Below are 65909 nucleotides of genomic sequence, written 5' to 3'. Positions count from 1 at the left end.
ATTTATTTGACAGAGAGAGACACAGCGAGAGAGGGAACACAAGCAGGTGGAGTGGGAGAGGGAGAAGCAGGCTTCCCGCCGAGCGGGGAGCCCGATGCGGGGCTCGAACCCAGGACCCTGGGATCATGACCTGAGCCGAAGGCAGACGCTTAACGACTGAGCCACCCAGGCGCCCCAATAAAAATCTTTAAAAAAAAAAAAAAGAAATAAAAGGCAAATCCAAGCTGTTTTTCAGATCAGCAGCTAATGCCAATGTTTAGGCTTCAGAGAGTATCAAAGAAAGGTACTTCTATTACTTCCCAGTTTTGTACTCTTAGAATGATAGTTTCCTAAAAAGGAATCCTTGCCAACTTTAAAGTGACCATACTGTCATTTTCAGAGGAATAGGGGTATTCTGGTCACCTGCTGCTTTAAACCACAGCCATTTACCAATTAGATGTGCTCCCAAGTAAAATGTGACCAGCATTTACCTCAGGACCACATTCATGTGTGGCAAAGTTACCTACTTTATTCACTCTGACGTTGAGAGATTATTTTGCCTTATTTTGTCTATAGTTCTGTGTGTATGTAAAACAACATTTTAACAGGCTTGGTGATGATGTCTAGGAAGCTAGATTTTGTGATGTACTTACTTTTTTATATAAAATCTTAAGCTATTTTATAAGTATATTTCATTCACTTTATCTTGAAATTTGTACTGTAAGATTTTTTTAATGTTCAGAATGTCATCAATCAAACCTGAATTCTAGGGCGCCTGGGTGGCTCAGTTGGTTAAGCGACTGCCTTCGGCTCAGGTCGTGATCCTGGAGTCCCGGGATCGAGTCCCGCATCGGGCTCCCTGCTCAGCGGGGAGTCTGCTTCTCCCTCCGACCCTCCCCCCTCTCATGTACTCGCTCTCTCTCATTCTCTCTCTCTCAAATAAATAAATAAAATCTTTAAAAAAAAAAAAAAAACCTGAATTCTAAAATTCTGTGATTTTTGTGAAACCATTTCTTAGAAACTTCGTTAATGACAGGAAGTAAAGAGGGGCACCAGGGTGGGGTGGCCCAGTCAGTTGCCTTCGGCTGGGGTCTTGAGCTTGAGGTCCTGGGATCGAGTCCCCTGTTGGTCCCTAATTTCCCGCTGGCCGCCTACTGGGCGAGGCCTTTGCACCCCTCGCCGCCCCCAGACCCTACCGAGACCCGGCTACCCGCGCCAGTCGCCCTTTGCCCACCCCGTGCACTCCCGGGCCGGAGGTCCGGCTCCGGGGCACGCCCCAGGCCCCGGACGGCAGGCGGAGGGGGTGCTGGACGTGGAGCATCACGGGCCCGGGGGGAGGGGCGGTGGCCCAGTTCTCGCGACATTTCGGCCGGGAGGGAAGCAGCAGCGACTCCGCGGCGGGTGCGAGATGCGCTCAGAGAAGGAGGGAGTGGGAGGCTCCGGGGTGGCCGTTGCTGCGCGGGACCTGAGCGGGAGAGAAAAGCTGTCGGCTGGGGAAGTCCAGTTCCGCCGGGAGTCGCCGCGGCGAGAACCAGAGGTGCCACCAGCCTCGTCCTTCGGCTCTGGGGGCGGTACAGGCAAACCTCGCGAGGAGAAGACGACGGTTCTGAGCAAGGTGGGGGGAAGGGCGCGGCAGACTAACCTCGCGAGAGGAGGAGGGTCTTCAACAGGGTGGGTCGAGGCGAGAACGGAGTGGTGCGTGCAAAGCTCTCGAGAAGAGGGATGGTCTTGGGCGAGGTGAGGCGGGGCCGAGGGTTGGCGTCATGCTGGAGGCGGGCGGAGGGGCGCTAAGGGTGGCGAGTTCCGGGGGCGGGTGGGTAGGCGAGCCTCGCGAGAAGAGGGATGGTCCTGTGCAAAGGCGGGGCGGGCTCGGGCTTTGGGGTGGAGCGGACGGGGCGAGGCCACGGGCCGCGTGTTCTGGGAGCGCGGGGCCGGGGTCGGGGCCGGCCGCTTCAGCGCCGCTGACAGCGGCCAGGCGGGGGCCGTTTCCCGCCCCGCCTGGAGCCTGTGGTGTTTCCGGTCGGGGCTGAGCGCGGAGACGCTGCGGTCCGCGGCGGGGTGCCGGTCCGGGCGGCGGGCGCCCACGCGGGCGTGTGAGGTTTGGGTTTTCCACTCGGGCACGGACAGTACGTGTCGTGCCCACAGTCGTGGGGGTTCCCGAGAAAGGAGCTGTGTTAGGCGCAGCCCCTTCTGACGGCCGTGCTGTCACCCGTGCATCGCGGGCGTTTCCGCTGGACTCCTGGCGTAGCGCTCCCTCAGCCTAAACGCAGGCGGCGTTCGAGGGGTGGAAGCGCTGGGGCGGACGCCAGGCCCACCGTCCGTCCTCTCCTCAGGTGGTGATCCGGCGGCTTCCTCCCAGCCTCACCAAGGAGCAGCTGGAGGAGCAGCTGCACCCGCTGCCCGCGCACGACTACTTTGAGTTCTTTACCGCCGACTTGAGGTGAGGAGCTGGGCGGCCTTGTCACAGCTCGATGGGAGGTGGTTGTAGACCGCGGAAGCTGTCTCCGTCTTTTTCCCGCACGGACCCAGAAATCGGCGCGCACCTCACTTGGACATGATCGTTAAATTCCTCTAAACGAGATTTGAAAGGTGCCTGTACCAGCGCCCCCCTCGTCCAAAAAGACAAACTCCGGAGAAAGAAACCGTATCCAGCCCTCAGAAACCCTGGGCTTGCGTCCACCGCTACCACCCCCACCCACACCTACCAGCTCCTTCTCTCCTCCCCTTTCACGCCCGGGTAGAAGGGTGCCTCCGAGGACGCTTTAACACGTCCGCATCTTCTCTTTGTGACGAAGAGAAAGCAGACCTCAGGTTAGACCTTCCGCAGGGGACAGGGCAGCTACATTCTGTGATTTTCACTGTGTTTCTACTACACTCTTGGTCATCGTTGTTAGCCTTTTTATCTTCAGTGTCGTGAGTTGGCGTTTGTGGGAGCCCTATAAACTCTCCTTCTGAATAAATACTGTTCAAGTAAAAACTCAGTCTATTCAAAGAAAAATATTTCTAACGAAATACAGATTTGGTTTAAAAAAAATGATAGGTGAATTTCAAATGACTAAAGTTTAAGGAAACTGGTATAATTAAAGGACAGGCCCTGGACTCAGAGTGATTCAGGTTGGAATCCCAGTCCCACTTTTGAACTAGCTGTGCCTTTTGCACATACTGAATTTCTCTGAGCCTGTGTTCTCATCTGTGAAATGGGGTTGAAAGTTCCTGCCTCTTAAGGAAGTTGGTAGTTTTGTGGTAGAGGAGAAAGGCTTAGTTCTTCTGCAGCCCCCATACCATGTGCTGCAATTAATATCCCTTTGGAGTACGTAAAGGTGTTCTCTAAGTCAGTGAAGATTCTTCTGTGCAGTATGATGTTTTCATTTATGAATCATGGCTAGACTTTATTGGGTCATGATGTGTGATAAGGAATGACCTTTGAATAACCTTGCCTTTGGTTTTCAACTTTGGAAGGCCAGTATTATAACCCTGTTTCTGTGTAGTGGAGAGACTGATCTTAAGTGTCTTTCCCAAATTATTAAAAAGATCTTGGGTAATGTTTTGTTTATTTGGGGGTTTTGGTTTTTTTTTTGCTAAAGAATACCCAGATTGTTGTAATTAGCTGAGAGGTGTTCTTTGGCACACAGGTTTCAGCTTGTTGTATCTAGAAAAGAAAAAAAGCAAAATTAAAGAAATCTTGCATTTTTTACTAACCATTTTCACTGTTATCTCTTATTTCAGTCTTTATCCTCATCTTTATTCAAGAGCATACATTAATTTTAGAAATCCTGATGACATCCTTCTTTTTAGAGATCGTTTTGATGGCTATATCTTCATTGACAGTAAAGGTTGGATCATTGGCTTTTTAAACTATTATAATCTCAAAGTACGTTAATTAAGTTTTGCTGGAATGTTTGTGAATTATAATTAAGTTCTCAGATACCAATCTAAAATAATTTCATAAATTTCAATTGTGTTACTGTGGTTGTGTGCTCATGTTGAAAATTAAAATTATATATAAACCAAAGAATTCCATCAATTCTTTGTATCAGTGACAACCTCTTTATATATTATTGGAGTGAAGTTTTTAATAAAAGTGAGTTTTCTGATAATTGAACTTCCCTTTTTTATGTACCAAAACCAAATCACTTTACTTTTGTGCAATAGGAATTTTCTAAAATATATTATTCACTTATATCTATGTCTTTTTAAACAGTGTACTTTTTGTATTTTGGCTCAGGTCACGATCTCAGCATCAGCTCCTTCTTCACTCATTGGGGAGTCTGCTTAAGATTCTCTCTCTCTCCCTCTGCCCTTTGTACCTCACTAAAATAAGTAAATAAATTAAGATTTTATTTATTTGACAGAGAGAGAAAGAGCACAAGCAGGGGAAGTGGCAGGCGGAGGGAGAGGGAGAAGCAGGCTCCCCGCTGAGCAGAGAGCCCGATGGGGAACTCAATCCCAGGACCCTGGGATCATGACCTGAGCTGAAGGCAGAGGCTTAGCCTACTGAGCCATCCAGCACCCCTAAATTAAGTAAATACATCTTGAAAAAAAAATAATAAGAATGTTAAACAGAGTACTCTTCATAACTATACCATTTTTCGACAGTGTCATGGGGGAGGGGATTGTAATAATGAACATAAGTTTCTGACTCTGTTGAACAGCATTGCCTGCTGAGACAGGGATATTTACCTCTACTCTAAATGGTTCCGGTTCTCTGTACTTTTTGGATCTTGCTTTTGTCCTCCCTCCTGTCAGACTGTCAGCTGTTGTGTCCACTGCGATCAAGCTGGTACAACTGTAAGAGCATATTCTCTGAATACCCCTCACCAACCAATCTCCTCCCACTCCACTCCACTGCTGCTAAGTGTTTTCTTCTTCACTGAGAGCTAACAAAATACCCTTAAAGAGTGACTAGGCTGAGGCGAAGAGATTCTTTCCTGTGAGGAAAAGCAAATGTAATCTTGAACTATTTTTAAGATTTTATTTTTATTTTTTATTTTTTTTTTTTTTAGATTTTATTTATTTATTTGAGAGAGAGCGAATGAGAGACAGAGAGCATGAGAGGGAGGAGGGTCAGAGGGAGAAGCAGACTCCTCGCCGAGCAGGGAGCCCGATGCGGGACTCGATCCCGGGACTCCAGGATCGTGACCTGAGCCGAAGGCAGTCGCCTAACCAACTGAGCCACCCAGGCGCCCCAAGATTTTATTTTTTTAAGAGAGAGCACAGTGAGTGAGGGGAGGAGCAAAAAGGGAGGGAGAGGGACAAGCAGTGCAGAGGCCAACGCCTCCATCCCACGACCCTGAGATCATGACCTGAGCCCAAACCAGGAGTCAGATGCTTCAGATGCTCAACTGACTGAGCCAGCCAGGCGTCCCTCATCTTAGTCTTTTCTAAGCATACAGTTCAGTAGTATTAAGTACATTCACACTGTTGTGCACCCCATCTCCAGAACTCTTTTCATCTTAAAAAACTAAAACTCTGGACTCTTTAAATAACTCCCCACTTCTCCCTGACCCCTAGCTCCTGGCATTCACCTTTCTATTTTTTGTTTCTATGAATTTACTAGTCTAGATACCTCATGTAAGTGGAATCGTACAGTATTTCACATTGCATGGTGTCCTCAATGTTCACCCGTGCGGTAGCAGGTCTCAGAATTTCCTTTTTAAGACTGAGTAATACGCTACTGTGTGTATATACCACATTTTGTTTATCCATTTACAAAGAGCTGGGTTGCTTCGAGCTCTTTGCTATTGTGAATAGTGCTGGTGTGAACATGGGTGTACAAGTATCTCTTTGAGACTCTGCTTTCAATTTTTTTGGGTATAATCACAGCAGAATTGTTAGATCATATAGTAATTATATTTTTAGTGTTTTGAGGAACTGCCATACTGTTTTCTGTAGAAGGTACTTCATTTTGTATCCCCACCACCTGGGCATGAGGCCTCCCAATTTCTCCACATCCTCCCAACACTTGTCGTTTTCTGTTTCTTTGATAGCAGACATCCTAATGGGTATGAGGTAGTATTTCACTGTGATTTTGACTTATATTTCCCTAATGCTTAGTGATGTTAAGCATCTTTGTGTGCTTGTTGGCCATTTGTGTGTCTTTGGAGGAATGCCCATGTTTAAATTGAGTTGTTTTTTGTTAAGTTGTAGCTTTTTATATATATATATGTATATTATGGCTCTTAAGCCCTCATCAGATGTATGATTTTTTCCCATTTCCATAGGTAGCCTTTATATTCTGTTGATTCTGTTGATTGTATTCTGTGACACTCAGGTATTTTTAATGTGATGCGGTCCAGTTTTTCTGTTTTTATTTTAGTTGCCTGAACTTTTGGTGTCACATCTAAGAAATCATTGCCAAATCCAATGTCAAGTTTTTCCTCCATGTTTTTTGCCAGAGTTTTATAGTTTTAGGTCTCATGTTTAGGTGTTTGATCCATTTTGAGTCAACTTTTGTCTGTGGTATCTGATAAGAGTCCAGTTTCAGGGACGCCTGGGTGGCTCAGTTGGTTAAGCATCTGCCTTCAGCTCAGGTCATGATCTCAGGGTCCTGGGATCGAGCCCCGCGTCGGGCTCCTTGCTCGGCAGGAAGCCTGCTTCTCCCTCTGCCTGCCGCTCCCCCTGCTTGTGCTTTCTCTCTCTCTCTCTCTCTGACAAATAAATAAAATCTTAAAAAAAAAAAAAAAAGAGAGTCCAGCTTCATCCTTTTGCATGTGGATATCCAGTATTTCCAGCAGTATTTTTTTTTTTTTTGAGGTTCTATTTATTAGAGAGAGAGCGAGAGAGTATGAGCAATGTGAAGGGCAGAGGGAGAAGCAGACTCCCCACTGAGCAGGGAGCCTGATGCAGGGCTCGATCCCTGGACTCTGGGATCATGACCTGAGCTGAAGGCCGACACTTAACCAACTAGGCCACCCAGGCGCCCCTAGCAGTATTTGTTCAAGAAGACTGTCCTTTCCCCATTGAAAAGTCTTTGCACCCTCATGGAAAACCATCTGATCATGTATGTGATGGCTTATTTCTGGCTCTCTGTTCTAGTCCACCGGTCTGTGTTTCTTTTTTTATGCCAGTACCATACCGTTTTGATTACCATCGCTTCATAAGAAGTTTTGAAATCAGGAAGTGTGTCAACTCCTACTTAGTAAGTATCTATGTACCAGGCATGTGGGTGCAGCAGTGAATCAGACATTGTTCCTGCCTGTCCAAAGCCCTGCTCTTCTTCTGGTTCTTGACTTTATTCCAGATAGTTAAAGTTAGCACAGAAATATTGTCCAGATAAATAAGAGTTGCAATATCATGGTCACCTGACCATTCCTGAAAAGGCTAAAGGATTCAGTACCAACATGGAAGCGTTCCATCAGTTGATTAAGTAAATAATGAACGTTTCTCAGTATGTTCCTGCCCCCCACTCCCAACCCCCCCCACCCCGCACATAATGACTGAGTCAGTTTCTCGTGGCTTTTGTTCTAAACTTTTTTGTTTGAAGCCAACCCTGTCTGAGTATTGTGCATGCCTTCTGAGGCCCCTCTTTTAGCCAAGTGTCTCTTCTAAGCATACTAATTCCCTTGAACTCATATAACAGATTGATCATTGAAACAACCTTTTAAAATTAAAAAAAAAAAAAATGTGACTGAGGCACCTATTTAAAGGTATTCCATGATAAACTCTTCAGTGAGGGAGAGAAGGGTTTATTGACATTTTAAGGTGTGCATCTTGATGAATTTTGAATGCATTCAGTTATGTAGCCACTACTGCAACATGAGAAATCATTTTCTTTAAGTGCTCTTCCTTTGTTCCGATCTGGAGTTTGACATGCTAAGTTTGCAGGTGCTTGAAAATAATAGTTTAAACGGTAATGTAATGGTCAATTTTTAAGAAACCTAGATCATGGGGCACCTCAGTTGGTTGAGCAACTCACTCTTGGTTTTGGCTCAGGTCGTGATCTCAGGGTCATGGGATTGATCCCCGCTGGGGCTCTGCTGGGTGTGGAGCTTGCTTAAGACTCTCTCTCCCTCTCCCTCTGCCTCTCCCCCTACAAAGAGAAAGAAAAAAAGAAAGCTAAATCATTATTTTCCAAAATGAATATAGTGGAATTTTAGAATGGTTTTTGCAATTTGTTTTCTGTTAAAGGCCTAGAATATCCTGCAGTGGTAGAGTTTGCCCCATTCCAGAAGATAGCCAAAAAGAAACTAAAGAAAAAAGATGCCAAAACTGGAAGCATTGAAGACGGTGAGTACCTTTACAGAGGCTAGATTATGAAACTGCCAAATTAAATACACCGATCAAATATAATTCCTCTCCCATATGTGGGGAGGAGCATGTTTTTCTTTTTTTCTTTTTTAATTTACAGATCCAGAATATAAGAAGTTTTTGGAAACTTACTGTGTGGAGGAAGAGAAACCTAATGCCAATCCCGAAACTCTTTTGGGAGACATAGAGGCAAAGACAAGAGAACTTATTGGTCTGTTTGCTTATTTCTTCTCTTTACTTGATTGAGATATGTATTTGTTTCTCTTTTACGATTATTTAAAAATTCACACTTGTGACAGGCTTAGCAGGGATGTAGAGTGTTTTCCAGTTGTAACAAAAATATGGCAACCTGGGAAAATATTTCTGAGGGAGAGCACCAGAGCTTTTGGTTACAGTTATTTGTTCACAGTAGCTGATTTAATGTGTAGCTCAAAGGATTTTTTAATCACTAAAGTAAATATTTATAAAGATGTGCTTAGCAAGCATGTGCTCGTTTTTGATCTGCACACATTGAGTGGGTACCGACTCAGCCTAGGTGTGTGGAGTGAACATGAATGGGACACGTGAGGCCTCTGCTGTCATGTATCTGTCCTGCTCGTGGGGAAGAGTATAGTAAACACCTGCAGCAATAATCAGGCTTTAAGCCAGGGCATGTCTATGTGATCAGTGGCACAGTATGATGAAACAGTCCTGGGAGGGCAAGGCCCTCTGAGAGCAGGCGTGCTAAGACATGAAAGAAGAAGGGACTAGAGACAAGAGCTGGAAGCTGAGCTGTGGGCCTGTAGGAACAGGATGTATGCCTGTGTGGTTGGTACATGGTGGGCCCGGGGCAGAGTGGCTGGAGAGGCAGGTGGGTAAGAGGTTTGGAGTTTGTTCGAGAGAAAGCTGGAGACCGCTGAGGGAGTGATGTGGCCTGATTAGTTTTCCTCATCACTCCATGCACATTGCTCTGTACACGATGGATTGCTAGCTGCAGAGTCTGCATATGCTCTGGCAGATTGGGTGTGGGAAGAAAGGAAACAAAAAGAATCCAGGCCTCCAGGAGTTTGACTCAAACAGATCAATAAGTGGAGGCACCATTACTGACGTGGGGCAGACTGGGGAAGAAACATTACTGGAAGCGAATTGAGATCCACTGTAGAACATGTTAAATTTAAGAAGAGCTAAAAAAGGAAGCAAATTAGAAATTATTTGTAGGACTTGCCCCCTGCCCCCTTCCCTCTTTGCTGTAAATGCTCTTGTACTGGATAGCCACAGAAAAGGACCAGGGTCTTCCACTTGTGGGCAGTTTTGAGATAGTCCTTGGTGGCCAGACACACACCATCCAGCTGGCTCCAGCCACCCTCCCACACCAGAGGGACATCCTCTCCCATCCCAGCCCCTTGCCCGGTATCTGGTGCACAGTAGGTGCATTGTAGTGTTTTATGGAATGAGTAAGTGTGATTCACAATCTAGTAGCCCAGGATGAAGCTGTGGAGCTTTGTTCCTGTGATCCAGTTTCTGCCCATCTAAGTTTGGATCTTAATCCGGCAATTCGAAGCAAGTTGCCTTTTTCTTTTCTTAGAATTTGGCCTTTCGTGGGTTCTGTGATCTAGTCTGAGCAGTGAGGGTTAAATGGAAATATTAATTCCCTCTGTAGTTGCAGGTTAGTGCAGTGGCATAGCAGGGTCTGTAGAGCAGACAGACCTGGGCTCAGCTTCCACCCCTGAGACTTAGCATCCCTGTTTCCTCCCAGGTGGTTGTGACAGTGCCCAGGATGCAGCAGCTGTCTGTAAGTGGTAACAGGCTGTTGGTGAAATTCGTGTTACATTACATGGCCATGCACCTTCTGTTTAACAAATGATACACTTTTATGGTTTGTAAAGCACTTTCTTTCTTTTTCTTTTTTTTTTTTTTAAAGATTTTATTTATTTGAGAGAGCGAGCACAAGCAGAGGGAGAGAGAGGGAGAAGCAGGCTCCCTGCTGAGCGAGGAGCCCGATGTGGGACTCGATCCCAGGAACCTGGCATCATGACCCGGGCCGAAGGCAGCCACTTAACCGACTGAGCCACCCAGGCGTCCCTGTAAAGCACTTTCTAATACAGGGTCTCATTTACCTTTCACATTGATCCTTTGGGGTAACGAGGCAGGTATTTTGTTGGAGAAGAGAGAAGGTGGGTGGGGTCTTGTCAGCTCCTCCACCCACCCAGGGAGGTCTTGATCCTGCTCTTTGCTCACTAGTGCAAAACTCCCACGGTGCAGAGCAAGAGTCCTCCCTAATTTGAGGCAACGGCCTGTTACAGAGGGCATCAGCTGTGCTCATCCTGAGCCAGAGTTCATGATTAACATAGGAGCCACCCAGGGAGGGAATGGGCTCTTCTTGGCCCCTGCACCTGTGAGGAAATGAGCACATTTGCCCAGCCCTAAATCTGGGGCTGAGCTTTCCTGGCAGAAGCCATTTGACACATTATGTCGGGGTGTTCAGGAGTCCTTAATTCCAAATTAAGAATCCCTGCCAGGGGCTCTCTTCTAAAATTCCTGATTCTCAGAATTCGGGAAATGTCATGGCAAGTCTTCAAGTGCGTCCAGGGATTCTTCCTTCCCCCCATTTAATCTTAGGTTTTGAAAGAGCTGTGGAGTAGATCCACACCATCATCCACTTTCCCCCCTGCATCGTCAGCCACTGACATGGGGAATACATATTTCTTAGAAGCAGTCCCCCTGAGAGGCTGCCTTGAGGCCTGCCATATTTGGGCACCAAATTCCAGGTCAGATCAGACACTTCTGGGGCATGAAAGCTGAGGATTGAGTTTAAGTTTACAGAGAGGTTCATTCCTGGGTGGTTAGTGCTGCTTAGATGAAGTGCCCTGTGGGGTCATTGTCTAAACTTTTACATCTGGTTATTCTGGTTTGTGGAGTGTATATGATAAGAAATTACAAGAATCTACATTGTTTAACATCATTGTCTAGAGAGCAGAAAAGGAAGAAATTTCCAGAATATGTGTTGAATCAAAGTGAATCTATAACAGTGTTGCGTAATGTTTTAAAATATCTGCAAAAATGGGAAGATACTCATAACGTTCGGGAAGTCTAATGCGTCGTACTCACTTTTCTTTTTTGCTTTTATAGCTGCTTTGTAATATGAAGACTCCCTTGAGAATCAGGAATTCATTGCCTACTATTTGTAGAGTTGTCAGTGCCTCCAAATTACTTGACTTTATAGTGATGGAATAGGAACTCCCCCAAATACAATGTATGCTCATCTAAGTTTTGTGTATTTATTTATTTGTAAGATTTTATTTTTAAGTAATCTCTACACCCAGCGTGGGGCTCGAATTTACAACCCCAAGATCAAGAGTTGCATGCTCTTCCGACTGTGCCAGCCAAATTATTTAAGATTAAATTGGAAACAACTATTTGAAATGAAGGAAAGAAATCTTATTTTAGAGTTAAATACTACATTACAATTTTTGTGTTTTAGCTAGAAGAACCACACCTCTTTTGGAATATATTAGAAATAGAAAATTAGAGAAGCAGGTAGGTTTGCCCTTTTACCTGATGAGTATCCTTCCTGTCCCTCCCACGTCCACACAGATAATTTATACACATGCTTTTCCATGTCTCTAGAGGATTCGAGAAGAGAAGCGAGAAGAGCGAAGGAGGAGGGAGCTGGAGAAGAAGCGTTTACGGGAAGAAGAAAAAAGAAAGAAGAGAGAAGAGGAGAGGTGTAAGAGGAAAGAGGCAGACAGACAGAAGAGAGCTGCTGAGAGAGAAGTAAGGATTAAGGTAATTTTGAGGAGACAGTTCATGTCTTTTTTCCAAAGCTAGTTCTGCTATAAGTCGTGCCTTTTACGTATTTAGCTCTTCCAACTTGTAAGGACATTTTTAGTTAGCCTAGTCTTTTGTTATTATGGTTCCATTTCTCTGCAGTGCAGCAGGGGTTCTCAAACTGTGATCCCTGATCCCTGGGGGTTCCTTGGGCATACTGTGGGGGAGGGGGCCCAGCCTCCTGGGTGTGATGGCAGCACTTCACCCAGAGGAACCCCACACTGCTTGTCACAGATTGGGCTTCTGCTTACATTTTCCTTTAGAGAAAAGACTCCCTGACCAAAATGTACACATTTAGAAACCAGTGGCTTGGTGTATACTGGCCTTTCTAGATGAAGGCTCACTCCTGGAACTGGGTTTTACCTTTTTTTTTTTTTTTTTTACAGTAGCAGCAGTGGTTTCTAAATCTCTTGCCCAGTTTCTCCTTTGACTGATGTATTCATTTAGAAGGGTGGGTTAATGCACAGAAGGAGTTCTTCCCCGTGTAAAATAGGGTGCTCCAGTGTGAGTCAGTCCTTCCGTGTTAGTATCTGTTCGGATGACCTTATCAAACCTAGATTTCAACCTCATATGTATCTTCCCTCATTCCACGAAGGCTTTGAAGTACTTTGAGAGATTAATTGAAATTGTATCATAAAAAGAAAAAAGATCAGGATTTGGAGGAAGATAGAGTAGAAAGGGAGAGGATGGGGAAGAGGTCAGAGCCGCCATAATTGAGCCATAGATTAGTTCCTTTGTATATATATATATGTTTTTAATTTAAATTGAATTAATTAACATATAGTAAATTATTAGTTTCAGAGGTAGAGTTCAGTGACTCGTCAGTCTACGTAATACCCAATGCTCATTGCATCACGTGTCCTCCTTAATGCCCATCACCCAGCCACCCCATCCCCCCACCCCCCCTCGCCTCCAGCAATTGTCAGTTTGTTTCCTGTGGTTAAGAGTCTCTTATGGTTTGTCTCCCTCTCTGATTTCATCTTTATTTTAGTTTTCCCTCCCTTCCCCTATGATCCTCTGTTTTGTTTCTTAAATTCCACATATCAGTGAGATCATATGATAATTGCTTTTCTCTGATTGACTTACTTCGCTTAGCATAATACCCTCTAGTTCCATCCACGTTGTTGCAGATGGCAAGATTTCGTTCTTTTTGATGGCTGCGTAATATTCTATTGTGTATACATACCACATCTTTATCCATCATAGATTAGTTTCTGATATGCTTGATCAGAAACATAGTTTCATTATCCATGAGGAGAAAACATTGCGTTTCTTCAAGGGAGGCAAAGCTTTTTCTAGGCCTTTACTTCTAAATCAGTTTCTCCTTATAGGTGGTCACATGGGGCTCACTAGCTGGAGGGAACAATTTCTTAACAAAATTCCTATAAAAACACACTACTGTGTGTATCCATCAGGCCTGGCTGGGTTTGCTGCAGTAACAGCCTCACACCTCACCAGTTCACATAACTAGAGTCTGTTGTTGGTATTCCATGGCCATTGTACGCTGCTCACCATTGCCATCCAGTGACCCATTGATGGAGGCTTCACCTTGGCATTTGCTTCCTCATTCCTTATGATGGGGAGGGGAATGTGTGATACAGAAGATTGCATGCTGGTTCCTTTTTTTTTTTTTTTTTTAAAGATTTTATTTATTTATTTGACAGAGACACAGCGCGAGAGGGAACACAAGCAGGGGGAGTGGGAGAGGGAGAAGCAGGCTTCCCTGCCGATCAGGGAGCCCGATGCGGGGCTCGATCCCAGGACCCTGGGATCATGACCTGCCTGAGCCGAAGGCTCTTAATGACTGAGCCACCCAGGCGCCCCCTCATGGCTATTTTTACCAATAAAAACTATGATATAAGAGCAACCCAGCTGTTTTTATTTTCCTCTGAGGACTCTAAAACTAGGTAATGAGCTTGAGTTGAAGTAGGAAGTTAGGAAAATTCGTGAATATACAAATTGTAGGCAATAGATTACATTCTTAACAAAGTTGTGTGATCTTTTTCACAAAGCTTATTAAAAATGTGTTGGCTGGCACTTGCTTCTGCTGCCTCCTGGGCCTGGCTCCTCCCCCCTCCCTCCTCCTTCCCTCTCACCTTCTTTCCCCCTTCCCCCTCCCTCCCTCTTCCCTGCCCCCTCCCTGTCTCCTCCCTCCCTATCTCTTCCTCCCTTTGCCAATCTGATCTCACCCTAGGCCTCTGCTTGCTTCCTTCCACAGGGAGCTTTCTCCCATGACTTATGTCTTCTCATAAGTGTTTCCTCATCATGTTTTATCTCCACAGAGAGACCCTCCCTGAACCCCTTGAGAAGCCATCACTCCTTACCCCACATCTCTTGTCTGTCCGTTTTTTCTGTTTTAGTAGGTGTTTAGCATTTCATGACACCTAAGATTATCTGGTTCACTTTTTCTATTTTGTCACTGCTTACTCCCCTTCCCCGGGCCCCCCATGGCCACCACTGCCCCAGCTAGAATGTCCTGTGAATGCCTTCATTGTGGGCACTTGTCTCTCATTCACAACTATATTCCTAGCACCTGACACAGAGTCTTTTTCCCCCGGTTCCTGGCACGTAGCTCCTAAAATCCTTGCAGGCTCTGGAGTGATAAGAGTGTCTATATGCCAGTGAGGTGACAGGTGGCTGAGGCCATGGGTAGCTTCAGGCATCTGAAGTGGGGACAGTTTTGTGCAATCTGACATTAATTCCAGCTAGCTAGTGTCAAAACCGAACGGATTTGTAGGACACCCAGTCTGTGTTGGAGGTTTGGAGAAGTGGTGTTGGAAAGGACACCACACATTTGGTTTCAGAAGTATTGCAAGTAAAAACAGTTCAGAGGTGCACAAAATTATTTGTTGGGTGGATGGGTGGAAACACAAACTATTATACTTCCCTGTGGTTTACTTTTATTACCAGCATATATTACCTTTTTAATTAAAAAATATGTTGGGACACCTGGGTGGCTGAGTCGGTTGAGTGTCTGCCTTTGGCTCAGGTCACGTTCCCAGGGTCCTAGAACGAGCCCCAAGTACCTGCTCCCTGCTCAGCGGGGAGCCTGCTTCTCCCTCTGTCTCTGCCTGCCACTCCCCCCTCCTTGTATGTGTGCTCTCTGTCAAATAAATAAATAAGACCTTAAAACATAAATGTCAATAGATATCTGAAAGGAATTGTTTAAATTCACAGACCCCACAGGCAGAATAAGAGTATGTAAGGTAACATAGTGCACACCTGTGATGAGAAGCAACTTTTCATACTCAGTCTTTTATCTGTTTCATTCTTAAATTAACTCATATAGTTGAAATTTATCTGTGTATAATTTTGCTATAGTACAATTTAAAATTGGTTCACTTTTATAAGTTAGAAAAAATTCTCAGAAGTATACCTTCTACTTTTGTTTTATAAACTGACTTACCTGTGGCACTTGAATTTCAAAGAGTAAACTGTGCAGAGATTGGTGGGGGGGGAAGGCCCAAATTTGAAGACAGCAACTTGCTCAGGCTGATTCAAGAAAGAGTAAGATGTGCTTTCAAAAAGTTTATTCTAAAGGTCATCAATATAAAGCAACATTTTATTTTATTTATTTTGTTTTTTTTAAAGATTTTATTTATTTATTTGACAGAGAGAGACACAGCGAGAGAGGGAACACAAGCAGGGGGAGTGGGAGAGGGAGAAGCAGGCTTCCCGTGGAGCAGGGAGCCTGATGGAGGGCTCGATCCCAGGACCCCGGGACCATGACCTGAACTGAAGGCAGATGCCTAACGACTGAGCCACCCAGGCGCCCCATAAAGCAACATTTTAAACAATATATTTTTACATATTACAAAAGCAGTACTTCTTCATTTTAGAGAAAACTAGAACTTGGTGACAAAAGGAAAGAAGATCATTTCAGTTCCACCACCTGAAAATCATCACTATTAACAGTGTCGCCAGTCTTTTAGATGTTTTTCTCTGTGTGTAAAGATATAGAGACCAGGTCATTTATTCGTCAATAAGAACATTTCATCAGGGGCGCCTAGGTGGCTCAGTCGTTAAGTGTCTGCCTTCAGCTCAGGTCATGATCCCAGGGTCCTGGGATCGAGGCCCGCATCCGGCTCTCTGCTCAGTGGGGAGCCTGCTTCTCCCTCTCCCACTACCCCTGCTTGTGTTCCTTCTCTTACTTTGTCTCTCTTTGGAAAAAAAAAAAAAAATCTCATCACATCAACTGTTCTAAATCGTTGTTCATAACTATCGTCTTTCATGGACTGAATGTTCCCCTTGGTATTTAACCAAAAACCTGGTTGCTGCACCTTTCCTTACATTTTTTGCTATCCAAACATTTGTGCTCAATGTTGTTTTATATTTTTAATTTATTATTAAACAACTTCATTTATAAAATCCTCCAAAAGTGATATTTTACTGATACTATAATTTTTTAGCTTCTTAAGAAACCAGAAAAGGGGGAGGAACCAACTGAGAAGCCAAAAGAAAGAGGAGAGGAAGTGGATCTTGGAGATGGAAAACGGGAGCCCTGTGCTAGCTGTGCTGTCCTGAAGCCCACGCCCTTGGAGGGCTTGCTGGAGGAGCCCAGGGAAAAGTAAGCCCATGCTTTTGTTGCTTTGACCACATGAAGGATCACAGAAGTGGCGCGAGCCAAGCTACTCATGCTGTTTGACAAAGTCCAAGTATGGGGGACGATCCTGAAAACAGGAGACTCCACAGCTGGCTCCTGCTATTCTCTTTCATTTTGTTTATGGCAATCTTTATAATTGTGGGAATATTTCTGGGCTGGCTCCTGCTATTCTTTTTCATTTTATTTATGGCAGTCTTTAAAATTGTGGGAATATTTCTGGGGTTTCATGATAAAGTGACTACTCACCTTAGTTACGCCTATCTAAGCAATCATAATGAAACTAATTCTTCATGGAATTAATTCCATGAAGAATTAGTTTCTATAGAACAAAATAACAAAACGGTCACGCTCTGTCTAGCACCTTTCTCTTTGCGTACTGTTTTTTAGTTTTAGCGAAAGCCAATAAGCAGAAATCAATAAAGGTCATGTTAATCATTACAAAGGAAAAATGAAAGAAGGCTATGGCTGTAATCCAGAAAATGATCTAAGATTTGGAAAAACAGAAATATCCTAACATATAAATAAAGTTCCTCCGAGGCTGTCAGGAGGAGATGCTTGCAACCTGATCCTGTGTCTGTGTCTCCTCATTCGCCGACGCCGTCCTTTCCTATGAGAGACCCACCCCGTCTGGAGCTAGACTCCGGCACAGAAGGATCTGTCAGTACTAGTTAGTGCTTATATTTCATACTGCTGGTGGAAATCAGGGATTTTACCACGATATGCTTGCCCACATCTTTATTTTCTCCTTGGTCATGCTAGGAACTTAGCTCCTTTCATCTGAATCCTGAAGTCTGTCTTCCAACCAGGGACATGTGCTTCTGCTGGTTCCTTAGCTATGCTTGTCCTGGCCTCTTCCTTTGGATTCCTTTTATCGCCCTTTAGGTCTTCAGGATCTCCTTCGCAGTCTCGTGTCCAAGTGCTAGGCTTCCTTTGTTGGCGTTATCCCTGTGGCCCTTCCGTGGAATTTGACCAGCGGCTGCAGATTCTGGTGTTCCACTAGCCGTGCCTGTTTCAGGCTAGGGGTCCTTGAGCATGTACTTCTCTGCCTGCTTGTGACATGCTGCTTATGAAAGGAGCTCAAGCAGGGCTTCTGTGGGAATGGGACAGACACGGTCTCTGCACAGGGGCCAGAGAGACCCGCCAGAACCTTGTCAGGTGGGAGCCCCTCCCTCCTGCCCCTGAGCTTCGTCAAGGTTTGGTCATCTCCACACAATCGGTGGGGAGTATCTAGGCTTCTTGTTCCCCTGGCCCAGGGCTCCTGCCCATGCACTGCATCAGGACACCCCTGGAGCTTCCTGGAGCCCAGGGCTGCTCTGCTTCTGAGGTGTCTGGAAGTGAATTTACGTTTGCAGGCAAGATGGCAGGGTCATGGGATTAGGCTGCCGTTTGCCCAGAAACAGCAATCTGAATGACTTCTTACTGTCTTTCTTCCACACAGAGTTGTGATTAAAAAAAAAAAAAAAGTTTCCCTCTTTTTTGGGGTTCTGGTTTATTGGTTTGTTTATAAAATTAATTTATGCATGATTATGAAATCTATGATCTGTTAGCACTGTGGTTTCTGTTAGAGGTATTTGTATTATTGCTTATGATACGACAGTGCCTTTTGTCATGTTTCTGGCATGAATTCACACTTTGCTTATAGATCTTTTTCTCCCCACCAATCCTGCTGCTTCTGTTTTGTGGGGAAACCACAGACAGCATGTGAGGACTTTTACATGTGGGTTGTGAAGGAAAAGACTTTAAGAACCAAAGGAGCTAAGCAGCCACGTATTTATTTATTACGCATTTATCAGTTTAATACATGTAGGAAAATTATACAAATAAAGATTATACAATAAAAATTTCAATTAATTTTAGCTACACTTGAAGCAGAAACTAAGCCATCAGTATCAGCTCTGTGTCATGATGGACATGGACCTGGGCCACTAGGAAAGTCACATGAGCACTTTGGTCTCTTGTACTTTATCTGTAAAGGGGGGAGTTATATTTGCTTTGGGGGGTTACTGAGAATTAGAAAACTAAGTATATATGCTTATTATGTATGTCATTCAGGTTTAACAGTAGATACTGTCGTTACTGTTGTTGATTCATCTTTCAACCATTTTTTCTTGAATGCCTGTGCTGTGCCCATTACGTGCATGCCTGCAGTGCGCTGATGAGCAGACTTAGGTATTCCCTGCGTCTTCTGGAACTTGCAGTCTGGATGGGAAGATAGGTACTCGACAAGCAGTATACCTAAGGTTACTGAGAATTTGTACTGAATCACAGGTCGCAGAATGACAGTGATAAAGAGAAAAGGGAGATGGAGAGAAGATTTCGAGAAAAAGAGCCTGAAACACAAAGATGCCACATGGATGACAGCAGAAAGCACAGAGCTCACTGTGAGTTTGACAAGTTTTCAAGGAGAAAAGAAGAAGAGCTGAAATGGGGGAAAGGAGTCCCCTCAGACAGAGGGAAGAAGGGGAGCCAGGACAGTGGCATCCCTGTGGAGGCAGCAGAGTGGCCTGGGAGAGAGAACAGGAGTGAAAGCGGCCCAGCACCCAAAGCGGAGCGCCCAGGAAACAAGGTTCTTCTATTCATTCATTCATTCATCAACCCTAAAAGTATAAACTACACCTCTGCAGGCTTATACCTGCTTTGCCAAACAGAAGTTACTTTGTTTAGCCAAAACCGAGAAATCTACATTGGGTGTCTTGATGTTTCGGATCACACACTCTGACAGTGGGAAGTCCACCCCCACTGGTCCTGCACTCTTAGGGAGGCACCGCCGAGAGCTTGCATTTCATGATACTCTGTGGAGCTTTCTCTTACGTTACCAATAACATACTGATTATTAGGAGATAGTCAAATGGCTCATAAATAACCTGTCAGATCTGCACAGTCGACACAGGGTGGTTGGAATTGCCCATTTAGACCAAAAAAAAAAAAATGGCTTTTTTTTTTCCCCCCAAGAGTTTGATGTTAATTTTTATTCAGATCACTGTGTTGCGGAGAAGCAATATTAATGGGGTCCTGTCCCTTCCAGGGCCAGGCCCCGGCCCCATGGTGCCAGCCAGCCCCCCACCGCCCGGCCACCCGATGACCGAGGGGACCAAGGCTCCCCGGGCTGCAGTCCACACCGTCCTGCCACCCCATCCCTGACCTCAGCAGACACACGGTCCTCTGTGTGCTTGATTTTGTCATTTCAGGGGTGCTTTAGAAGTGGAAGCACACAGTGTGTGACCCGAGATTGGCTTTCTCACTCAGCAGAATTCCCTTCAGATCCACCCAAGGTGTTGCCGGTATCAGTGATGTGAATTTTTAAAATGTTTCCAGTAAAGGCAAGGCAGAGCTACCGGCAAGAGGGGAGCCTTCTTATCTGTAGCCTTGACTAACCACATCTGTGTTATTCAGAGGTTTCTGTAGTTACCTTAACCTCAGGTGCAGCAGGCACAGCCCTGGGTCTTCTTGGTGGGGGTTGTTTCATGAACACTTGTGTTTCAGCTGCCTTTTGATGTAGCGACAGTGAGTGATGTGTATTTACACAGCTTTAGGTGTTGGGACTCCTCTCAATTAACTGTGACGCTCTGGGGGTAGTAAGGTGCCTTGTGCGTAACGGCACCTTTTGTATGAGGCCTGGCTGGTTACAGTGTCCTTATACCGTCTATACACACCAGTGTTGCCCTGGTGGAAAGCAGGACCGTGCGTGTTGGCCTCAGACAGGAAGTGGCATGGGAGCCCTGCACCTCTGTGTGCACAGGGATTCAGACCCACAGTGCCTGCCCAGCCCTTTCCCACTCTCTTCACTGGCCAGGCTTCCGCTAAGGTAGAGGGCATGCCAGTAAATGCCCTGGTGGTGACTGTGGGGCCTGGGAGTAGGTAAAGGTGAGTTGGTGAGTCCTGCAGAAACATACCATGCGGGATGTGCCAGGGCCCCCAGGTGGCCAAGGAAGGGGTGCAGGTGCAGGAGGCTCCCCTGAGCTGGGGGTTGGCTGGTCCCCCTCTCCTTTAGGGCAGAGCTGGCTGGCTTCCCACTGTTGCTCCTGGCCCTTAGCCTTCAGAATCCCTTGGTCCTTCACTGGCCTCACCATCCTACTGTCCTTAAGCAGTTCAGTAGTATTTTACACACTTTATTCAAGCATTGTTGCGTTTGTCCACCTCTGAGAGTTTAATCAGATGAAGGGGACAGGTCAGGAATAACCCACGTGGGAAGTGCTCATTACACGTCTTATTAACTATTTGGTTCATGACCCTAAAACGCCACCTCTGAGGGGCTATGCCTTGCTTTGTCTTAGGCTGCGTGTGTACCGTACCTGGTGAGTTGGAGGGGCTGAGATGTGTGTGTAAGTCTTCATCTCTCCACCTGGGAGGGGAATGCCATGGTTCTACTGGCTCTGGGGGTGTTCTGGGTTTGAGCGTAACATTTTCCCAGATACTAGTTTTACCTTCTTTCAAGTTATTTTAAATGTTAACTGTCTTCCTTTTCATGGCTTTTTTTTTTTTTTGGCCTCAAAATGCCTGGTTTCTGTGATAGTGCTGAAAAAGGCAGATTTTTAGCTGTAAGACTAATTTGCTTTAGATAATGAGGATCATCAGACTCTGGAAGTAGAGACTTTTGCTCCCTCCTGTATTGCCAGCCTTTGGAAGGGTAACCCACCCCTCTGTCCCGGCAGGATCGGCCGGTCTTGCAGCTGTATCAGCCAGGAGCTCGCATCCGAGCTCGAGAAACTGCCGGGGGGATCTCTGTGGAGGGCCGTGATGGAAGCAGGGGTGAGGCTGAAGATTCAGGACGGTCCGGTTCCCAGCAGAGTGAAGAGGCAGGGTGAGTCAGCGTGCACGTTTGACGGGAAGCTCCCATTCAGCATTTTGTGGGTTAGAGAGGGTGTTCCAGAAATGTATCAATTAGCCTAGAGTATAACCTGCAAGGTGCATTTACTCCTTTTAAAGAAATCAGAAACTAGAAATATACGTGTGTCATAGAAACATCTAGAAACCATTCTTAAGAAGCAGCCTGTTAAAAAATTGAAAAGTTGTCATAGATTTTACTGTTTTTAGTATAAACTAGTATATACTGTTTAGCCAAAACAGAACAAGTAATCTCTTTGAAAAGTAGAAACATGATTGAAACAGGGAAGAAAATTAGTATTATACCAGTGTGGACTCTGAAGCACTTTGAAACATGTTGTAGGAATAACCTGTACTTTGAGTCCTACACGTGTGAGTAGGTGATCTTTCGGGATTTGGATCACGCAGGTGTATGAGCTGTAGTTTAAAAGAGGGAAGGGAGCAGCTCTCATGCCATTATAAGCTGGTGATCCAGACACCTGTGCTCTCGTGAGCATTCTGACATCTCTGTGCTGCCAGCTGCTAGGACGGGAGCTTACCACTGTGGCAAGTTCTACAGCTTTAAGTATTGCCCCTTCAGCAGTTGGCCACTGACTTTTTTCCCAGTCTTTTGATGGATGCGCTGCTCATGGTGTATAACCACTGTTACGTAAGGGCTGCAGAGATAACATAAGGGCATCATTTGGGGACAGGGATAACAGGTACAGCATCGGGGGTTTTCCTTTTTGCATTCTGAGGCGGTTTTATTTTTCAAGGACTTAATGGAGCATTCTGTAATTATGCATTCACAGTATTTTTTAATGTTAGTGAAATTGTTAAACATTAATGTATTTTTGGCACTATGCTTTGGACCACATATTAAATAATTTTAGTTGCTGTGGATTTGAAGTCCAGGTTATGGTACTTTTCCTATATGAAATTTTACATAATAAAATATTGCTTTTCAAAATGTAGCTTTAATTACCTGAGTATTTTATTGATTATTCCTTACTGAATATGAAATGTTTATCAAAAAAACTGTGAATTTGGGGCACCTGGGTGGCTCATTCAGTTAAGTGTCTGTCTGCTCAGATCATGATCTTGGGGTCCTGGGATTAAGCCCCACATCGGGCTCCCTGGTCAGCGGGGGAGGCTGTTTCTCTGTCCTCCCACCCTGCTTGTGCTCTCTCTCCCTATCTCTGTCTCTCTCGGGAGGGGGCAAGATGGCAGAAGAGTAGGGGACTCTGATTCAACCAGTCCGCTGAATTTAGCTGGATATCTACCAGACCATTCTGAACAGCCACGAAATCAGCCTGAGATGTAGGAATATATATATTTGGATCTCCACAAGCACGGTTTCGAGGGTGCATCTTGCTTGGACTGTGGTTGATATTTAGGACTCTGTACTTGTATTCCCTCAACCACCCCTCAACAGAATGACTAGGAGGAGGAACTCCCAACCAAGAAAAGAACCTATCTCTCTCTCTCTCTCTCTCTCTCTCTCTCAAATAAATAAATAAAATTTTTAAAAAAGAAAAAACAAACCTGAGAATTACTCATTTATCATTAAAGATGTTTGTTGGACATATAGTCCGTCCCATGGCATTGCTGTGCTCTTGCTCTTGACTCTGGAACTCCCAAGAATTTGGCAGGGGAGGGGTGAGAAGGACTTGCTGTGATTTAGCGAGGTCCATGTGACCCAGCACAGCCAGACCTGATGGAAAAGGGGTAGGTAGTAACTATTTTAGACTTTGCAGACTCTCTGGTCTCTGTTACAACTTGTAAACTGTGCCATTAGGCAATACATAATGAATGGGCAGGGCTGTGTTCCAATAAAATTTTATTTATAAAAACATGCAGCAGGCCATATTTGGCCCGTGGACCGTAGTTTGCTGACTCCTACTTAGATCAGACTGGATCTCACTGTGTTCTCACTGCTCATTTGGGCTTTGACTGAAGATGACTGAAGACTCGAACATGATACCTGAAACCGTACAATTCCTAGAAGGAAACATAGAGGATTCGATCCTTGTCACCAGTCTTGGCGATAATTTTTTGTATATGACATGAAAAGGAAAGGCAATAAAAGTAAAAATAAACAAATGGAACTACATTGGACTAAAAAGTTTCACACGAAGGGAACCCATTTGAAAAATGAAAAGGCAGCGTATGGAAAGAAAAAAATATCTTCACACAACATACCTAATAAGGGGTTAATATCCAAAATATGTGAGGAACTCATACAACCCAACAGCAAAAAAAACCAAACTACCCAATAAAAAAAGGGGGCAAAAGACCCGAATAGACATTTTTCCACAGTGGACATCACAGATGGCTAACAGGTACATGAAAAGGTGCTCAACACCACTGCTATCAGAGAAATACAAATCAAAACCCCAAGGAGATACCACCTCACACCTGTAAGAGTGGTTGAAATCAGAAAGACGAGAGCAAGTCTTGGCAAGGATGTGAAGGAGGAGAACCTTTGTGCATCGTGGGTGGGCATGCCAAGCGGTAGAGCCACTATGGAAGGCCAGTGTGGCAGTTCCTCAAGAAATTGAAAGTAGAGCTACCGTATGACCCAGCAGTGCCACTGTGGGCATAGGTCCAAAGGGAGCGGAATCGTCTGTTCACATGTTCGTCCCAGCATTATTCACAGTGGCCACGTTATGGAAACAACCTTGGTGTCCACGGTGGAGGGTGTTTATGCAGCCTCATGAAAGGAAACCCTGCCATTTTCAACAACGTGGATGAACTTGGAGGACATTGTGCTAAGTGAAGTAAGCCAGACAAAAAAAGACGAATACTGTATATGTACAGTGTGGAAAAAAAAAAATCAGACTCCTAGAAACAGAGTAAAATGGTGGCCGCCAGGACTAGGGTGTGAGGGAAATAGGGAGAGGTTAGTGAAAGTCACAGGTTATTCAGTTATAAGATTAAGGTCAAGGATCTTATGTATAAGGTAGTGACTGTAGGTGATAACATTGTATTGTATAATTGGAATTTGCTAAGAGAGAATTTTCTCAGCCCCCAAAAAAGTAAATGTGTGAGGTGATGCTGTAACACAGTGTGAATCCTTTCATAATGTATACATTTTATAAGTCAGTATGTTGTACACTTTCAGTGTTAAAATTTGTCAGTTATACCTCAGTAAAGCTAGAAAATAACTAAGTAGAAAGTAGTTACACCCTTTGAAAGGTTCCTGAGATCTGCCCCCAGGGCTTTCCAGAAGTCACTTCGAGATTACTGATTTAAAATAATAATACCTTGTATAATGGGTTACCTTGGTATAAAACACTTCCAAATACACTTCCCAGTTTCGACTTAGACTCATTTTTAAGATTGGTTGGGCAGGACGTACATGATCTCCCTTTTATAAAACTAGGAAGCAGGTTTAGAGATGTCTAGCACCTGTTGCTGGCAAAGTCAAGCTGCTTTCATATTTGTAAAGTTTTTATTACTAATTAGCCAGAAAAAAAAGGTTTCTGAGATTATCACATGTCTAAGAAGTGGTGGAAATGTTAGGAAAGAATATTCTTCACATGGACGTACCCCTTGGGAGTTGCAGTCCACATCACAGGGAGGGACTGCAGTGCCCAGTGTGACCGAGGGGTGGCGTGGGGCTGGCCACCCGTTGGATTGCCTTCTATATTTGCTTTGCAAAACTTTCTTTTTTTGTTAAAGATTTTATTTATTTATTTGACAGGGAGAGACAGCGAGAGAGGGAACACAAGCAGGGGGAGTGGGAGAGGGAGAAGCAGGCCTCCCGCCGAGCAGGGAGCCCGATGTGAGGCTCGATCCCAGGACCCTGGGATCATGACCTGAGCCGGAGGTAGACGCTTAACTAACCCTAACTGAGCCACCCAGGCGCCCCCCGACCTTTTTTTTTTTTTTTTCTATTGTTTCTCATTTTAGATCCCAGTCTGGTTTTATTCAGCTATCTAATAATTTTAATAATTATATTTAAACGTGAACATAGCAAAGCAGAACATTAACTGTCAGTATTCTAATGGATCTCAGTCTTGCTAGTAAATTATAAACACCAGCTGACTGAAGTAATTCCTCAAATCTGACATGAAATAGGCACTTTGAAGAATCTCATTTACTTCTTTGGAAACAAGTTTTCACTTGCTTGATTATAGTGCTTACCGAGTGATCGTCTCTCCCACTTCATGAGTCAAATGACAGTGAGACCCTTGGGAGAAGGTGAGGCAGCTCATGGGGCAACAGGTTCTCTGACCAGATCTCCACAAGGACAGCAGGGTGTGTGGCTGTGGCCTGGCGGCCCCTTTGACCACAGTCCTTCTGCATATGTAGAGGACCTGGATAGTGAAGAGCGTGAGCTTCTTCACATCACACCATGAGAAATGATCTTTTATGTTTGCCTCTGTCATGGAATTCTCATTTGTATCTGTCTTCTAAACTCTGATGAAAAGAGAGATAATTATCTCCACTTTAAGTAGATTTGTTTTCTATTCTCTTCTTCCTATCTTTAAAATTAAGGACATGTCAGAGATTAAAGTGGAGAATTAAGTAGGTATTTGATCTATTTGATCTGTGTTAATAGCAAAAGAGAAATGAGAGAAAATAAGTTTATTTTCAGAACAGTATTCAGAGTCAAGAGGATTTTTTTAAGCAAATTAGCCCACTTAAATCCACCAGTTAATTGCTTCAACCCAGTCCCAGCTATAGCAAGGTCTAATGATAGTAATTGTCATATGAAAATTCAGTTTTAAATCTTTATTTTTAAAATTTTGTCACTTCACTGAAGTTTAGAAAAATGCTGTCTTCTCTGTGTGAGCTTCTGTTGGGGCTGCATTTTGGTGGAAAGCTAATAGCTTCTTGTAAGTGCTCCTCCTCATCCTCACCAGATTTGAGGAATTGTGTATCAAAAGCATGTTTATTGTGTAATGTTTTAAATTTCTCCCAAAATTCTTCATTGTTACACATCTAAAGGAAAAAATAATTAATAACTTTGTATCACAAAGCAATAAAAGATGTCTGTCCCATAGAGAAATGGCATTTTTCAACAATAATAGCATTTTTAGTAGAACAATTGAAATTATTGTCATGGTAGAAATTACTGTCATGTCAAGGTGCCAAACTGAGAGCTTTGTGCCTACATGTAATTACCTGGTTACACTCGCATAAAGTAGCCATTTCCTACATCACTGGGACCATACTTTTCTGAACCAAAAAGTAGAGCAACTGATTTGACACTCTGGGGTGTGAGGGGCAATGTAGGAGATGTTTGGGTACCAGACTGTGAGGGGCAATGTAGGAGATGTTTGGGTACCAAACTGCTGGCATTTCTTGGATGTCTTCACAGATGGTAGAAACCATGATATTCAGACTCAAGCCTTCTATGAACTGAACTTTGTCCCCACAGAGTTCACATGTTGAAGCCCTAACCCTACCCCCCCACCCCCGCCCGTGTGGCTGTATCTGGAATGAAGAAGTAATCAATGTTAAATGGGGTCATAAGGATGGGGCTCCGTTCTGATAGGATTAGTGTTCTTGTAAGAGGAGATACCAGAAGGTGCCCGTCTGCAAGCCAGGGAGTCCTGGCACCTTGATCTTGGACTTCCAACTTCTAGAACTGTGAGAAATAAGTATCTGTGTCTGAAGCTGCCCATCTGTGGTATTTTGTTAATGGTGGTGGAGCTGACTGAGACAGGCCTGTCCCAGGAAACCCAAGGATTGAGAAGGAACCTAGTGGTGGCTCCCCTCTCCTAGATCATCCCAACAAGATTTGGTCATTCCTGTGTTATAAAGAAATTCCTCAGGCAAAATTGCCACATCAAAACATAAAATGGAGGGGCGCCTGGGTGGCTCAGTCGGTTAAGGGTCTGCCTTCGGCTCAGGTCATGATCCCAGGGTCCTGGGATCGAGCCCCGCATCGGGCTCCCTGCTCAGTGGGAAGCCTGCTTCTCCCTCTCCCATTCCCCCTGCTTGTGTTCCCTCTCTCGCTGTGTCTCTCTCTATCAAATAAATAAAATCTTTAAAAAAAAAATTAAAAAAAACATAAAATGGAAATATCCTCACAGCCAGCAGCATTTGAACTCCTAACACTACATCCTACAGATGGTAAGCACACCGGCTGTCCCTACCTACGCCCTGCCGTAAGAGGAGAAATGGGAGATGGCTGGCTGGCAGAATAATGACGCCGAAATGTCCACAATGTGTTACGAAGTTAGAAGTGCATGATGTGCTATAGTAGTTTAAACACACTGGATGTTTGTATGTGCTAGAAAATGTCTGAAAAGATGTGTACCAATGTGGAAGTATAGGGTCGGTTAATCTACCACAAAGGAAGCAAGAATACTCAGTGGGGAAAAGATGATCTCCCCAAAGAATGGTGCTGGGTTCTGGACAGCTGCAGGCAGAAAAATGAAACCGGACCACTTTCTTACACCACACACAGAAATAAACTCCAAATGGATTAAAGACCTAACTGTGAGACCTGAAACCATAAAACTCCTAAAACATAGGCAGTAATCTCGTAGAAATCAGCTTTAGCAACGTATTTGTGGATGCGTCTCCTCAGGCAAGGGAAACAGAAGCAAAAATAAACTCTTGGGATTACACCAAAATGAAAAACTTCTGCACAGCAAAGGAAACCACCAACAAAACAAAAAGGCAACCTACAGAACAGGAGAAGATACTTGGCAAATGACATATCTGATGAGGGGTTAATACCCAAAATACATAAAGAATTATATAAACAGTTCTGAAAAAAACTAAACAATTTCATTAATAATTGGTCAGAAGACCTGAGGAGACATTTTCCCAAAGATACAGATGGTCAAAAGATACTTGAAAAGGGGACACCTGGGTGGCTCAGTTGGTTAAGCGTCTGCCTTTGGCTTGGGTCGTGATCCCAGGGTCCTGGGATCGAGCCCCATGTTGTGGTCCCTGCTTAGCGGGGAGCCTGCTTCTCCCTCTGCCTCTGCTGCTCCCCCTGCTGGTGCTCTCTCTCTGACAAATAAAATCTTTAAAAGAAAATACATGAAGGGGCGCCTGGGTGGCTCAGTCGTTAAGCGTCTGCCTTTGGCTCGGGTCGTGATCCCGGGGTCCTGGGATCGAGCTGCGCATCGGGCTCCCTGCTCCGCGGGGAGTCTGCTTCTCCCTCTCCCACTCCCCCTGCTTGTGTTCCCTCTCTCGCTGTGTCTCTATCTGCCAAATAAATAAAATCTTAAAAAAAAAAAAAAAGATGTGATACACAGGCACACACACACACACGCGCGCGCGCACGCACATGATGGAATATTACTCAGGCACCAAAATGGAATGAGATCTTGCCATTTGCAACAGCATGGATGGATCTAGAGGGTATTATGCTAAGTGAAATAAGTCAGAGAAAAAGCAAATGATTTCACTTATATGTACAATCTAAGAAAACAAAACAAACAGAAACAGACTCCTAAGTACAGAGAACAAACCAGTGGTCGCCAGAGGGGAGAGGGGGCTGGGGGGCTGGGCAGAATGGGTGAAGGAGCTTAAGAAGTACAAATACAAAAATACTCAAACTTTTAGGAAAAATACAGGAAATATACCACAATTTAATAGTAATTGCAGGTAGGATTAAGATGATTTTTAGTTGTTTTCTAATTTTTAAATAATGATTATGTACAAAAATAGATTTTCATTGCTTCTCATTCCAAATGAATTCAAAACTTATTACCAAATATATACAAATACCTGAAATAATATATGTAAAATGAGGAATTTGAAAACTAATTCTTTCCCTCGAGGTCTTTGTTAAATTGCCACGTTTCTCATTGAAGGACACTGGTGAAACCAGCATTTAGGGATTTCCATGCAATTTCTTTTTCTGTTTTTAGTTCAAGTAGAAACTATATTAGTACTGTTTTTTAACATTTTTTTCAATATGTGTGTTAACACCATTAACCTTGACATGCAGCATGATCTATTCCTTTTGCTAGAATAGGTTTGCCTATGACACTTGCTGACCTTCTGTTTTACAAATAACCACTTTATCATTTTCTCTGTTGTGCTACTTTTTCTTCTTGAGCAGTAACTTAACCAGTTTCTTAGGCTGTAAGTAAAACATATTTTATCATTGCCCAGATCCAGTGTTTGTCATCATATGAAGTTAAAGTTTTCTAAATCATGCCCTTTTTCTTTGAAATTCTGTGTAATATTTATCAGTAAAAAAATACACCTATGTATTTTTTAAGGCCTTACCTTTTGGGATTTTTTTGCAGGTTTTCAGCAGCTGTCCAGTATCATCCAAATCAAGAAAAGAGAAGATCTGTAGGACTATGTTGTCAGGCATGCCAACTAACAAATCAAATTTTCCCTGACAGAAATTCAAAGAATAATCCAATACTTCTTTCCCAAACACTTTCCACATCTGACCTAAATATCAGCGAGAGAGACAGACAGACCAGGTTATGACAGGCCAACTCGATCCCACCCACTCTCAAAAGAAGTCACTTGATTTTAAAAGTTCCTGGGCTGCTTCACAAAGGGAATAAAGCCATATTCCCACTGAAAAGATGGTCACATTAAGGAATTCTAACTTTGCTTCATTGAATTGATAGACTGTCACCGTTACGACATTCTTCATGTTTAGTCTGACAGCAGCTCTTTGAAGAGGCAGTTTTATCACTCTGGGACGTGTATTCATTCATTCATCACATCTGCACTGAACGCCTGTGTGGGAAGGTGGCACTTTTGTAGGCGTCCAGCCTACAGCAGTGAGCAAAGTAGACTGCCCCTGACTTCCCAGGGCTCACACCCTTCCTTAAACACACAAGGAGCAGAAACCCCAAAAAGGTAGGGTCTTTCTCAAGTCTTCCAGGTCATAAATGGCAGAACCGGATCCCCTAGATCCATCAGGAACTCTTCACCTGAGATCCACGTTGAGTGGCCATCCACGGGCTCCCTAGCTTAGTCTCACCATGTTAGCTATAAGCAGGTCATACAATTTTTTCTTCTGTGGACTGGTCTATAGTCTCTGTTAAGCTTTTGTCAGATCCTCAAAGGAACAACTTTTTAAAAAATTTAAGTCTCCTCCATTAGGCTATCCGTAATCCAGGACTAACCTGTTTTCACAGTCATCTTGCCATAAACATAACATGGAGAGATTCAGTATTCCAGGCAAAAACTGTCACCTAAAGTAACAGACACTTGATATATATTCTGTCTCCACTGCCAAGGAGCCCTGTGATCCCTGAATATCACCTGCTTTCTTGTGAACAGAATCCCTGGCAGCCTGCCCCCGTTTGATCAGTGCCGCCCCAGACACAGCCAGTCTCCTTCGGGCCTGTGTGGGGTTGGCTGTGCCTGGTCAGAGAGGCGACAGGGTGCAGAGAGGCGACAGGGCAGACCCACTCTGTCCTGTATGTGGCCAAGGAGGCCCAAGGGGAGTCAAACCCCAGGCTCCTGACTGCAGTGGTAGAACCGCGGGACCGGCTCACCGTTGAAGCCCACCACCCCCTGTGGACTCCTATTCGGTGAAGGGGTGTTCCTTGTTGTTGAAGCTGTTTGAGTGACTGTGTCTATTACTTGCTGTCAAATCTGATCCTGATGGACAGGTTTGGTTCTGTGTGAATGTGTGAGAAAGCTTTCACCCCGAGGAAACCCACAGCTTGCCCAACAATAAGTGTGAAACCCCACCCCCAGCAGCTCCTGGCGGGCTTGTTAGAAATGCACATTCCCAAGCGCTGCCTAAGAACTTGTGGTAATTTAGGGCCCAGCTCTCATCTTCCAGGTGGTTCTGAGGCCTCGAGGGACCCTCTTCACCCCACTGTGTTTCCTGTAAGAACCAGAGGCCACGCCAGTGCACAGCCCTGGCCTCCTTTTACAAATGGCTGCAAAGAAACAACCCAAAGGCTTGAGGCTGTAATGTAGAACCAACTGATAGGTTGTAATGTGGTAAAGCTATGGTTCCTCTTGAAACTTTGCTAATTAAACAAATATTTAGGGGTGCCTGGGTCGTTCAGTCGGTTAAGTGTCTGACTCCTGATTTCAGTTCAGGTCATGATCTCAGGGTCCTGGGGATTGAGCCCCGAGTCGGGCTCTGTTCTCAGCGCAGTCTGCTTAGCCTTCTCCCTCTGCCTCTCCTTCCACTCATGCTTGTGTACGTGCGCTCGCTCGCTCTCAAATAAATAAAAATCTTTAAAAGAGCCACAAATATTTAGAAAAATATGAAGTCCTCCAAGTCTTCTTGGAACCTAAGCATTTCCATTTAATACACATTTCAGTAACCCTCTGGTGCTGCTTCTAAGAGGTGAATTACAGGTTCTACCCTCTAGGAATAAGGGACAGGGCTGCATCTTCTCCCTTCCACACCACAAACGCCCTCACCTGCCCAGGGCAGCCCTACACCCTACACCCCTACTTCATTTCCTTCAATGAAGGTACACTTTTCTGGGTGTGTATGTCATGCCGGGGACAGATGCTGCATGCTCTGGTTACGAAGCACAAGAGTTTTGCTGATTCTGAGCTCTCTGTTTGCCAGGGAAATCCACATAAGTGGACGAAGAGACAATTATGATAGTTCACTGGCCTCAGGACCAAAATAAGGTGTGGACAGGAAATATGGGTGGCTGTTTTTTTTAATCATCTTCTCCCCAAGTACACTGATGTATTTGGAAGGAATGAATTTTGGGACCCTTGCCCCTGGCCACAGGAAGCCAGAGCTCAAGCCCATGACCCTGGTTCAGGAATGGTGCAGAGGTGAAGCACAATCTGGGGCCACCCAAGGCAGCAGCACGAGGTGGTGTGGTGGTGAGGGCAGCGGTGCTTCCCCAGGGCCCCAGGGTGGCTTCCTGCGTCCCTCCCGGTCCGTTGGTTCTGAGCCTCATCTCGGTCATTCTCTGGGCTATTTGAGGTCCTTCCAGTAATTTCCCTTTTCTGCTTAACTCAGCTAGGATTGGTTTCTGTTGCTTAAAACCAAGAACTCCAAAGGAAAATGGATAAACAGGGAGGAAGTTACAGGCGACACGAACACAGGAAATCTGGGGGAAGAAGTTACACTGGCGTGAGTAGAAATACCATTAATATCCAGGAATAAGAATCTGGCAGCCCAGCCCTGTGGTGGAAAATGGCTAATCACCTGTGGTCACCTGGAAGCAACTATCCATTGTGGGTCAGGTTTGCGGAAATCACATTGCCACCACCATGGAACGGTGTAAAAGGCAAAAGGAGTGCAAGATTGTGGTATAGGATGGCGATTTCTAACAGCACTGAATTGGAATGTAAACAGCAAACAAGACATCTAAACTCTTAAAACATAAGACCTGGGAGTTGCTATGCAAGTGGTAAAATAAACTGTCATATAGTCACAGGGTTGAAATGGCCACAAAATGTGAAAGTTGGCTCAATAATGTGGAAAGCATGGAGGTATTTAGGAGTTTTTGAGACTCGGAGCACACTGGCCTACCAACACCCACACCCCACTGATGCTCCCATGCCCTTCTTTCCTTCCTTCCTTCCCCCAGGAAGCAGATTTTCTTATGCTCCCCCCACCCCCCCACTGTTTTCAGACCTGAATTAGCCAATAACAAAGCTGATGTAGGGAGGACTGCTTCCACACGAGAAGAACCCAGTCCTTTACTAATTCATGTCAGCAAAAATGAGGGGAACAAATGGAGGAATGGATTCTGAGTGTAGGAGTCTGCGGAATAAAATAATACTGAGTTGGGCTGAATTTACGGATAGTGTGTTGGTTTAAACAAAGGAGAGATTCTACTTGTTGGCGCAACTGGTTCCTAGGAGCCTAAACTCAGGAGTGGCCAAATGAGGTTGAGATACCAAAAATTCCTACCTCACTTGGAGTGGGCTCTGGAATGGGCTGGAAAATGGCCCCAAGAGGTGGCCACATCCTAGTCTCTGGAACCTGTGAAGGTTACCCTATATGGGGAGGAAAAGGGGTTTTGTAGACATGATTAAAATTCAGGATCTGAGATGGGGAGACTCTCCTGGGCTGTGCAGGTGAGGGAGGCAGGGAAGGGTTTTACACCTAGGTAGTCAGAAGAGGTGAGGTGCAGATACTGTGACAAGCCAAGGAAGCCTGCAGCCCCCACAAGCTGGAGGAGGCCAGGAACAGATTGTCCCTTGGAGTCTCCAGCAGGAGCAGGCCCTGCAGACACTGATTGTGGGCTCCGACCTCCAGAACTGTAACAATAGATTTCTGTGTTTTTAAGCCCCTAAGCTTGTGGTCATTTGTCATAGCGGCCATAGGAACCGAGTATAGGCACCCTGGCTTAAATGGGAAAGGAAGACCCAGGAGTTTAGTGGCAAAGCTGGGAAGTTGACCAGAGCAGGCAGAAGGGCCAGTGAGGCCATCAGAATGGCCCTCCCCCAGATAACTCTGGGGGTGACTGATCACCACGTGCCCGGGGCTGAAAAGGATAAACTGCCCACTAGATCTTTGCTTGGTTTGCATAGTTAAACCTTATGTCAGATCTTGTGGATACAGGCCCAACTTGAGCAACCCTCAGAGAGACATGGCCCTTCAACCAATTTCTAGACTAGAAGTTTCACAGACCAGAGATCCTCTGCTATCCAGAAGGGTAGCTACACTCGAAGAACCTTGTGAGAACTTAACGCGTTTGTTCTGTGACTTTTCTTTCTATAGGCATTTACCGCAGATTGGCAAACATCTACAAGCTTGACATTGTTGGCAAGGCTGTGCCTTTGTTGGGGTACAGGACCCGCAGAACCCCAGCTCACTGATGCCTTGTGAGCAACTATGGCATGAGGGACCAGCATGGGTGTCACTAGTGGGGGTCGTTTAGGGATGGCACTGCTGTGGACCTGAGGACTGCTTTGAGACCATCCAGCCTTTCCTTGGTGCTCCTTTCTGTGTCCAACACACACATGCTGCCTCCAGCACCACCTCTCTGTGCCCTTGTTTCCTACCGACGTGGCTGTCCCCTTAGCTACCAAGACGCCCCTCCCTTGCATCCTCACTTGTTGGAGAGTATAGCATCTCGAGCCCCAGGCAGACCTTCTGACCCCACAAGGCTCCCAGGCTCCACCTGCACCTGAGGGTGTGAGCCAGCTGCTATGGGCCAGTCTTCCCCGCGCCCTGAGTGCCGGGCCTCCCTGAGAAACTCACTCTTCATTTTATTTTTTATTTTTAAAGATTTTATTTATTTATTTGAGACAGAGAGAATGAGAGAGAGAGCACATGAGAGGGGGGAGGGTCAGAGGGAGAAGCAGGCTCCCCGCCGAGCAGGGAGCCCGATGCGGGACTCGATCCAGGGATTCCAGGATCATGACCTGAGCCAAAGGCAGTCGCTTAACCAACTGAGCCACCCAGGCGCCCTCACTCTTCATTTTAGAATCCACTCAGTGTCACTGGTTTTTCGATTACCACTCCCCTCTGCCTTTGAACACCACAGAAGCAGGCTGCTTTATTCATTTCCTATTCCAGAGCCTAAAGCTGTTTCTGACACATAGCAGACACGTTTAAATGAGTGAACAAATCAATGCACCCTTCATGGGTTCCACTCTGGGACACTCCCGGGATAGAATAAGAAGAGAGTTTGACCATGTGGGCCCCAGACAGGAGGTCCCATGGCTGCACCACTGTTCTGCGGGGGCTGCTGCAAACCCCTGGGCTCCCTCACATGCACTAGCCGGGCCTCTAGTGCCAAGAGGGAGGAAGGAGCAGCCGCGGGTACCTGAGACAACCTGACGCTGCTGCATGCAACCCCCTGAGTGTCGTCCCCCCCACCCCCCTGCCCCACTGCTGCTTGTTCAGCAGTGAATCTGGGTGCTTGTTCCTCACCTCTCTTGGGAGGGCTGTTTCTTGTTCCAGGCGCAGAGAAACCATCCATGACTTCAGATAACCTGCCCAAAGAAGCAGACACACACATTCTGGCCTCGGTGTTCCCCACCATGGGGGCCAGGCAGCGGGAATGTGCTACAGCAGCCTGAAATGACTAAAACATAAAAACAAAAGGTACCATAACCCTCTGTGAATTAAAAACAGCAGCATGTTCACAAGTGTTGAAGCTGGTCAGGATCCGGTTCACAACTCTCTCGACTTATGTAAATGTTTAAAATTTTCAGTAGTAAAGTGTTAAAAAGAAAATTCATCTCGGATGGGGATTTTTTTCCAGTTGGTTCATATGTTGACAGATGAATTGAATGAATACTTTGCCCTGATAGAATAAGATGATCCTGGACAGTCCTATTCCAGTTGTTTGTTTTTATTCGTCTCATTGCTGAGACTACGTTGAATTAGTTAGGGACCAGAGGCGTCTTGTCATAGGAATGCCACCTAATTTTTTAAATTTCTTTCGCGTTATATGCCAAATGTTCAAGTTACCTGTAATCAGAAATTACTTGTAAGGATTTCACCATCTGGTAACTTTCAATCTTACTGAAAAAACAAAGACCCGACTTTTAAAAGGGTTTGTTATTCAGTTGGACTCATTCATCTTGTTTCCGGGAAGCAGACCTAAAAGGCCCTCAACTCATTGCCAAGAAGAGGTAAGCCATAAAATCTTAATCTTTTACTATTACTTTTCCTGCCAGTGGTCAAAATTCTCATTAGCATGATTCAGTCAGAGCATAAAGTAACAATGGCATCCAATATTTATGAAGTATGTTCAGTGTGCCAGGAATTTGACTAGTGCTCTGAGCACTTTATGCTGTCTTATTCCATAATAACCTTATGAGGTAGGTCCTACAAGTCTGCCCCGTTTTGCATGTGAGGATAATAGCTTGCTCAAGTTCACCTTCAGGCATGCACACACATGCACACACTAAGCAAGGGAGGCAGGTGCTAATGTAGGTTTGTCTGACTTCACAGCCCAGGCTCTCAACCCCTGTGCTCATGATCCCCAGCAGGCAAGTAAGTGCGTGCTCATCAAGGATGAAAGCTGTAAAGTCCAAGAAGGTAGGTCCTTAGCTTTGCCAGTGCCTTACTGTAGTTTTGGCAATGGCCAAGTGGTGGAAGTCCTTGCATGGAGAGGGAGCCTGGCTTCTAGCCTCATACAGAATGTAGGGTAGGAGAGAGGTCATGGGCTCCTTCTGCAGTTCCATAACTGCAAACAGTACCCAAGGCCCAGCTGGTTTCTGTGCTCGCTGCTCCTGCTTTTTTTCACCAGGAAGAGCAGGTGACCTTACTTGGGCACCCTGTTTCAAGCAGGAGCCAACAAGGCTGTTTGGAAGAGGGTTGGCTTGGCATAGTCACAGTACATGCATAAGGGAGCTCAGCTGGCCTGCATCAGGTTCCTGGTACCTTTCACTTGCATGTGTGTAGAAAGGCCATTCACTCATGTATTCGGCTAGTATGTATTGAGTGCCTGTAATGTGGCGACCCTTTCAATTCCCCCCTGCCTCACCCTGCTGGCTGTGAACCTTCGATGGTCATTCAGCAGAGCAGCTGTGCCTGGCAGAAGAGAAGAGCCCCCTTCCCACCAGCAAGACCTTCTGGGGGCCTGGGCTCCCCCTCCTTTTCCCTCCTGTAAGGGGGCTCATGAATGGTCCTCAGGCCACAGTTCATCATCCCATTCTTTCTTGCTAAGGTGGAAAGTCTCCATCTCATCCACTAGACGAGACGTTGTGCTATTTGTTTTCTATGTCCTATAGCTTATAGAGCATGTGGAATGTCTGTATTTTTTCCTCATTCCTGTATTTGTCTCTTTTGCGTGTAGTTGATTTTTTTAAGTGAAATGTTTGAATTCCTTCTTAATTTCCTTTTGCATGTAATCTATGGCAGTTTTCTTTGTGGTTACCATGGGAATCAACATCGTAAAGTTACAACATTCTAATTTGAATCTGTAGCAGTGCAACTTCTGTAACAGAAAAGCTGCTCCTTTACAATTCTGTCCCCTCCCCCTTTAGGTTGTTGATGCCACATAATTACATCTTTATACCTTGTGTGTCCCGAAACATTTTTTTTTTTTTTAATGCATTAGTCTCCTAAGTAATGTAGAAAACAAGATTTGGAGTTACAAAGCCAAGTTACAGTAATACTGGTTTTACAGTAATATTTTTTTCTTTATATGTCGTAGTCTGTTAAATCACTTAGCAAAGAAAAAAGTAATTACAAACCATTGTTACAATGATACTAGCTTTTATAATTGCCCATATATTTACCTTTATGAAGATATTCATTTCTCCATACGGCATTGAGGTAGTGTCTAGTGTCCGTTCATTTCCCCTGCAGGACTCTGTTGAGCACTTACTGTGGGGCACATCTAGTGGTCACGAACTCACTCAGCTTCTGTTTATTCTGGGAATGTCTTGATTTCTCTCTCACTTTTGAAGGACAGTTACGCCAGATACGGGATTCTTGGTTAATGGTTTTTTTTTTTTTTTTCTTTTAGCACTCTTAATGCATTGACCCAGTATCTTCTGGCCTACAAATTTTGATAAGAAATCTGCACATATTCTCATGGAGGATCCCTTTTATGTGATGATTTTCTTCTCTGTTGCTGCTTTCAAGATTCATTCTTTGTCTTTTAAATGTTTGATTATAATGTGTCTCAGGGTGGGTCTCTTGAGTTCATACTGCTTGGAGTTTGCTGAACTTCTTGGATGTTTATACTCATGTCTTTCCTCAAGTTTGGAAAGTTTTTAGCCTTTTATTTCTTCAGATATTCGCTCTGCCCCTTTCTCTCTTTCTTCGGGCTCCTTCCGGGATGCTACAATGTATATGTTGGTCTACTTGATTGTGTCTCAGAGGTCCCTTTAGGTTCTGCTCGCTTTTCTTCAATCTTTTTTCTTTCTGTTCCTCAACCTGGATAATTTCCACTGTCCTATCTTCAAGTTCAGGAAGTCTTCTGTCTGCTCAAATCTGCCTTTGAATCCCCCTAGTGAATTTTTCATTTCAGTTGTGGTATTTTCAGCTCTAGAATTTCTTTTTAGGTTTTCAGTCTTCTTGTTGGTATTTCCATTTTGTCCATACATCCTTTTCTTGACTTTCTCCACCTTTAGGACCATTGTTTTAGAATGTTTGTCTAATAGATCTGCCATTAAATCTTCCTCACAGACAGATTCTGTTGAAATTTTTTCCTTTGAATGGGTCATACTTTCCTGTTTGTATATCTTGTGATATTTTGTGAAACACTGGACATTTGAATCTAAAATGTGTAACTGTGGAAATCGGATTCTCCCTCTTCCCCAGGGTTTGCTATTTTTTGTTGTTTTTATTACTGTAGGTTCTGTGCAGAGATCATCCTGAGGTATAAACAATGTCTTCTTAGGTCTCTTCTAGAGCCTTTCCTTGGGCATTCATGGCCACTTTCTCATTTTCCTTGTACATGCAGCTGTTTTTTAATGTCCTAGTCTTTAATGTCTGGCTCCCAAAAGGGGAAAAGCAAAAGTGAGGTTGGGGTGGGGGTGGGTAGGGGGTGGGGGTGGTGGTGAGTCCTGGCCCTTTAAATCTCTTGAAAGTCACTTCAGCTGGAGGGCGAAGGGATTACAGCAGCGGAGGAGATGCAGCCAGAGCGACTACCTGCCTCTTTGCCTGCACCTCTGTGATCAAAACTAGCAATCAGCAATCAAAGCACAGATCCCCAGTACTGGGAAGACAGGGTCCTTTTTACCCATCCTAGCTCCTGTAAGTTGTGTGCAAGATGTTCCCATGGTGGGGGTGGGGGATGGGTAGCTGCCACTGTGTGAGGAGCTAGAATTTACTGTCCAAGCCTTCCCCGGCAAGCTGCAAGCCTTCAACAGACTTGAGTTCCAAGTAGTTACATCAGACAGGTTCTGCCAGTGCAATTGTGGCCTCCCTGGGGGACAGATTTCAGGTGCTTCCTGCTCCTCCAACTTCCCAGAATCCTCACTGCTTGACTGCCTTGGATTTACCAGTGGCTTTCAACCGATCTCTTCCACTGTAATAGCTCTCACCCCACAGGTCAGGGAACCCATGCAGGGATACTGACAGTTCCGGAGAATAGCTACTTTAATTAGATACTTCCTGAGCTGGGGCAATAACCACAGGATGGTTTGGGGGCCCACAGAACCAGCTGTGAGACAGACCTAACACCCCAGGCACCTGACCTGCGTGAACCCTGCTTGGACTGGAGGGGCCACAGTGATGCTTGTGGTCTCCTGGGTTCAGTGTCAATCCAGTCCATGTCCAGGTAGTCCTGAGGGTCTGTGTCCTCTCCAGCACACAGGTGCGCTGCTCCAAGGCCATCAGTCCCCTGGGTGAAGGTTGGGAGAAAGGCTAACTATAAATTTTTTGGCAGAGTACTTGGGTTCTCACTCAAGGGGACCACGCCTCCTCTGCATCCAAGGAGTTCTGGGTTTGTAAACTGGCTCGTCTGGGAACTGACTGAGGGGCCAGGGTTCTCTGTTTTTGATTCAAATAAAAGTTTTGTTCACTTGACCTTAGAACTAACTCTTCCATTTATACAAATCAAGAGTTTGTGAGGCTTCCATGCATTTCATCTCGTCCTCTTGTTGGCCCATAGCAAGCATTTGCAAGAGATCAGCTAGTGATAGAAGCAAAAAGTTAACATTATGCTCAAACCAACTAAGCCACTAATTGGTCAGGATCAAAAGTGTTAAATCATCTTTTTTTTTATTACAACAGTTTGTTCAGTTTTAGTCTGGGGAATTGTAATGAAAATGTAGCACTCCTGCACTGAGTCAACACTAAATGAGGCCCAATTCAGTCTTAGAGGGTTTGTCTCTTCTTTCTCCAATTCATAAAATAAAAAGCAGTTTGGCAAGAGTAGCCCTGGAAAGTGGAGAGAACTGTGCCAGGCTCAGGGAGAGTAGCAGTTTTTTGTTTTTTAAGATTTATCAGAGAGGGAGAGAGGGCACGAGCAGGGGGGAACGGCAGGCAGAAGGAGAGGGAGAAGCAGGCTCACCACTGAGCAGGGAGCCGGACTTGGGGCTCGATACCAGGACCCTGAGATCATGACCTGAGCCGAAGGCAGATGCTTCACCCGCTGAGCCACCCAGGCACCACAGGGAGCATTTTCTTAGGGAAGAAAAAACAATGAGCAGAGTGGGGTTGGAAGGTTGCTTGAGGAAGGTATGGTTTGCCAATGGAAGGCCTTAAATGTGCAACATAAAATCAGTCTTGTGGAGACCTGATTTCAGTGTGTAAAGGGTGAGTGGGGGTTGACACTGAGTCCTGACACTACAGGCAGTTTACTGTACTAAGAAACGTACACAGTGATGAGGGCCTAGACCAATGAGGAGGTAACAAGTAACACTGCTGAAGAAAGCTAGCTTGCAATAGGCCAAGCAGAGAAATCAAAACCCCAAATTTCAAGCCCAGGTCTGGTAGGCAGAGTGGCTCCAAAAGATGCCAGGCCCTATGACTATGGCAGTTTGTATGGCAAAGGAGATTTAGGGCTACTAATCAGCTGACTTTAAAATTGGGAGATCAGCTTAGATTATCTGGGTCGCCTAATGTAAACACAAGGGTCTTTACATGGAAGAGGGAAGCAGGAGCCAATAGAAAATGTAAAGGGGAGGGAATGGATGCTCTTCTACTTTGGCCCAGTGAACTACAGAAATGTAAGAAAACAAATTTGTGTTGTTGTAAGCAACTGAATTTCATGTTATTTGTTATGGCAGCAATAGGAGACTAACACTGCATACTCAAAATTGACAGAAACAGCTAGACGGAGAAAAGGGGATAATTTCAGGGTGTTTAAGGTCTAGGGATGTAACGCAGCTTAAAAGGTGCCCTTCATTTTGGGTTGTTTGCAGATCTTACTTGGTAAGCATCCTTCTGTTTTCATCTAAGACAAAGCTGTAGAATCCACACCAATATTAAAAACAAAAGGAGGGTGGTGCCTGGTTGGCCCAACTGGCGAAGCATGAGACTCTAGATCTTGGAAATGTGGATTCGAGCCCCATGTTGGGAGTAGACATTACTTAAAAATTTTTTAAAAGTCTTAAAAAACAAAACAAAAGCAGTATCTGCTACAGACACATCCCAGTTCAGGTACTGAGGAGTCCAATTAATGAAAATTCAGTAGGTCACCTAAAATATATTAGTGTCAGGTCCATGAGTGTTGACTGAGAGATGGTACAGTAATTTTTCATATTATATAAAAAATAGCTGTAATTACATAGATAAATGAGAAAATGAAAACGTAGACGGGGTCACATTGACTAGAGGGATGCTACTGTATAGGAAGCAAAATTGCCAAGGTTAAAAAAAAGGGGGGTATTAGGTTATCCTGACCCTGAGGTAAAATGAGAAAAAAGTGGAAAGCCGTGAGTGAGGTGAACCAAGAACACAGTGGCTTAACCAAAGGCCAAAACTATTTGTGCATCTCCTACTTTAGCATAATATCCTCTGTATTATGAAAAAACCCACCTAAGATGGCAAGTCATGGGAACTAGTTGGCTCCGCCTTGAGCAAAGGTCTAGGAAGGATTCTGTGAGAAGTTTGCACCAGAAGTGTAAAGTCCTAAGGAAAATAATGTTACACAAAACAGTTGGTTTGACACTGCAGGCTTCAAAAGGGTTTCTGGGTGCTGCACACCTTTGTCTTTTCCAGTCATAATTTTAATTGAGTCAGTATAGATGAGAACAAGACCACTGTCTTAACTAAGGTATCCTTAGACACCTAGAAGGACACTCCAGTACTGGAAGCTTGTTCTCAAGGGGCCCAGTGTAAACGGACAGCAGCATCAACTACTCACCAAAGAGGTGAGACCTGGAGCCTGTAAGATCCTCCCAGAATGCTATAAACACTAACAGCTTCCCAGGATTCTATAAACACGAAGCCTTCTCAATTGGCATATTAATTTAGATGCTATGATAAAAAAGTGCTCGCTGTTCAAAAATGTCTGGGAACAGCTTAATTAAAGATAGTCTCTCAACCCTTGGCTGCACGGGAGAATCCTTATGTCACTAAATGCTTCACACTGTTTTTACACAAGTCAGCCAGGATGTGGATCTTCCACAAGGAGCACCGTTGAGTGTAGCGTTTCCCTCACTTACCTGACCACAGAACTGAGAAAACACAGCTTAGAAAATGCTGGGAAAATGGGAAAATCAGCATGCTGAGAACAGGGGGAACAGGAAAAAAATCATGGTACCTGGGTATCGTACAATGAAAATTACACAAAAGAAAACACACACAAGGATGCTACTGACATGAAAGCCTTTGTTTTTAATTTGGTTGATACACATTTGACAAAATATTTCAGAACAAAATAACCCACGAACAGGCACAAGGTATTTACAGTAACAACTGTCGAAAACATAACAATTGACGTCTCTCAAACAGAAATGTCTACTTACAAAATTTTCTACCGTGAATCTGGAAGACTCTCAGTTCCTACTCATTACCAGGTCTGAACCCCCTAGGTGGCGTGTGAGGCCCAGGGAGCAGGAAGTACAGTTCTGACACATTTGGCAGTCAAGGATCATCTATTGGTGTGAGCTCACAGAGAAGAGACAGAACTGGGGGTAGGGTGGGGTGGGGTGGGGAAGGCGGTGCAGAATGGAAGACTCAAAAGGAAACAGCTAAAGATAAGACCTAAGTCACACTCATCTTTCCCAGTTTCCTAGAGAAGGCTGCAAACCTTTTAAAACTTACTCAACATCTATTTAGCAGAAAATCAGCAACCCTGAGACTCCAATTTTCCATGACGTAAAAGCTAATAAACATCTAGAGCTGCTCAAGATTTATAATAAACTAACTGTATATGACCAAATAGGAACTTCAAAATACCTTTTATGATCTGAAAATACATTTAAGGAAAGAGAAAAAAATTTCTCAAATTTTTCATGCCTAATTCTTAAACATTCCAACTATTAATTTCCATTGTCTGAAGTTAGTTTCACAAAAAAAGATACACTTTGACTAGATGTTTTAAATTGAGTACAACTTGCTCTTGATAAGTGGACCACCTACATCTTCATATTATTCAAATAATTTTAAAAGAAATCAGAGAAATTTTACCCATCTGGAATATAGTTATGAATTTATTGACTTACAAGATAGCCACATAAACAGAGACCATGAAAAAAAGAACCAAATGCGAATTATTCTTTGTAACACTACTGAGACAACTGAACACAGTACACCATACACATCAACATCTACTGACCCACCTACACTATTTAACTCTGCTTTACACAGTTTCAACAAACAACTTTGTAGATCATATATCCACACCATGTGTAAAAATCAAATGTGCTGCTCCTCCAGGGGCTGTTCAAGAGCTTCCATTAGCTTTTTATTTGCTTCCTCATGATGCCGGCTTTGACAGTGAGTTAAATGTTTCTTAAAGCCTCTTGGGAAATTTGATTCAAAATTACAACGTGGACACTTAAGTAAACTCTGCCCATGGGCTGCTACATGATTTTTAAGGAGAGATTCCAAAAGAAAAGCCTTTCCACAAATTGTACATTTGTAAGGGCTATGAACATTATGCTTATTAACCAAATGATGCAAAACCGCACCTTTTTTCATAGCTCGACAGCAACAAATTTTGCAATAATACTTTCCTTTTCCACGCTTCATATACTTTGCAATCTCTTCCTCAGAGATAAAGGCCTCTTTCTCTTCAGTAAATTGTAACACATTTTTGGACTGCTCTGGACTAGTCACGTCCATTTTGTTCTCTTTACTAAAATCAATAGATTCTACATCAACCTGCTCTTGATCACTGCTTGATTCTTGGCCCTTGCTGTCTATCACATCTAAATCTGCTTTTATATACTCACTGCTACTAAGCTCAGCATCGGAGTTCTCTTGGTTGTCTTTCTTGAGCTTCTTTGAGGAAGGAAATAAAGTGTCTTCTAAGAGTTTCTTAGGTGTAGCTAGTAGTTCTTCCTGAACCAAAATATCACACTTTTGATCGTCTATGGCATCTGTCTGTAGTTCATCACCAAGCTCAACTGCTTTCTGAGATTCTGAGAAGATAGCAGATTTGGGAAGTTCAGGGAAAAGGGCATGTTTCCGGGGCTCTGGAAAAAGAGCACGTTTTCGTGGTTCAGGAGAAGCTGGAGGGGCTGTTTTGGTGGGCTCAGAAAACAGGGCAGGTTTCCTAGGTTCGGTATCAAGAGAGAGAACAGGCTTCCAGATATCGGAGGCTGCCTTAGGGGACTCAGATGGTCCAGAAGGTTTCCGAGGTTCAATAAAAAAGGAAGACTTCCAGAGATCAGGGGAACCACCACGGGAACTTTTCTGGGACTCGGGAAAATCAAGTGAAGCAGGGGAAGTTTTTCGCTGATCAGGAGAAAGCTTCCAAAGCTCTGGAGACCCTGAAGGTTTTCTGAGCTCTGGAGATCCCGCTGGACTGCGGATCTCTGGGGACAATGGTGGGCCTGGTTTGCGAAGCTCAGGAGACAAGGGAGGTCCTGCTTTACGAAGCTCAGGGGACACTGAGGGAACGGTCTTCCAATGTTCAGGTGACAAGGTGGGAGTTGTCTTTCGGAGTTCTGGCGGGCCAGACTTCCACGACTCAGGAGATGCAGGGGGAGACTTCCAGGAACCAGGTGAGACCGACGATGACTTCCAGGATGCGGGGGACACAGAGGAAGCTGGTTTCCATGGCCCAGGTGAGATAGAAGGAATTGGCTTCCAAGGACCGGGAGACACAGATGGAGCAGGTTTAGCTGGCTTCCAAGGTCCCGATGACGCCGAAGGACTGGATTTCCAAGACCTTGGGGACCCAGGTGGCCCTGGCTTCCAAGAACCTGGTGACACAGCTGGGGCTGGTCTTCTGGGCTCTGGGGAGACAGCAGGGAATGGCTTCCAAGGTTCAGGAGACTCCGATGGGGATGGCTTCCTTGGCTCAGGGGAGATAGTCCGGGCTGGTTTCCGAGACTCTGGAGATGCAGTTGGGGATGGACCCCAAGGTTCAGGGGAAGCAGCCAAAACTGGTGACTCTGGAGATGAGCCTGAAGGTGGCCCCAATGTTTCTGGGAAATGGGAGTGTTTCTGGGGTTTAGGATTAATAAGAGTGGCCTTTACTGGCTCAGGAGATATAGGGGCAAGTTTCTGTGGTTCTGGAGAAGGAATAGGGACTGGTTTCTGAGACTCAGAAACAATAGGGACTGGTTTTGGAAGTTCAGGAGAAGAAATAGAGGCAGATTTTGGAGGCTCAGGAGAAGGAAGAGAAGGTGTCTGTGGCTCAGGAGAAACAACAGGGCCAGGCTTCTGAGGCTCCAGGGAAGTGAGAGGTGTAGGTTTTGGTGATTCTGGAGACAAAATTGGGCCAAGTTTCTGTGTTTCTAGAGAAAGGGCAGGTATGGGTTTTGGGAGTTCTGCTGCATTAGAGGATATTTTCTGGTGTTCAGGAAGAGGAGGGCTTTTCCCAGGATCTGTTTCTTTGCTTAGCTGATTTTTTGGTTTCTCATTCCACTTCTCTGGGCCTGCATGTTTGGATGTGATGTGATAGTACACATTAGAGTACATCTTGCTGGTGAAGAAGCACTTATGGCAGTGGAATAGCTTTGCACTTTTCTGGTAAAATATCATTTTACCTAACCCACCAGCATCCATTTCATCACAAAATTCTGGATGGATGGTGCCCATGTGGATTTGCACGTTTTCATAATCCGTGCCTCGGAAACTGCAGTGGTCACACTCCAAACGTGAGGACGGTTTACGGAGTTCCTGGAATACTTCCATTTCTCTCTCTGTCACAACACACACGATTATATTCTGTAAAAACTTTCAACAGTGCTGCAATAAAGTAGAAATTAATTATTTTCAGGGGACATAATTCTGAATAAAATGCTCTTCTCCATCCATTCCATAACTGCGTAATTTTAAGTCTGGAATGACATGTGCATTTATCAGATAATACCTCGATAAAGATTCTGAAGAGAAAAAAGAGAGACGGAACTAATTTTTAACTGAGCCCCAGGAACTCCTACTTTTAGAGGTATCACCTCATGTAATCCTCCTAACACTATGACTCAGTATTATTTTCATTTGTAGATGGAGAAAAAGGTTCAGAGAGGTGCCTCACCCAGGTTATAACAGTGACCCAAACACGACCTAGCATGTGCCTTACATCTTGACTCTGAAACCCGAAATCAACAAGCTATCAGCATATAAAGCTCAGCCAACACCAAAGTAAAGCTAGGCAGTTTAAGGCTGAGCAAGAAACTAGCTCCACTTCAGAGAGCATTTGTTAAACTAAAATTATGAAAAGATGGCTTTTTAAAAATATCAACACATTTTGTAATGTTTTATCCATCCTAATATCAAGTACTTTATTCATTCATTTAATAAAATAATTTTTCTGTGAAAATAATTATTTTCTGTGCCCTGTTTTTCTAGGTACTTGGGTTTAAAGAGATGTCTTGTACTATGGTGCTTACATTAGGTGCAAAGCCAAGTGTGAACGCAGAGAAGGCTGTCAAGGAAAGACACTTGAGCATAGATCCTGAATGATGTAAAGGAGTTTGCCTAGCAAAGGGCAATTCAGATAGAGGACACTTGAGGCAGGAACTTGCTTGCCAGTAATTACGACTTTTTAAAAGTTTAAGCAAGTGTTCTAGGGTGGTGAAAAGTAACAGGAGCTCATAGTTAAAAATGCACTCATTCATGCAGAACAACATATTTACACAGTATCACTTGTTCTATGTACACACCATCTCCCACAAACACATCCTACACAAGTGGGATATTAAACACACTGATCTGCAACTTGCTTTCATTTAAGGAAGAGAAGGTGGCTCAGAAGAAGACCAGGCTCCTGAGGCTTCAGGGCGAGAAGAGGAGGTTTCGGTGATTCTAGAAACCAAAGTAGGCCAAGTTTACGTGTTTCTACTTAGAGAGTTCTTTGTTTCTACTTATTTAGAGAATAAGCACTAAATTTCCTTGTGCATATCTTGAATCTGAGGGTATTTCTGAAGGGAAAATTCCTAGAAGTGAATTATCTGGGTCAAAGGCGATTTACATTTAAAATTGACAAACTTCATGAAACTCTCAAAAAATTCCAGTACTATGACATACCAATCAAAAGTGTATATACCAGGGACAATTCCCCAACTCCCTCATCCATAATGAGCATTATTAAACTTCTATCTTTGCTACTTCTCGGGTAAAAACTGGAGTCTCAGCAGTGTTTTAAGGTGCTTTTCTTTAATGAGAAAGAGTGAACATTTTCCCTTGTTGATTAGCCATGTGTATGTCTTCTGTAGGATGTGCCTTGTCCATTTAATTATTTGTAAATAGTCTGCATAAAAGAAGTCAACCCTTTACTGAAAATATTTTCCTAGTTTATCATGTCTCTTGACTTTATGGTATGTATGTGTACATATATATGTGCTATTTTTCCACACTGAACTGGTTTAAGGTGTTTTCCTTATGATTGTTATAAATTATGCTTTCCCCCTCCATTACTTTTTTTTTTTTTTTTTTTTAAGATTTTATTTATTTATTTGAGACAGAGAGAGTGAGAGGGAGGAGGGTTAGAGGGAGAAGCAGACTCCCTGCCGAGCAGGGAGCCCGATGCGGGACTCGATCCCGGGACTCCAGGATCATGACCTGAGCCGAAGGCAGTCGCTTAACCAACTGAGCCACCCAGGTGCCCCTCACTCCATTACTTTTTAAAGCAGTCAGTATTTTTTTCTTATGATTTTGAGGATTTCATTCTTTTTACAATTTGTATTTTTTGGTGGGGGGCAGAGGGAACAAGAACCTTAAGCAGGCTCCATGCCCAGGGTGGCAGAGCTCCACTCGGGGTGAGCCACCCAGGCGCCCCTTTACATTTGTATTTTTTACTCTATCTGGTAAAAAGAGATAGGGATTCAGCCTGTTTTTTCACCCCAAATGGACAGCTGTCTCTCCAACCCTTTTCCTCACTGATATGTAATGTTCCACCTACCATTTACTAAATTTTGTGTTTATGAATCCATTCTGGACTCTCTTTATTTTTTAATTTTTTTTTTTGGCAATCTCTATCCCCAACATGGGGCTCGAACTCATGACCCCGAGATCAAGAGTTGCACACTCTTCCAACTGAGCCAGCCAGGTGCCTCTGGACTCTATTCTATTCTCTACCGGTTCCATCTGGTATGCTCTTCTCAGCATGGGAACCCAACAACTGCTAAAAGAGATTCTGTAACATACACAGTGAGTTTATCCAAGTGAATCACAAAGTCTTTTCTCATTAAATTATGTCCCATCCTTTACCAAAAGTATCCGCTACCACCAAAAGCATGCAATGTGTTCTGTGCTAATAGTAACTACAGGGTCAAAACGTATTCCTTCCACGTTACTGCTCCTCAAAATACAGTACAGATTAGAGACACTTATTTATATTCAGAGTCTCCCCCTTTAGTAATTTCAAAAACAGGGGCGCCTGGGTGGCTCAGTCGTTGAGCTTCTGCCTTCAGCTCAGGTCATGATCACTGCTTCTCCCTCTCCCACTCCCCCTGCTTGCTCTCTCTGTCAAATGAATAAGTAAAATCTTTAAAAAAATAATAATTTTTAAAACATTAACTTAAAAAACTTGACATTTCTAATTCTGATAACTTGTTTTGAAGATGTTATTACTGATATTGTTTTCTATCGCCCATATCATTAGTATATCATTTGCATTTTGGGGGAGTGGTCTAAATTTAAAAAGGTGACAGGACAGTTGAGGAAACAAACAAGTGCTTTTCAGAAAGTATTAGCCCCTTCTGAATTACCCTGCAACTATCCTGGCCTTTAGAAAATTGTTTTTAGGGCTATATGGGCTAAAAAAAGAATATAATCACTTAGTACTGAAGAAAAATCTCTGAAAAGAATCTTCAACTCACAAACATAATGAAGAAAACATGTAGAAAGAATGTGCAGGTTAACGATCCACCTCAGACCCAACGTCTCGTAAAACTAGAAGAATGTTAAAAGAAAAGGCAGTAGTATCTCAATATGCCCGTCTGGCCGTAAGTGGCCATGATGAACAGTCAAGGGATGTTCCTATTAAATAAGGGGGACATTACATATTAAACCACATCATTATATTATAATGAGCCCTATATCAAATATATCACAACACAAAGGTTAAGACCTCAGGCTTGCTGGATTTGAGTGAGTCCTGGTTCCACTATATGGCTTTGTTGAGTTGCCGAACCTTTCTATGCTTCAGTTTCCTGGACTCTACAATGGATGTTAATATTGTGTAGCATACTTGGAACAGTATCTCATGGTGAGCCCTCAGTGTCAGCTATGATTATTATATTAGAAACTATAAGGGTAGCCCGTAACCCTAACCCTACTCATGACAGGAAGAGAGGCTCTATACTTTAACGATTTGAGTTTCTTAGGCTTAAACGAACCGTTAATTATGGAGACTTTTCCCATCTTCTCAAGAAACTGGTGTACAGGGGCGCCTGAGTGGCTCAGTCAATTAAGCATCTGCCAGGGTCCTGGGATCGAGCCCCACGTCGGGCTTTCTGCTCAGTGGGAGGCTGCTTCCCCCTCGCCCTGCCGCTCCCCCTGTTTATACTCTCTCTCTCTGTCAAATACATAAATACAATCTTAAAAAAAAAAAGAAACTGGTGTACAGTAGGAGAAAGTATCTTACTTAGTGACCTCTCTCCTCTCTTTGCCTAATTTATAGTCCCATCAACAAAACAACCTTCTTCATTTCCTGTATGTTAACTCATCAACCTTTTACCAATAACTCATAAAATAGAGGCTATCAATAAGCCCAGTAAGTGTAAGGGTATAGCATTTTCTTCTATTCCCACAGAAATTACTGAGCACACTATGCTATCATCAGGTTGGTTTTTAAAAAATGCTTCCGGCAAACTTACCAAATAAAAAATCAACATCTCTATTTTTTTTTTTTTTAAAGATTTTATTTATTTATTTGACAGAGAGAGACACAGCAAGAGAGGGTACATAAGCAGGGGGAGTGGGAGAGGGAGAAGCAGGCTCCCCGCCGAGCAGGGAGCCCAATGCGGGGCTCGATCCCAGGACCCTGGGATCATGACCTGAGCTGAAAGACACTTAACCGAGTGAGCCACCCAGGTGCCCCCAAACCTGACATCTGTAACACAGCGCAACAAGTGGAGACCTGGTCTCCTCTTCAGCCACACCCTCTATCCCAACTCCTACCCAAGTGCTGTGGTTCCTGTCGACAGGCAAAGCTCTACCACTGTTTCTCCTTATTTCTACTTTCCATTGGCTGTATCTCTGTTTCTTGCCTCTCTGGAAATTCTACACTAACCCTACATTTTACAGCTGCTCCTGTAAATTACTCTATCTTTGATGAATACCACTTAGCCTAAATCTTGCTGCTTTTGCCCCCGTGGCCTCCAGCCACCTCAGCTTCTCAGGTTGGACTGACTCCCTTTTGTCCTTAATTGCTGTCTGGTAAATCATCAGCTCTCCCACCCTTCATCTAGTGCCACTCAATCAGTTCCTCAACCATCCTGTTCCCTCTCAGTCTGTGTTAAACCCCATGGCTCCTCAGATGTTCCCTCTGTCTCCCACCTGCCCCTCCCTATTTCCTCTTCCTATCACCAACTCTTCTGGCCAGTCTACCCAAACCTGCCTACTCCCAAGCCTCATTATCATAAATTTAAAAAAACTTCTTAAAAAAAAAAAAAAAAAAAAAAAAAAAAGATTTTTACAAAATTCACTTCTCAAACCTTATCATATATATGCATATCTAGCACACATTCATGCACCATTATGTATGAGCATACATGCTTTTATAGATTTTCCTTAAGTAAGCACTTTTCAAAAATGTTCGTATCTTAAAAATATTCTCCTAAACGTTAAAAGGCAAACAAAAACATATGCAAAGTAAAACTGGTAGAATAACACTATAAATCCAGGAGAAGTATGTTTAGAGCAGGTAAGAAATAAAGACCAACAGGCTTTTCTGTGGTAGACTTACCAGCTTATCTTCCTAGAAGTCTTAAAAAGTATGTCTTCAAAGGGCAGGCAAGTCTACATGGCTTCTGAGTTAACTACAGAAAATAGCCTGTAGTACATGAAGAACAAAGATGAGAGTTGACCTGAAAAAAAAAAAGAAAGGAAGTGTAATCAAAACTACATTTCTGTGATAATCTGTGCCCCTGTAAAAGAATTCTGCCTATTTCTCCTGCTGTCCTGCTCCCTGCAACAGTAACAGGGGTCCAATCCACTTGCTTTAATGTAATAATACCAAAGATGACCATGGATTCTACCCATGACACCACCCACATCTAATTCTACTTCAAAATCCACTATGGAATTAATGCCTTTGTCTACAACCACAGCACTCTTGAACCCACCATCTCACTTGAGCTGACAGGACAGCACTCAGCAGACTGCTGCTGTGACCACAGCCTACAGGAGCAGCTCATGTTTTGTCCCTTATCCACACTACACTGCAGAGCAGCAAAGTACTAGGCAGTGAGGAAGGGACAAGATAGTCAACAGGACAAAGGGGCAAAGAAGGAAGAGGCTTCGGGGGACAAGGAAGGACAGTGGTGCTTCAGTGACTGCTCGGGCCTCTTCCCAAGTGGATTTCATTTTTTTTTAAAAAGATTTTATTTATTCATTTGACAGAGAGAGAGGGAACACAAGCAGGGGGAGTGGGAGAGGGAGAAGCAGGCTCCCCGCGGAGCAGGGAGCCCGATGCGGGGCTCGATCCCAGGACCCTGGGATCATGACCCAAGCCGAAGGCAGACGCCCAAAGACTGAGCCACCCAGGCGCCCCCTCAAGTGGATTTCAAAGAGAGTATCAGGGTCTGGGTAAGTTGTTGACTTGAAAAGAAAGGAAGAAAACTGGCCACGAACAAGCTAGGTTAGCTCACAACACATTTCTGCTGTTAAGTTCCGGCACATTTCTCTACCTGTGGTCAATTGCTGAAATTCTGATAGCTGTGCTCTCCCTGCCTGCAGTCTCACTTCCTTGCAATCCACTCACCACACAGTTTCCAGTCATGTTCCAAACACAAAAACCTAATGGCATTTGCCTGCTCACAATTCCTCAAAGTATCCCCAACACCTGCAGCACACAAAACCACAGCATATAAAGCTCTTCACCATCTGTCTGGCCCCTGACTGGACCACATTCTCTAAATACTGACCCACCTGTAATTCCACTACAAACTAAGACTCTGGATCTTCACACAAGCATTTACTCTTCTTTACACTCCCCATCTTGCTACCCAGCCATCAGGCCAGTTTCCCCATCCTTCAGGCAGATACTTCTTAAATAATGGCCGCCCCGGCCCCAATCCTCTTTGTGTGCACACCTCCAGTGTAGCCATCACTCTTTGGTACTACCAGAGTCTGGCTCTCAGAGGGCAGGGACTACCCATTCACCCCTGTAACCCTTGCACATCCCTGGCACATGGTATATGCTCAGAAAGTATCTGTTCATTACCTCTAAAACATCCCATCATGAAGACTAGAGACCTAATCTTAGATTCACAGGATTTTATTTTTTATTTTTTTTAAAAGATTTTATTTATTTATTAGAGAGAGGAGAATGAGATAAAGCATGAGGGGGGGAGGGTCAGAGGGAGAAGCAGACTCCCCGCTGAGCAGGGAGCCCGATGCGGGACTCGATCCCCGGACTCCAGGATCATGACCTGAGCCGAAGGCAGTTGCTTAACCAACTGAGCCACCCAGGCGCCCGATTCACAGGATTTTAAAACTAGAAGTGACCTGAGCTACCCTCTAGTTTTCAAATCACTGGGATTTTGAGCAGAAAGACCTCAGGGATCATCTACTTTAAAACTTCAATGTATAGCTGAGGAAATTCAAATGTAGACATTAAGTAATTTGCTGAAGATGAAGCAAATAATCAGCATCTGACAAAGGACCAGATTAAAGTTCTGCCATTTATCCAGGTTCTTTCTAATATATCTTGACTAAACTAATGCACTGAAACCTATAAGACCTTGACAAGCCAGTATAATGGGCAAAATCTGTGGATGAATCCACAGAGAACTGCATTCCACAGTCTGCACTGGACAGAATGTCCCAATGGATCACTGTCTCCAGCTCTGGGTAGGAAGGACCCTTTGAGTTCCTAACACTAGGCAACATGCAAAAGAAAGCGAGCAACCACGATGGCAGGCAGTCTTTAAAAACATGTCTTTTGCGAGTACAGAAACTGACCAACTTCAATATGTAATGTGTCCTAGAAGCAACAAGTGGAAGCTAGCAGGGAAACAGATTCCAGCTCAAGATAAAGTTTTACAAACTACTCAATCACGGACTAAAATGAGTTGCTTTGCCAGGTAGGAGCCCTCCATAATTACAAGCCAATGGCCAGTATAGGAAAGGATCCTCAGAGGACTTGAGTCCAAACTCTCCACTTTACAACGGAGAAAACTGATGCTGATGGAGAAAAGTACTTGAGATCACAACAGTCAGGTCAGAGGAAGCAACAGAAGATCCTGATTTCCTGATTCTGGATCTCTGCTGAAATACCATGAGGTCTTTCCCATGGGCACGCTGCAACAATGAGTCCAGAGTTCAGCTCCTGGGTAGAAGCTAGACACTGAGATTCCTCCCAGTGGGAGGATTTTTTAAAAATTCTAGCATCCCCCCAGCCCCCTAAATTTCAGAGCTCCTAAGCCTAACTATAAAAGTAACTACACTGTCCAGACTAACAAAAGTTTCTCCGATCCTACTTTTTGCCTCTACAGACTACATGCTGTCCCTAAAAAAAAGTTCCAAGTGGTTTGCCAGTCCACCACCACATCACATCACACCTATGTGTTATTCAACAGCTTCCTTAAAGTCTAACAGCTGGTCGTCTTTAAAAACTTTCTGATGCATAGCTTTTAAAAACAAAACTCAAGGGCCGCCTGGGTGGCTCAGTCGTTAAGCGTCTGCCTTCGGCTCAGGTCGTGATCCCAGGGTCCTGGGATCGGCCCCGCATCGGGCTCCCCGCTCAGCGGGAAGCCTGCTTCTCCATCTCCTACTCTCACTGTGTCTCTCTCCGCCAAGTAAATAAATAAAATCTTTAAGGGGAAAAAAAAAACACAACTCAATATGGACAGCATGTTTAAAGCTAATTGGGTTCTATTAGTATATACCCACTAGCATTGCTTTTCACCCCTAAAAATTAATTAAAAATTAGTAAACTTTATTTTTTAGTTTTAGGTTAAAGCAAAAATTGGAAGTTCTCTACCTTCACCTTCTTTCTTCCTCTGCACACAATTTCTCCTATTATTAACATCATGTATTAGTACATTTGTTAAAACTGAGGAATACTGATATATTATTATTTACTAAAGTGCAGAGTTCAGTTAGGGGTCACTCTACCTGTTATACAAGTCTATGGGTTTCCACAAATGCAGTGTCACATACCCAGCATTACACAATGGACGAGAATAATTTCACAGCCAGAACAATTCCCTGTGCTCGTCATAAAGACTGGTCTTTTCACCGTCTCTGTGGTTTTGCCTTTTCCCAGACTTTTTTTTTTTTTTTTTTTTTAAGACTTTACGTATTTATTTGAGAGCGAGAAAAGGAGAGGGACAAGGAGACTCCATACTGAGCACAGAGCCCGATGTGGGGCTTGATCCCACCACCCCAAGATCATGATCTGAGTCGAAACCACCAGTCGGAGGTTCAACCGACTGAGCCACTCAGGCGCCGCCCCCCCTACATTTTTAAAATTATGGTAAAATACAACAAAGTTTACCACTGTAACAATTTTCAAAAGCACAATTTAGTGGTATTAAGTATATCACAATGCTGTACAACCATCCCCATTATCCATTTCCAGAACTTTCCATCACCACAAACAGAAACTGTACCCATTATACAAGAACTCCCCATTCCCCCACTCCCACTGGCCCTGGTAATCTCTATTCCATTTTCTGTCCCAGTGAGTGGGATCACACGGTTGTCCTTCTGTGTCTGGCTTATTTCACTTCCCACGTCTATACCACAGCAGGTATTAGAATTGTATTCCTTTTCAAGGGTGAATCCCATTCCACTGTGCATACCACAATTTACTTTCCGTCCATCTGTTGATAGATACTTGGAATACTTCCTCTTTTGGCTATTCCAAACAAAGCTGGCTACACTGGCGTACAATAATCTGAGTCCCTGCTTTCAGCTCTTCGGAGTCGAAACCCAGGAGCGGAATTGCTGGGTCCTACGTAACTCTGTGCTAAAATCGGAGGAACCACGACACCCTTTTCCACAGTCGCTGGCTGCAGCGCTTTTCGTGGCCGCCAGCCACGCGCGGCTGTGCCACCTGTCCCACGCCCTCCCCAACATCTGTGATTTGTCTCTGCTCACAGCCATCCCAGTGGGTGTGAAGTGGGACCTCACTCTGGTTTTATTTCCTTAACTCTGATGGCTGATGCGCACCCTGCGATGTGCTCACGGGCCATCGGGGTGCCTTCTGTGGAGAAGACCCACTAAGTCCCTTGCCCGTTTGTAAGCCGGTTGCTTCTGTCGCTGAGTGGCAGGAGCTCTTCCCATAATGTAGACACCAACCCCGGGCCGACTCCGGGATTTCGTGTCTCCCGCTCTGGGCTGCCCTGCTCGTTTTTAAGCAGCAACAATGACAAAAGCCCACGCCGACGAGGGACAGTGAGAACCCTGTCCCGGACGGAAGCGGAACGAGCGCCTCCGTCGCGGAGCCAGCTCCCGACCTCCCCGTGGTGTCTCGCACGGTGCTTCCCGCCTCCCGCAGACCATGCGGGGCTCGCCCCCCGCCCCGAGGCCCACCCCGCCGGCAGACCCGGCGCAGGCCGCTCTTCGGTGCACGCCCCGGGCGGGCCTCCTCGGACCCGGGCCTGCGGGGCGTCGCGGCCCGCGCGACACCTCTGCCCGCCCGTCCCGCTCCTCACCGACGATGGGCCGAGGCGGCGGCCACACACGCGAAGGACGGCGGGAGCCGCGCTCGCGGTCCCCAGCTGCTCCGCGAGGCCCTGCGGCGCGGCAGCCTCCCGAATGGCGGCGCGGCGCAGGCGCGGGCTGCGGGCGCGTGAGCGTGCGCGCGGCCGCGGGGCGGGCGGGCCGGGGCTGATGGGAAGCGAGTTTGGCCTCCCGCGCCCTCCAGCGCGGCCCAATCAGGTCGCTGATCGCCGGGCGCCGCTTTGCCGGGAGTACGCCAGCGGGTCGAGTGGCCCGCCCTGCCTCCGGAAGTGACGCGACATGTCCCGCCCCCGAGAGGTGCCTGGGCGCCGGCCGCGGCTCGGCGTTCGGTCCCTGTTATTCTGACCGACGCGGACGGGCTGAGAGCAGTCGCCCTGCTTGAGAGGGTCGCCCGGCAGCTCTGCTTCCTGCTTCTGCCAAGTTCTTGGTGGACAGGCCCGCAGGCCTCGAGCGGCCGGCTGGGACGGTGCTGCGCACGGAGGGGGCGCGGCGTCGCAGATTCGCGGCCGCGAATGCGGGGTGGACCTGTGGCCGGTGGACCAGCAGCCCCCCAGGCTGTGCAGACGGCGTGCGCTCACCCTCAGTGCAGGCGTCTCCAGTCTGCCCTTTGTTCTCATCTCACTTTCACGAGGAATTGAGGGCCCTGCGTTCTTTGATTTTTCAGAACACGCTGACTTCTAATATTTAAATAGTAACGGGCGCGTTTTAGGGAATTTTCAGATTACTACTTGTGTAGTAGAGCGATCCATTAGTTGTGATTAGATTTAATAGTTTCGGAAGAAAACGCTCCGCATAGTGAAAGATTTTAAAACTTTCGGTTATTTTTTTCACCCGTGTTCCGTGGACTCCTGGATGGAGGAGATGCCTGGTCTTGAAGAATGTACCCGCCAGGTAGACTATGAGCTCACTCCTGGGGATGGTGGGAGGGGGCACCATTCGTCTTGCGAGGCAAAAGGAACAAACCTTTTAGGAATTCTTAAGAGAGTTTTATTTGAGCCCAAATTAGGACAGCTGCCCAGGATACACAGTCTTCACAAAGAAGACCGTGCTCTGGTAAGGGAACATTTAGTATAGGTTTATATACATTTTTTTACGTAAAAAGTTAACAAATGATTAGACGAAACATTTCAGAAAGTTGCAGGCTTTAAGTTCCTAGTATATATACGCAGGGCTGTATGACTTTAATCTTATGGCAACCTGGGAAGTTTCTTACTTTTTCTTATCTTCTGTGTTCAGAGTGCTCCTTTTTGGTTATTTTCTTTAACGCAGCAGAGGTACAGTGTGTGCTCGGGGCAGAAATAGAGCCCATGCCTTGAGGTGTTGCCAATTCATGTTGGCCTTGGTAAATGTTAAGTATAGTTTCCCTGGGAGCTAGGAGTAGGGCCAGAAATGTTAAAAGTTGAAAATTTCCTTTAATAACCTTTACCTAGGCAAACATTTCCCATGCTCCCAAGTCCGAACTGTGACATGAACTCTCGTCCCCTAACAAAACTTTCTTTATGAAAAAGGACAGTTGAACACCCCATTAAATACTCAGGCAAAAGACACAAACAGCTTATTTATGAGAGAAGAAACAGAGATGTCCAATAAACAGTGATAGAAATTCAATGTACACTTTCGAAGCTGTGAATTTTAAATACAGAAACGAGAGGATCCTTTCTCTGACCATCAAGGTTTGCATATTAACTTTCAAGATTGTTACCTTTAATAGGAAGTTATGTTGCGAAATTCAGTATGGGCATATATGTAGTGCTATTTTTCTCATTTATGTCTGTATTTTTAAAAAGTCTCATAATAATTATAAGTGTTGTTGCTGTATCAGTATTACAAAATAACTTTCAACTCTTACTCCTCTTGTTACTCCTAAGGCCTCCTCCTGGAAGGTAGTGTAATTTGTCATGCACATCACACAATTTCCAGTTAAGAACTGGTTAGAGACCTGAGACTGGTGGCAAGATACCAGTTTATTACTTCTTCAGTTGCTGAAGTTCATCTGTCCTGGGGTGATTTGTGAACTATCAGTTTGTGAACTATCAGTTTGCAGACACATACTTGTTCTGAGCTTTGCTATCTGCAGACAGGAGTCCCTGGGATCTGGAGGTGGTTGCCAAGTGTGTGGATGCCTCTGGAGTACTGGAGTTCTGGGTTTCTGTTCTTTAAGAAGCTTCTTTGGAGCTTTTTATGTTCTGTTTTGAAATGCAATTTCACAAACAAGGTTCATGGTGGCTGCACACCAGAATTTGAATGGCTTCTATACTTTGTTTTTTCCTCAAATGTTAGAATGAGTTGATTACTTCAACAGAACTGAACAAACAAACCTCTAGCATAGGGCAACTTTTGGAAGCCAAATATAGATTGTGACAGGGCAGTAATTGGGTCTGTTTTATTGAGGTTTTCTCTATAAATAAACAACAACATAAAAGCCAAATACCCTCTGCCATTGTTTTGGATTGAAATTATGTAAACAAATCTATTACAGGGTATATGAATAATTCAAGATGAATGATTCAAAAGGTGCCTGGGTGGCTCAGTCGGTGAAGCATCTGCCTTTGGCTCAGGTCATGATCCCAGGGTCCTGGGATCGAGCCCCGCATCACTGAGCAGGGAGTCTGCTTCTCTCGCTCTGCCCCCACCCTGCTCATGCTCTCTTTGCTCTCAAATAAAAATAAATTTTAAAGAAGATGAATGATTTAAATAAACTCCCGTTTATTGAAATCTTGGCCTTTTAGAATCTGTCGGTATATTGCCCTAAGCTTGAAGTAACCCAAGAGAGCAGAAATTAGCCTCATAAAACCCTGTACTAAAACTAGGCCTTACCGACTTTGAAAGTCCAGTTTAAGCCTCCTATTTAGCACATACTTCTTAACTTGTTTGGGTGTTTTCTCAACTCATACTAGATGGAGGCAGGTGAACTAAAATCACAGCAAGAAGTGCTCACCTTGATGTCCTTAGTGAAGGAGAAACCCAAAACATTCCTGAAATGGCATTGGGCATTGTTGTCTGTTGTGTGTTTCTAAAAAATAATGCTGTTGAGCCTGTGTACATACTCAGAGCCTACACAGAATCACTATTGCAAACACTGCAGTTGTCAGTTGAAGGTCTAAAATCATACAGAGTTTTTGTCAGAAAAAGGCAGACCTAAATTTTCGATCCACACTAGAGTATTAAGGTACATCTCAAGGAACATCATAAAAATGACTGAGAAATGAATATAGACACTTACACATGGTAACTGTGGTTACTTCCTGAGGATATACTTTCTGAGAACTGCTTTCCACCTGTGGGTGTGTTTCGCACTCTGAGGTCACAACTAGTCCTTCGATTCATTTCAACAACAGGGCTGCCGAGATTTAGGTCTCTCTGGTTTTCTCTTTCTCATAGAATATGTAAGTTACTGATATTAGTATTGTTATAAAAGAATGGTAGCTTGTTCTTTGCGGGTAATTAAGGATAAGCATTGTCCAACTTCAAAACAAAAGGTTCAGGTACCCACCGTTCCACTCACATTTCTCCTAGATACAAGACAGAGCACCTGTAGAAGCCCCCTGTAAGCTGGTGGGATAGAACTGTGTCTCACCCTTGCAAAGATGCCATGGGGGAATAGAGCAAACTGGGACACTCCTGCCTTTCTGTTCCTTTCTTTCTGCCTGTCTTTTTTTTTTTAATTAGGTTCAGTTAGCCACCGTATAGTATATCCTTAGTTTTTGATGTAGTGTTCCATGATTCATTATTTGCGTTTAACACCCAGTGCTCATCCCAGCACGTGCCTCCTTAATACCCATCACCCACCCACACCATCCTCCCACCCACCTCCCTTTCCACAACCCTCAGTTTGTTTTCCAGAGTCCAGAGTCTCTCATGGTTTGTCTCCCTCTCTGATTTCTTCCCATTCAGTTTTCCCTCCCTTCCCCTATGATCCTCCGCAGTATTCCTTACGTTCCACATATGAGTGAAACCATAGGATAATTGTCTTTCTCTGCTTGACTTATTTCACTTAGCATAATCCCCTCCAGTTTCATCCATGTTGATGCAAATGGTGGGTATTCATCCTTTCTGATGGCTGAGTAATCTTCCATTGTATATATGAACCACTTCTGTATTCATTCATCCGTTGAAGGGCATCTCAGCTCCATCCACAGTTTGGCTATCGTGGACATTGCTGCTATGAACTTTGGGGTGCAGGTGCCCCTTCTTTTCACTACATCTGTATCTTTGGGGTAAATACCTAATAGTGCAATTGCTGTGTCATAGGGTAGCTCTATTTGTAACATCTTGAGGAACCTCCATACTGTTTTCCAGAGTGGCTGTACCAGCTTGCATTCCCACCAACAGTGTAGGAGGGTTCTCCTTTCTGCGCAACCTCGCCAACATTTGCTGTTTCCTGTCTTGTTAATTTTAGCCATTCTAACTGGTGTGAGGTGGTATCTCATTGTGGTTTTGATTTGAATTTCCCTGGTGGGTAGTGATGGGGAGCATTTTTGACCAGCTGGGAAGCTCTCCAGTCACCAAGAGTGGATTTTAGGTGAACAAGTGGTTGGAGTAGCCAGAAGGCCACCCTTCTCTGTCTTCAGGCCAGCCCCTGGGCCTTTCAGAGAGATTTATGTGTGAAAAGGGTGGAATCTGTTTGCCTTCACATACGTATTTGGACCGCCTGTCTCGTTTCCAGTTCGTTGTCCAACTGTGACGGCACTGGCCTTACCAACATTAAAGATAACTTCTTACTGTCCCATGAGTTGGAGGCAAATGGAAATTTCAAAAGTCCAGAAAAAGGCCTAAGGGAGACAGATGTTTGTTCTGCCACAGAAATCAGATAGCTGTCTTTGATAAGGCTACCAACTTCTTTTGAAAATTTAAAATGCAGAAGATACCACAAAACCAAGACTCCGGGACCAAAGTTTGTAGTATAATGTTCAGCTTTACAACGTTTGGTTCACTGCTTTTTCCTTAGTCCTCAGGAAGCAAGGCTTCCAGACTGTGGGAGCTCCTTGAAGTATGTCACGGATGATTGGGGACCTCAGGGCCATCCTCAGTGCCACAGGATTTGTCCAGTGCACCCAGGTGACCCCACGATTGCTGTTTTCCCAGGAATAAAGCACCCCATTGAAGAAACGTACATAATTCAGAAGGTTTGGAATGCTATGGAGAAGAGGGGAACATGGAACTTGAAAAATAGCTGAGTTGTAGCTGATAAGACACAGCTGAAGCTCTGGGAGACATTTTCTTGCTTGAGGTGGATCTATCCTTGCTTCCAGAGGGCAGCAGAGGAGGGGAAGGCTTCTTGGAAATATTTTCAGGGACATCTTTCTGACTGGTTTGCTGGTTTGCTGAAAAAGAGGTACCATGATGCATTTTAATGAAATCTAAATTGATTTTAAAAAGAAAAGAAGGCAAAGAGTATGACAAGCATAAATGCCATAGTATTTACTGCTTTTGATCATCTTGGACTGTTTGGCACCAATTAAATCAAAGTTCTGTAATCGTGAGAAGGTGTATTCTACTTAATTACTGTGGCTAACAAAGAGCAAGTACACACTCAAACTCATACACTCATATTCACACCTCCATTTCTGAGCATCACTGCCATGTAAACTACAGTGAATTCCCAAACTGCAACTGATCATCTTATTTAATGAATCAGAAAGCACTTTTAAAGTCACCTGAGGCCTCCATGGTCATTGAATTAATACCACTCCTATTGGGTTGCGGACATGTGGATGTGCCATCACAAGGTAAGTTAGAGTTGGAATACCACTGAAAACCCTTCTCTGGAGAGCTGCCAGGAGAATCTGGGAGCAGCATTCCTCCTTTGCACCACATGGAGCACGCCTCCGCAGGGCTCTGTTCCCAAGTGCCCGAAGCAGAGGAACCTTTGCTGGCAGGGATGGCGTGGGGATGCCTGGAGGCTGAGGAAATGATTATTAATTAATGGTATTGAGTAGGTCCCAGGTGCTGGCTTAGTATTAAGTATTCTGCAGAGACAATAGCTGAGAATGGGCAAAGTGGAAACGGGTGTGGAACACACAAGGTAAGGGGGTGTGGGGAGTAGGGGGTGGAGCCCAGGGTTGCAGCCCTGGCCAACCCGGATCTCCAGTTTACCTAGGTTCAGAAGGGGTCAGTGTTGTTTCACTGTGTGTAATTTCACAGATCAAGAATATGCCTCTTGGGTGGAGTATGGCCAGACTTGTTCCAAGTATTTCGTAGTTGGTAGAGAAGTCGGGGAGAGGGGCTGCTAGGATAGGCATGAGAGGCTGAGTGCTCTCAAGATGGTGTCTGGCTTTTGCAGGGCTCACTCTGAGCCTGCACACAGGACTGACAAGAACAATAAAAGGTCTTGTTCTAAGCATGGAGTACTGGAAGAATGTGGTGCCCCTTGTAATCCTGGGAAGAGGACAGATCTGGTGCCCACTGTAGAGTTACTTCGTGAGAGTGGTAGTGATCTGCAGCATCTGGCTGGTGACATGCCTGTCCTTTTTTGAAGTTTGGGCGTGGGTTCCGTGACTTTTTCGTAATGGCTGGAATTTCCAAGGAGTGGGATTTTAAGATATCTGTCCGTGTAAGAATTGGTTCCCTGGGAGTGGGCCAGTCCTGTTCTATTGCTGAGAAGTGTGGTTGGAGTGTGTATTACAAGCCTATAGGTAAATGGTGGGGTGGTTACAGAGGTCAGCAGGCTGTTGTCATTGATGATTCTAATGGATGGATTCCTTATGGTGAGATGTTAGGTCTTATGGATAGGTATCCTCATAAAATGCCCATACAGGGTTCTTTTGTTGAGCTTAATAGTAGATAAATGTTTATTACTTCTTATTAGTGCTCCTTGTAGTTGGTACTCCAGTGAGCGTGTGTTGCAACGTTGCCTGCATTGTATGTATTTGCATATTGAAAATGTTGGTGACACCCCCACAAATTGTGCACTGGCATCCAGTTAGTTGTTAATAAAATTTTATTTTATTTATTTATTTTAAAAGATTTTATTTATTTATTTGACAGTGAGAGAGGGAACACAAGCAGGGGGAGTGGGAGAGGGAGAAGCAGGCTTCCCGGTGAGCCGGGAGCCCGATGCGGGGCTCGATCCCAGGCCCTTGGTCTCATGACGTGAGCTGAAGGCAGACGCTTAACGACTGAGCCACCCAGGCGCCTCAATAAAATTTTATTTTTGACAACGAAATAAATATCTTCCTGTGGTTCTTAGTTTAAGTCTGGGGGAGGGGGCCCTCTTTTGGTACCAGTAGTGAGTAATGATAAAGGAAATTTTCCCTTTTAATGTTTGTGGGCCTTGCTCCTGGGCTCCCAGGGAAGCTACACTTTCACATTCACCAAAGTCAAAATGACTTAGCAGAACTTCAAAGCATGGGCTCTGTTTCTGCCCCCAGCACACATTGTACATCTGCTTCATTAAACAGACAAAACAAACAAACAAAAAAACCAAAAAAGGAGCATTCTCAGCACAAGATAAGAAAAAGAAACTTACATGGTTCCCATAAGATTGAAGTCACACAGCCTGGCATATACTAAAAACATAAAGATAAAACTTTCTGGAATGTCCTTGGTCATGAGGATTTGTAACTATTTATGTAAAAAACATATGTAACCCTACACCAAATGTTCCTTCCCCTGAGCACTCTTCTTTGTGAAGATTGTATATGCTTGGCAGCTGTCCTAACTTGGACTCAAATGAAACTCTTTTCCTTTCTTTTTAAAAAATTTTAAAAGGGTTTCTTCGTTTTGCATCAATAGTACGATAGTCCTTCCTGGGGTACATTATCAAATTCTGTTGGGAGCTAAATTTGGTCTTTGTTATTGTGGAAGAATAAAGAGTCCATGAATTGTTCGTTTCCTGTTTCGTATTCCACGAGTCCTGGTTTTGGTTCTACACCTCCATGAATCACACAATGATCCCGAATTTAGCATCGGCTCATCCCTCTCTGCAAAGGGTATGTTTGAGAGAAGGGGCAGCCACTGTGCTCCTGGCAGATGAGCATCAGAACACTTTTGGTAGGGAGTTCCTGGGACACTAACTCTGAACCTGCTCATGACACCCAGAGTGAATAGATTTCAGATTTAGACACTTGGGGAAGAAATTTTCTATCTATGATGAAAACCTGAAGAAAATTTGCAACCTCTAACCTTTACTACCCCTTAACCTGAATCTTGAACCCTGAACCCCAACCGCAACCTGAACTTCTAACCCTGAACTTTTAACTGCAAACCCAAACCCCTAATACCAACCCTGAACCTGAACCCTGAACCCCAAATCCGAACCCAATCCATGAACCTGGAACTCCTAATCCCTAGCAATGTTAGCAATAGCCAAAAATGTAAAAACTATGCAAATGTCCATCAGTGGTGAATGTGTAAACAAAATGTCGTTAGGTTTAGGGTTAGGATTTTATGGGTAGGAGCATGGATTGGGGTCAGGGCCAGGCTTGAGATCAGGGTCAGGGTCAGGGTTAGCATAACTGGCTTTCTCCATCCCCTCCCAATCTCTCTGGCCCTCCAGGTTGGGCAGGACTCACCCAGGGTCACACATGCATCAGAGGTTGAGCTGGAGCATTGGTCTTCAGCCCCTCAGTCCTGGATACTAACAGAAGTGTGAGATGTTTGCCTGGTCACTGACTGTTTCAAACACAACTCAACTGCAGTCAAGGGTGTGGAGGGCCTTAGAGGTTATACAGGGTTCTTCCAACCTCCCACATGGGAAGGGTGCCGCTGGCCCCACTCTGCCTGGGCAGCCCCAGGTTTCAGCACAGCCCCGACTGACAAGGGCACTCAGTAGACACGTATGGATTTATATAGGACTGGCTGCAGTGGCCTGCCCACCCCCATGTGCAGCCCTCTTTTGGACTGGTGGGGCCCTCCTGGCAGGCATTTGTGGTCCTCTAGCTCAGGCCAGTCTGGATCTTGACAACCCCCAGGTGGTTACTGAGCTGACTGTGCTCCTGGCAATTTAACAGGTCCATGGGCATTGTAGACAGCCCCTTGGGATGTTTCCATTCCCAACGTCTGTGTGGTTGAGACAAGCAACTCCTCCCTTACAGCCTCCTAGCCTGCCAAGAGAGGTCATAACCCTCCAGACATTGAATGTGGCTCTGGCCACAACAGCCATTCAGCACACTGGCCCTACAGTCCTTTGGCCTCTGGGTATAATGTAAATATTTGACATGCATGCTTGTTAGGAATCAGGATATAGGAGAACCCTTGTCTCCCAGTGGGCAGTTTCTCTCTGAGGCTGCATGGTCTCAGACAGCCACATTCATGACCCTAGAAAGCCTGCCAGGTGTGGATTTCGTGCTGTTGAATAATCTTGAGTCTCCCACTGCTTCACTGAGCAATAATTTCCTTACCATCCTCACATTTGGTGTCATTATTTGTAAAGAAAGGAAAGAGAAGAGACTGGAGAATGAGCTAGTTTGTTCTTTGGGGATGGGTGATTAATGTGGGGGGGATGTGTGACTCATGGTCTCTCTCTTCCCAGGGACACTAGTGAGGTCTGTGTGCCTTCCAGTCTCCGAGATGTGAGGACCAGATGCCCAGGGCAGGAGCCTTGAGTTAAGCAGCATCAGTAAAGTTGCTTTTTCAGCAAGTGAAAGAGCATCTTGCCATTCAGGGAGGAGAGCAAGAGCACTGGACAGGTGGCTGCAGCCCCTGACCTAAGTGACCCCTTCCTTCCTTGGACTTCAGATTCCACAGCCCTGCAGTCAGCCACCAGTGATGCGGAATCTGCTGCTTTCCCAGCCCGGCATCTCTTCT

The 65909-nt window shown here is 44.7% G+C and overlaps 2 protein-coding genes across 11 annotated transcripts; one reads left to right on the top strand and one right to left on the bottom strand.

The window, feature by feature from the left end:
- The first annotated feature begins 1357 nt into the window (after positions 1-1357).
- On the top strand, positions 1358-30020 carry UPF3A (UPF3A regulator of nonsense mediated mRNA decay). 10 transcript variants are annotated; one of them, XM_021695941.2, is made up of 10 exons: positions 1358-1594; positions 2313-2419; positions 3706-3812; positions 8107-8205; positions 8327-8437; positions 11687-11742; positions 11833-11979; positions 16443-16600; positions 18905-19202; positions 21289-22419. In XM_021695941.2, exons 1-10 carry the CDS (start codon positions 1388-1390, stop codon positions 21439-21441), a joined length of 1443 nt encoding a protein of 480 aa, XP_021551616.1. In that variant the 5' UTR covers positions 1358-1387; the 3' UTR covers positions 21442-22419. The 10 variants fall into 10 exon arrangements, 9 of the variants coding, with proteins under 9 accessions (XP_021551616.1, XP_021551614.1, XP_021551619.1 ...); XM_021695939.2 differs by having other exon boundaries at positions 11833-11991; XM_021695943.1 differs by lacking the exon at positions 1358-1594 and adding an exon at positions 1667-1716 and having other exon boundaries at positions 11833-11991.
- A 12484-nt stretch (positions 30021-42504) lies between these two features.
- CHAMP1 (chromosome alignment maintaining phosphoprotein 1) lies at positions 42505-56239 on the bottom strand. The gene is made up of 3 exons (XM_044913127.1): positions 56135-56239; positions 51217-51337; positions 42505-46052 (listed from the first exon to the last, which is right to left on the bottom strand). Exon 3 carries the CDS (start codon positions 45996-45998, stop codon positions 43548-43550), a length of 2451 nt encoding a protein of 816 aa, XP_044769062.1. The 5' UTR covers positions 45999-46052; positions 51217-51337; positions 56135-56239; the 3' UTR covers positions 42505-43547.
- Positions 56240-65909: the final 9670 nt, after the last annotated feature.

Source organism: Neomonachus schauinslandi, chromosome 3 (genome assembly GCF_002201575.2).
Source record: "Neomonachus schauinslandi chromosome 3, ASM220157v2, whole genome shotgun sequence".
NCBI lineage: Eukaryota > Metazoa > Chordata > Mammalia > Carnivora > Phocidae > Neomonachus > Neomonachus schauinslandi.
Note: the sequence above shows the minus strand (reverse complement) of the source record. Positions and strands in the feature narration are given on the sequence as shown.

Excerpts from the sequence above, each read along its gene's own strand:
- CHAMP1 (XM_044913127.1), bottom strand. The coding sequence starts at position 45,998 with ATGGAAGTATTCCAGGAACTCCGTAAACCGTCCTCACGTTTGGAGTGT.
- UPF3A (XM_021695939.2), top strand. The coding sequence starts at position 1,388 with ATGCGCTCAGAGAAGGAGGGAGTGGGAGGCTCCGGGGTGGCCGTTGCT. Across the intron at positions 11,992-16,442 it reads AGAGAGAAGTAAGGATTAAG|CTTCTTAAGAAACCAGAAAA; the intron begins GTAATTTTGAGG and ends ATAATTTTTTAG. Across the intron at positions 19,203-21,288 it reads CGGAGCGCCCAGGAAACAAG|GATCGGCCGGTCTTGCAGCT; the intron begins GTTCTTCTATTC and ends CTGTCCCGGCAG.